This window comes from Phyllostomus hastatus, unplaced genomic scaffold (genome assembly GCF_019186645.2).
Source record: "Phyllostomus hastatus isolate PE091 unplaced genomic scaffold, TTU_PhHast_1.1 phas_contig_86, whole genome shotgun sequence".
NCBI lineage: Eukaryota > Metazoa > Chordata > Mammalia > Chiroptera > Phyllostomidae > Phyllostomus > Phyllostomus hastatus.
Genome location: NW_025333977.1, coordinates 94,262,720 through 94,334,808, shown reverse-complemented (window position 1 = coordinate 94,334,808; position 72,089 = coordinate 94,262,720). Strand labels below are relative to the sequence as shown.

The following is a 72,089-nucleotide window of genomic DNA, read 5'->3' as shown; positions in this document are numbered from 1 at the left end:
AAACTATATCAACATGAAAAAGGAAATAGAAACTATCAACAAGGGCCAAGAGGAAATGAAGAATACAATTTCTGAACTGGAGAACACAGTAGAAGGAATCAAAAGCAGATTCGATGAAGCAGAGGATTGGATCAGTCTGCAGGAGGACAAGGTAGAAAAAAAAACACACCCAGAATAAGGAAGACAAGGAAAAGAAGCTCAGAAGGAATGAAGAGGGGTTCAGGGAAATGCAGGACAACATGAAACATAATATCTGTATAATAGGGATACCCGAAGGAGAAGAAGAGCAAGGGATAGAAAACGTGTTTGAAAAAGTAATGATGGGAAACTTCCCTAATTTAATAAAAGAAAAAGTCACACAAATCCAGAAAACAGAGTCCCAATCAAAAGGAACCAAAAGAAGCCCACTTCAAGATACATCATAATTAAAATGGCAGAATTCCAAGATAAAGAGAGAATCTTAAAGGCAGGAAGGGAGAAACAGGAAGTGACATACAAGGGAGCCCTGATAAGACTAGCAGCTGACTTCTCAGTGGAAAGGCTCCAAGCCAGAAGGGAATGGCAAGAAATATTCCAAGTAATGAAAACCAGAGGCCTGCAACCAAGATTACTTTATCCAGCAAGGCTCTCAATTAAAATGGAAGGCCAAATAAGGAGCTTCCCAGACAAAAGAAGCCTCAAAGAATATACCTGCTCCAGACCAGTTCTGCAGGAGATTCTAAAGGGGTTGCTTTAAGAACAGGAAGGAAAACAGTGAAAGACAGAGGAATACAGGTATGAAAAAAATGGCAATGAATAAGTACCTATCAATAATAACCTTAAACAGCCCTGGCTGGCGTAGCTCAGTGTATTGAGCACAGGCTGCGAACCAAAGCATCGCAGGTTTGATTCCCAGTCAGGGCACATGCCTGGGTTTCAGGCCACGGCCCCCAGCAACCACACATTGATGTTTCTCTCTCTCTCTCTCTCTCTTTCTCCCTCCCTTCCCTCTCTAAAAATAAAAATAAATAAAATCTTAAAAAAATAATAACCTTAAACATAAATGGATTAAATGCCCCAATAAAAAGACACAGAAGAGCTGAATGGATAAGAAAACATGACACACACATATGCTGCCTACAAGAGACCCCCACCTCAGAACAAAAGACCTACACAGACAGAAAGTGAAGAGCTGGAAACAAATAATCTAAGCAAATGCACAGGAAAAAACAAACAAACAAACAAACAAAAAAACCCCGGGGTAGTAATACTTATATTGGACAAAATAGTTAAAAAAAAAAGAGAGAACCATAAAAAGAGATCCAGAAGGTTACTTCATAATACTCAAGGGAAGAATCCATCAAGAAGACATAAACATAGTAAATATATACGCACCCAACATAGAAGCACCCAAATACATAAAGAAAATCTTGGAGGACTTGAAGAAACATATTGACAACAACACAATTATAGTAGGAGATTTTAACATCCCACTGTCAAAAATGGACAGATCTTCCAAACAAAATATCAATGAAGATATTGTGGCATTGAACAATGCCCTAGATGAAATGGACTTAAGTGATATATATAGAGCCCTTCATCCCAAATAAGCTAAATACACATTCTTTTCAAATGCACGTGGAACATTTTCAAAGACAGACCACTAAACAAGCCTCAACAAATTCAAGGAAATTGAAATCATATCAAGCATTTTCTCTGACCAAAAGGGACTGAAACGAGAAACCATTCCCAAGGAAAACACTCCAAAACACTCAAAATCATGGAGATTGAATAGCATGCTGTTAAATAATGAATGGGTCAAGAATGAAATTAGGGAAGAGATCCAAAAGTTTCTAGAAACAAATGAAAATGAATTCAGAACAACCCAAAACTTATGGGACACAGCAAAGGCAGTCCTGAGAGGGAAGTACATAGTGATACAGGCCTACCTAAAAATGACAGAAACATCTCAAATAAACAACCTAACCCTATGCCTACAAGAACTTGAGGGACAACAACAAAGACAACCCAGAGCAAGTAGAAGGAAGGAAATAACCAAGATCAGAGCAGAATTAAATGACGTAGAGACTAAAAGCACAATTCTAAGGATCACTGAATCCAGGAGCTGGTTCTTTGCAAAGATAAACATAATTGGCAAACCTTTAAGCAGGCTCATCAAGAAAAAAAGAGAGAGGGCCCAAATAAACAAAATCAGAAATGAAAGAGAAGAGATTACAACTGATACCACAGAAATACAATGGATTGTGAGAAATTACGACAAAGAACTATATGCCAAGAAATTGAAAACCTAGATGAAAGGCACAGGTTTCTAGAAAAATATAATCTACCAAAACTCAATGAAGAAGCAGAAAGTCTGAACAGACCAATAACACCTGACGAAATTGAAACAGTAATTAAAAAGCTTCTCACACACAAAAGCCCTGGACCAGACAGTTTCACAGGAGAATTCTACAAAGCATTTAAGGGAGAGCTAACCCCCGCCCTCTACAGATTATTTTTAAAAATTCGAGAAGATGGAAGACTCCCAAACTCTTTTTATGAGGCCAATATCATCCTAATCCCAAAACCACATAAAGACAACAAAGAAAGAAAACTTCAGGCCAATATTGCTGATGAACATAGACACTAACATCCTCAACAAAATACTGGCAAACCACATCCAGCAATACATTAAAAAGATCATACACCATGACCAAGTGGAATTCATCCCAGGGATGCAAGGATGGTACGATATTCAGAAATCAATAAGCATAATACAACACATAAACAAAATGAAAGATAAAAATCACATGATCATATCAATGGATGGAAGAAAAGCATTTGATAAGGTACAGCATCCATTTAAGATAAAAACACTCAGCAAAGTGGGAATAGAGGGAGCATTTCTCAACGTAATAAAGGCCATACATGAGAGACATACAGCCAACATCATACCCAATGGACAAAAACCTAGATCTTTCCCACTAAGATCAGGAACAAGACAAGGGTGCCCGCTTTCACCACTCCTATTCAACGTAGTACTGGAAGTCATAGCCACAGCAATCAGACAAGAAAAAGAAATAAAAGGCATCCCAATTGGAAAGGAGGAAACAAAACTGTTATTGTTTGCAGATGGCATGATAGGATACATAGAAAATCCTAGAGATTCCACCAAAAAATTATTTGACCTAATAAATGAATTTGGCAAAACAGCCAGATACAAAGTCAGTACTCAGAAATCAAAGGCATTTTTGTACACCAGCAATGAAACATCAGAAACAGAATTCAGGAAAAAAATCCCATTTGATATAGCAACAAGAAAAATAAAGTACCTAGAAATAAACCTAACCAAGGAGGTAAAAGACCTGTACTCAGAAAATTACACAACACTGAAGAAAGAAATTAAGGAAGACACAAACAAATGGAAGCATGTACCATGCTCATGGATTGGGAGAATTAACATCATCAAAATGGCCATACTACCCAAAGTGATTTATAGATTCAATGCAATCCCTATTAAAATACCAATGACATATTTCACAGCTATAAAACAAACATTTCAGAAATTTGTGTGGAACCATAAATGACCCTGAATAGCTGCATCAATTTTGAGAAAGAAGAACAAAGCAAGAGGGATCAAAATACCTGATACCAAACTGTATTACAAGGCCACTGTAATCAAAACAGCCTGGTAGTGGCATAAAAACAGGCACATAGACCAATGGAACAGAACAGAGAGCCCAGAAATAAACCAAAGTCTCTATGGTAAATCAATATTTGACAAAGGGGAAAGAAGCACAAAATGAAGCAAAATAGCCTCTTCAACAAATGGTGTTGGGAGAACTGGACAGCTACATGCAAAAAAATGAAACTCAATCACCAACTTACACCATACACAAAAATAAATTCAAGGTGGATAAAAGACTTAAATATAAGTTGTAACACCATAAAAGTCCTAGAGGAAAACATCAGCAGGAAAATCTCAGACATTTCATGAAGCAACATCTTCACAGATATGTCCCCTAAAGCAAGGGTCATAAAGGAAAGAATAAGCAAATGGGACCTCATCAAATTCAAAAGCTTTTGCATGAGCAAAGAAAACAGCATTAAAATGAAAAGAGAGCCAACTGTATGGGAAAACATATTTGCCAATGACACCTTGGACAAGGGCTTGATCTCCAAAATATATAAAGAACTCACATGACTCCACTCCAGGAAGATAAAAAGCCCAATTGAAAAATGAGCAAAAGACTTGAACAGACACTTCTCCAAGGAGGACATACAGAGGGCCCAGAGACACATGAAAGGATGTTCAGCATCACTAGCCATCAGAGAGTTGCAAATTAAAACCACAATGAGATATCACCTCAAAACCGTCAGAATGGCCAACATAAACAAATCAAAAAACAAGTGTTGGAGAGGATGCAGAGAAAAGGGAACCCTAGTGTACTGTTCGTGGGAATGCAGACTGGTGCAGCCACTGTGGGAACCAGTGTGGAATTTCTTCAGAAAACTAAAAATGGAGTTGCCTTTTGACCCAGCAATCCTGCTGCTGGGATTATACCCTAAGAGCCCTGAAACACCAATCCAAAAGAACCTATGCACTCCAATGTTCATAGCAGCATAGTTTACAATAGCCAACCTAAGTGCCCATCAGGAAATGAGTGGATCAAAAAACTATGGTACATTTACACAATGGAATTCTATGCAGCAGAAAGAAAGAAGGAGCTTATACTTTTTGCAACAGCATGGATGGAACTGGAGAACATTATGTTAAGTGAAATAAGCCAGGCGGTGAGGGACAAGTACCATATAATTTCGCCTTTAACTGGAATATAATCAACAAAAGAAAAAAGAAAACAAAATATAACCAGAGTCATTGAAATTAAGAACAATCTAACAATAGCTAGAGGGGAGGGGAGAGTGGGGGGAAGGGTTTTCAGGAACTACTATAAAGGACACATGGACAAAACCAAGGGGGAGGGTGGAAGCAAGGGAGGGAGGTGAGTTTGGAGAAGGTGGGGGGTGGAGAAAATACAGATAACTGTAACTGAACAACAATAAAATAATTTTAAAAAATAAAAAATAAATTTTTTAAAACAGCAAGGAGGATAAGAGGAGGCTAAGCTTTCTCTGTCTCCTGGAGTAGAGAGGGTCTATATGCATTATTTGGAATGCTTCTGTAAGGAATATTTGTCTCTTCTTGCCCATCTATTTATTCGATCATTTCTATATATCAATATAGATGGATATCGAGTAAGTCAGGGAAGTGTAAAGAGTGGATATGAAAGCAAACAGACAGTTGACTGGCACCAGGGCCAAGCCAATATTCCTTAACTTGTTTTCTAGTTTCTTCAAGATTCTGAGACTCAGAGCCAGGACTAAAGTGTCTTTTGGATGACTGGATCTGGGATGGATGGATGTTCTGTTTCACTCAGCTTTGGAACCAAGAAAAAGGGCCATTGTGTAGATTTCTGTCAAATGCACGGTTGACACAGGAACAGAAACGGATTCCTCTCTTGGAAACACATTAAATTAAGGAAACTGAAGGCACAGAAAAGAGCTTATAATACACATGTGCCATCCTTTCTGTAACTGCACAAAGTATAGCAAGGAGAACCTCAACCCTGTACTAACCAGAGTAGTTCTGTACTCAGTTCTCAAGGATACAGAGGAGAGTCAAGAGCAGTGGAGAGTCTGGGAAATGGAAGTGAAGAAAAGTAATTTATAAGTGACAACCTATGAGAAGAAATGTATCTTTTTATGTATCCCCAAAGTTAAGTATTATCTGGCACATAGCAGGGTTCAGTAAATATTTGCCGAATGAATGATTGTCTTAGAGATCTGTGCCCAGTCTCTCAGTAGAACTCTGAAGGGCATGAAACAAAGAGTAAGACATTTCAGTGCATAGCTTATGTCAAGTCCAAATGCACTGAACCTGGCTGGCTGGTATGACTCAATGGATTGAGTGGTGGCCCTTTTGATTCCCAGTCAGACCCTGGGTTGTGGGCTAGGTCCCCAACAGGGGGCATGTGAGAGGCAACCACACGCTGATATTTCTCTAACCTCCTTTTCTCCCTCCCTTCCCCTCTCTCTAAGAATAAATAAATACAACCTTTAAAGAAAAAGTTAAACCTAAAAGATCTAGGATGTTGAAATCATAGGGAAGACACTGAGCTGTAATTCCCTGATTAGGACATAGAGTTGAGGATGTGGGGGTGGGGTGATGAAGCTGGTTTTGTGTGTGTGTGTGTGTTTTTTTTTAATGCTCCTGTTGACTGATACCAAGAAACCCGTGGGCAGTTCTCCAGCAAAGAGCTCCTTGTCATGCTCAGTAACTTCTAACTTTCCTCTTGCCCCATCCTCCTCAGTTGCTGTCAGTTGGTTTGTGGTGGAGGGGAATTCCAGCCCATTTTAGGGAAATTAATAAGGAGGTTTCTAGTCAGTATCCCTTAGATGGATCCTGGGACCCTGATGAGAAAAGTAGGTCTGAGACACACAGTTCTCAGAAAGCTATGGGGCCAAGAATGGATATGAATTAACTAAAACCCTCACAGCCAACTAACAAAAAATCTATCTAGGTGTCTCACAAATCTGGAAACTCAAAGATTTAAATAATCAGATAAAAGAGGGTAACAGAAGTTAAGTCTGCTTCACCATCACCTTTGGGCCATCAGCAAACCAGACATCTCCAAATCACTCCATTTCTTAACTAAGCTCTTCCTCCTTTTAATTAATTAATGAATTAATTAATTTCACATACATATTTTTTATTTTCCAAGTATGCTCATTAAAGCTGGGAGTGGTGAAACAAGGAAGGGCTTACAATAGAAGAAGCAACAGGAGAGAGCCCAGAGGGGCTGTCCTGGCTCCCTGGGAAGCCAGAGAAAAGGGGCCCTGGAGACGGGTTGAGGGGGGTTACCCTGGAATGAGCAGTCGGGCTGCGCACTGCTTCCCTGGTTGTAAGCCTCATGGAGACCCTTATTGTTCAGGAGATGCACATCTGTGGGGGAAGAAGAGAGGGGAAGGGGAAAGTACAGGCCTGCTCCTAGAGGGAGAGCATGCCTGTTCTTACGTTTATTCTTTAAAAAATATTTTATCCTCTTTTAATGACACTGTTTCATTGCTTTTAAAAAGAGAGGAAGGGAGAGAGGAAGGGAAAGAAACATTTATCTGCTGCCTCCTGCAGGCACCCAGACCAGGGATTGAACTTGCAATCTTTTGGTTATTGACTGACGTTCCAATCAAATGAGCCACACTGGCCAGGGCCCTACTTTCATTCTTAATTAATATCTTATTTATAAATATTTACAATATTTGTCTACTTCACAGAGTTGATTGGAAAGTTCCTTCAAATCGTAAGGTGTTCAATTTGCAAGGTGCTGAAGCAGTTATCCAATTCAACCTCCTCATTTTATAGGTGGGGAAGGGAAATGTCTGGTTTAAGGGTATGAGTCGAGTTAGAAGCCAAGTGGGGACTATGACCTCAGCTATCACTCCCAGTCTAAGGCCTTTTCTGTTGTTCTAGGGGTGCTCTACCTTGAGTAATCTCATAATAGATTTTCTGCCTTCCCACCCATCAAGCTCAGGAATAGACAGTGGGAAAGTGTATTAAAAAATTGGTTCAAAAAATTGTATATAGAGGAAGGAGCAGCTTGAAACTGTGACAAATAATATGTCCCATGGAAGATAGAAATTATTAGCCTTTGAGGACTCAAAGGAATAGATCCGTTTAACCACCAACCATCCCTCATTTTTTTATTGATGAGAGAGAGAGAGAGAGAGAGAGAGAGAGAGAGAGAGAGAGAGAGGGGGAAGAAGAGAGAGAGGGAGAGAGTAGAGACATCAACTTGTTTTTTCATTTATTTATGCCTTCATTGGTTGATTATTGCATGTGCCCTGACTCGGGATCAACCTTGGTGTATTGGGATGATGCTCCAACCAACTGAGCTCCCCAGCCAGGGCAACTATCCTTATGTGATACAAGCCCCCAAAGGAAGCAGCACTTAACCATCTCAAAGGAGGTGATGAGCACTGTCACTCACTACCAGAAATTAAGCAGGAGCTAAAACTTAATATTAAAACCCAATAACGTGAGAACCTAGTATTTTTGGCCAGCCACCCAAACTTAAATTGTCCCCTGAAAATGACCAAGCTTCATAGACATGAAAGTTCAGACACTAGTTAACTCTTAACAGACAAGCCATGGTAACCATCTTGGGCCATCAGCAAACCAGGCATCTCCATATCACTCCATTTCTTAACTAAGCTCTTCCTACTTTTAATTAATTAATGAATTAATTAATTTTACATATATATTTATTTTCCAAGTACATTTATTAAAGCTGGGAACGGGATTGTAGAGCTGTAGGTCTGGGAAGAGCTGTAACAGGAATACAGCTCTCTAAATAGTTAAGTCAGCCCTGTCTAGGTAGCTCAATTGGTTAGAACATCGTTCCAATACACCAAAGTTGTGGATTTGATTCCCAGTCAGGGCACATAAAAGAATCAACCAACCAATGCATCAATAAGTAGAAAAACAAATAGATGTTTTTCTTTCTCTCTCCCTCTCTCAAATCAATAAATTATTGAAGGCCATGGCTGGTGTGGTTCAGTGGATTGAGCGCTGGCCTCGGAACCAAAAGGTCGCTGGTTCGATTCCACGCCAGGGCACATGGCTGGGCGATGGGCCAGGTCATGCAAAAGGCAACCAATTGATGTTTCTCTTGCACATTGATGTTTCTCTCCCTCTCTTTCTCCCTCCCTTCCCTTCTCTCTAAAAATAAAATAATAAATAAGATCTTAAAAAATTTTTTAAAGAATTTAAATGGTTAAGTCATTATAACTACAAACAAAATAAAAAAGAAACATTAAGTTCCAACATTTTGCAAGGGCACAGAAACTTACATTTATGGGAAAAGAGATAAACATTAGAAAATTAAGTTACCCTCCCTGACTAGTATGGCTTATTTGGTTGAGTGTCATTCCACAAAGTGAAGTGTTACCAGTTCAATTCCCAGTCAGGGCACAAGCCTAGGTTTCAGGTTCAGTCTCCAGTTGGGGTGCATGCAAGGGGCAGCTGATCAATGTTTTTCTCTCATATTGATGCTTCTCTCCTCATTCTCCCTCCCTTCCCCTCTCTCTAAAAATCAATAAGTAAAATCAATAAGTAAAATAAGGAAGGGAGGGGGAGGAAGGAAGGGAAGGAGGAAGGGAGGGAGGGAGGGAGGGAGGGAGGAAGGAGAAAGAAAGAAAGAAAGAAAGAAAGAAAGAAAGAAAGAAAGAAAGAAAGAAAGAAAGAAAGAAAAAGAAAGAAAGAAAGAAAGAAAACTAAGCTCCTCCAAAGAAGTAAAATTTGGTCATGAATTCACAAAAATATATCCAAGGAAAGCAGCTAAAAAATGAAAGAAGAGGGGCTGAGTGTGGGCAAACTGGGGAGAAAAAAGTAAATAAGTCAAAGAGGAAAAGATAATAAATTCAGTGATGACCCAACAGAATTCAATGCTCATCACTAGTGGCTGAGTTTCTTAATTAAAGAAGTATCAGCAATATTCTTCTTTTGAGACCTGAGAAACATTGTACATATTTATAAGATCTTAAATGCCAAAAGGGGACAGTACTCAAGTTAACAGCTATCAAAAAGAAAAAAAAATCCAATTGTTAAAAAATTTCACCATTGGTCTGAATAAACTTAAGAAGTACAAACAAAGATGGTGGGAGAGGGAGTGGAAAGTGGGAGACCTAAAACCCACAGAAAGCTGAATAGTTGCACAAACCCCTCCTCATCTTGAAAACCTCAGTAAAAGTACCAGCAGCTGAAGGTAAATAAAGCACATTTAAAAAAGACTGTACTTTCATTTCTTTCACACACAGCAATATATTCCAGGGTTCGTAAATATCAATTTCTCATTTGTGAACACATTCTTTATGCAAATGGTTCTTTCATTTTGAAATGTACTGTCTTCACAAATTCAAATATTTTACTTTCTTCCCCTTTTAAATCTTGTTTCCTGTAATTAATTTTCCCTATAGACTGTATCTCCACTGAACCAGTCCATACTTTCATGCATTTTAAATTTCTCCTGTTCTACTAAACTTTTATTCCTTTAATATTTACAAAATGGTGTTACCTATTCTTTTTCCACTTTTGGACCCTCTTTTTATTTTGTATAATTTCTTCACTTGTCTATCCTCACACACATATTCAAATGGCATTAAAGTTCATGTGAAACTGGAACTTAGGTAAAGGACTATGTTTCTTTGCCTTATCCTGGGCAATTAGTTTCTCTAGAGTCATTAAACAGATCCATTCTCTAGATCCATTAAATGGATTGATTTTGCTTGGTAGTTTGACATGCCTCACATGCTGCATTGTATTTTCATTTCCACCCCATTCACATAACATTACAACTCTTTTTACATCATGATCTTTCCAACCTGCGACCTGAAGGCCGCATGTGGCCCAGGGTAGTAATGAATGTGGCCCAACACAAAGTTGTAAATTTATTTAAAAACATTTTTTGCTCATCAATTTTTGTTAGTGTTTGTGTATTTAATGTGTGGCCCAAGACAACTCTTCTTCCAGTGTGGCCCAGAGACGCCAAAAGTTGGACACTCCTGAAAGCTTGCAGTTCCCAGGTTGTATTTATATAGTCTGTCCTTTCTTTATGAACACTTGCATTGTATTTGTTCTGATTAATACCATAGCACAATTGTAGCCATTTTTGCAATTAATGTCAGTTCTTTTTCCAACAGTGAAAGGGAAAAGAAAACTTAATTCAATCTATGTTACAGTGCTCCCCGCACCCAGGAAGAGCCTGCTGACAGGGCGGAGTGCTTCCCTCTGCACATCAGGTTGTTGTTACCTGATGCATATGTGAGGTGCTTTCTCTGGGATATGACACATGCTGCAGGTTATATGACAAGCCTTCATGAAAATCAGCCCAGAAGATAATTTAAATGCTGTTGGAGCTTCTGGGAAAGAGGGGTGAAGTAGGAAAACATCTTTAGAAACAAAGCTGGATATAACAAAAGGAGAACCAAGGTGGTGTAATTGATAAAGGTGTTTGTGTCTGCTTGTCTGTGTCTCCACCTAGGAGGCTGTCAGTATTTGCTTGTTTGGAAACTGCATGAGTTAGGGATGCAAAAGGTACTTGTATTTCAAGGAGAAAATATAACATTTTTGAAATGTTGGAAAATTGGAGGGCGTTTTCTAATCAACCATTATGATCAAAGTGGAATTTTTTTGTTGTTTTCTCTCTCAGAGGAAGGATGTTCTACCATGTGAAACGCAGGCAACAGAGGAAGACACATTGGTAAAGAAATCTAGTTCGAGAAAGTTTGCTTGAAAAGTTTAAGAGAAGTTTTTTGCAGAATCTCAAAATCTTAGGAGAGGTGGCATTAGCAGATCACAACTTGAAAAACCTTTCCCACACATCTCCAAAAAACACTAACAGAAGGGTATGGGGAAGGTACATGGCCAGATCAAATTTTAACTGGGATAAAACTGGCCTTTTAAAGAAGAGAAGAAAAAAAGTCAGTTACTGATAAGCAGGACAAAGATAGGCTATTTTGCTAAATTTAAAGTTATATGAGTGACATAAATATATATGTATCTATAAACACATATATGTATGTGATGACCTGTGGGCCCCGCCTGTGCACTCGACCCCAGGGCCAGGTTGTTAATTTCAGCTAAATCTCAGGAAGCATCTCACTGACAGTTTAGATGCTTATAGCAGCAAAACAAAACATAATCTGATATTAAAATGATTCTTTCTAATGCTGCAAAACTTTGGGGTACTGCCTTATAAATAGAAGGATATTAAGGGCATTAGGCAGGGGATATATTTATTTCTTTGGCAGCACATCCCTAAACATATTTCCTTATTCTTCCTTTCAAGGTCTCCAACTTGATTCTTTTCTGCTTTTTCTCAAAAAATGTCCTTTTTATATAGAGACATTATTTTCTGGATCCTGATGGGTTTAAGAACTGGCTGACATTTGGGATGTGCCTTTTCCTTTACATCTCCAGGAAAAAGTGAGCTGGGTCTCATCCTGGAGGCTGGCATCCCTGACCTAACCAGAGGACGTTCACATTTCCCCCCCTTTTCCTCTTTTTTTCTTTATTTCTAACTTGCGTTTTGCAGCATTGGTAGAACAACAGGAAACTCTGGTTTTCCTCTCCAGGGCATTCAACTGAAGGGGTGTGCTCACCACACTGATAACAGTAGCCAGAAAAGGAACATACCCACCCTCCAGAAAGCGTGTCCCTCCTCCTCACTCTATCTGCCCTCCCATGCTGGCCCACTTCCCTCGTGAAGCCTTGGAGGCCCTATTGGAGTCACACAATTCAGGCCACTCCAGTGTTCAAGACAATTTTATCCCATTAAGATTTGTTTGGCCATGACCTTACTCATGCCCTCCTCTTAGATAGTGTTTTAGAGATCTGTGTGGAAAGACTATTTTCAAATTGTAATCTGCTAATTCTATCTCTTTTAAGATTTCAAGATTCTGCAAGAAACTTCTGTTGGTCTCAGCATCATGTGACATACTGTTGTCTAAAGTTACTGAGGGTCAATCATTGTGACAGACTAAATTGGTATCAGCATTGCTATGCATGTTCTTATATGCAAAATGGTGTGTTGTATTGCCCTTTCTACGCTAAACACCCTTGAAATAAGCAAAGAGAGGAATTATTGGTTACTGACTCAATGTGTCCAGGGATAAGAGTTTTAATTATAACAGAAATCTGGAATCTAGTTTTCCAAATTTTTCATGTTAAAGAATCCGGGGGTGGCAGAAGTACAGGACTGAGTGCCTGAGCAATGACCACAGGACCAAGAACAGCCAAAAAGTGTCTGAGTGCACTCATTACACTGACATGAAGATGAGACAATTAAAATGAAAGCTGTGTCAAGGATATGAGTGAAAGACACAAACAACTCTTGGGAGCACTCACTAAAGACAGTTCTTAAAGAGGCTTGAGAAATAAATTTGAGAGAGAGGCCATCTGGGATATCAAGGTTTGTACGTTGTGGTCCTCCTGTGGTTTAGCTGGTCCTCATCTACCATTCATGGTCTGCCTGAGCTCTCAGAGGCCCTGAAGTGAATGGATCAGTGTTTTAACAACTCACAAGTTACTGAATGAGTGCTCTGTCTGTTGGTGTTTAACCTAATTTTTCTTCTCAGAGATATTACACCTACAAATCTGGGTTCTGCATTTGAGAAACTTGGATCAGATGGTTATTCCAGAAACAGTCTTCTCCTGGGCAAGATAGTTTCCCTGAGCAGTCCCCTCACCCACAATGAACCTTTAAAATCTTGGCAAAAAACAGAGTCTTCTTGCATCAACATTTTGTCTTGATTTTGAGCAGGAAAATGCTGCATGGCTAAAGGAGGAAGGAATTGAGTGAAATTATTCTGTTGTAAATGACCTCTAAGCTATCCCTGCACCATGCTGCTGCCTTCAGAACAGCCTTAGAAAGATGGATGACCTCCAACTACAGCAAATCCTCACCTAACCTTGTCAGTGGGTTATTGGAACTGTGGCAAAGTGATGTATAACAAAACCAGTTTTACCACAGGCTAATTGATATAGGCAAGAGTTAAGTTCCTATGGTATCACATCAATATTCTAGAGAAATGACCTTATTTGAGGACCTGCTGTACTCTGGACTTCCTCACCTATGTTCCATAGAAACCTCTCCATGTTTGGTTTTTAATCAGCAAACGTGCTACTTAGCAACCACTAGCCACCTATAGGTTGACAGTTTGATAAACTTGATAAAGATGATTAAGTTGCTGCAGCTGCTTTTTTCTTTTTTAGCTTAATGCCAACATCTTTACCACAGTTCTGTATGACCTTGAGCAAATAGGATCTGCTCTCAGTCTAGGCTTTTCCTGAATTAAGTAAAATTTTCTATATAAAACACTTAGCACAAAGTAAGTGCTTGGTAGGATTTTTAAAAAATTAAAACAGTTTAAAATTATAGATGATGTATAATGTTATATTCATTTCAGATGCATATCACAATAATTAGACATTTACATGCCTTACAAAGTGATCACCACAATGAGTCTGATTCCCAACTGGCACCATACACAGTTGTTACAATACTGACTGTATTCCCTGTGCTGTACATTAGATCCCTGTGATTGATTTGCAACTGGCAGTTTGTTCTTCTTAATCCCTTTACATTTTTTGTCCATTCCTCAAACCCCTTCTATCAACAGCCATCAGTTTTTTCTTTGTATCTACGAGTTTGTTTGTTCATTTATTTATTTTTATTTTCCTGATTTTGAAATCTGATTTCACATATAAGTGGAGTGAAAAAAAAACAACAAAGGGATTTCACTTACATATGGAACAACAAAAAAAAAAACACAAGTCTTTCTCTGTCTGAATTATTTCACTTATCACAATACCTTCTAGGTCCATGTATGGTGTAATAGATGGCAAGATGCCATTCTTTTTATGGGTGAGTAATATTCCATTAAGTATATACCACACTTTCTTTATCCACTCATCTATCTGATGGACACCTAGGTTGCTTCCATATCTTAGCTATTGTAGATAATATTGCAGTAAACTTAGGGGTATATGGATATTTTCAAATTAGTGTTTTTGATTTCTCTGTTAAATACCCAGCGTAGGTCCTATGCTTGGTGATTCTTGATGAGGATGATGTAGAAGATGACTAGTTAGTGAGGAGTATTTTCCATTTTCATTATAACACGTTTTTCCTTAGCCCCATTTTCTGTTTTCTTTGGCTTGATGCCATCACAACACCCATACTCTTTTAAAGAAGGTCTCCAAAGTTGAAAACTTCTTCCTTTCCACTTTGAGTTACATCCAAATATATCTGTAATACGATGATGTGCGACAGCTTACTCATGCCCAACTTCTTCCTCATGTTTACCCATAAGGAATCAGAGGGACAATCATCTCCAGGGGATTTGCCTTCATACCTCTGTCTGAGTGTTTATCCTTCTGTGACTCCCTGATACAAATATGAGGATTTCTCTGGATCAATATTACTAAATATTGATCACCACGTACCTAGGAAGTCTCAGCAGGAACCAGATTGGTGAACTAGAAACACCATTCAAACAAGGATAACTGAGGAGGATTTATGAAGGGATGGTTTACAAATGGGGAGGCAGGGAGGTATACAAGGGATAATGCAGTTATACAGGGCTGGTAATGACAGAGCTGTGTAGTGTCCCTAAGCCCAGAGGGGAGGAACCTCTGGAGTGCTTCCTCGAATGCCTTGAGCACAGGGGTTCTATGTAGAAAGGGCTGCCTTGAGAGGACTGTGGTCTTTGTTGTAAGTGCAGCCAGTGTGAGACAAATCCACAGGGAGGAGTCAGGAGAATAAATACCCTGATCTCACTTTTCTCCTTCTCTCTGATTTGCCAAGACTTAAGCTAATACAGCTGGATGCCAGAGTGCAAGGGAGCCCCCTGAGGTTGGCTTTCTGTGGTAGGACAGAAGAGAGTGAAGAGTGGATTGAGAAGGGCAAATGGAAGATAACTGGCATATTAAATAGATAAAAGTGGACCATGCATGGGGTCAATGATGACCAAAGATGACCAGTGATATGAACCAGAGATTATAATATATCCAGTTTCTTAGAACTGGGGTCCTTAAAAAAATCACTTGAGAGCTTGTTTGGAGGTTCTAGCAGGGGAGCACAGCTACTCATATACCCTTGACCGACAACAGGTCCTCTCCCCTAGTTGGAAAGGTTGTCCTCTTCGACCGAGCCCACAGCTTTGGGAGGGATGCACATGGATCAGTGAGGGAGGAAGGGGACACCCGCCTAGCCAGTCAGAGAAGCCGAATCAACCCTGGCAATCAGCAAGCTGACAGATGTCACAGACATATTAGGAATAAACTTAACCAAGGAGGTAAAAGACCTGTATGCAGAAAACTACACAACACTGAAGAAAGAAATCAAGGAAGACACAAACAAATGGAAACATATACCATGTCCATGGATTGGAAGAATTAACATCAACAAAATGTCCATACTATCCAAAGCAATGTACAGATTCAATGCAATACCTATTAAAGTACCAATGGCAGATTTCACAGACATAGAACAAACACTTCAAAAATTAATATGGAATCATAAATGACCCCGAATAGCTGCTGCAGTTTTGAGAAAGAAGAGCAAAGTAGGAGGGATCACAATACCCGATACCAAACTGTATTACAAGGCCACTGTAATCAAAACAGCCTGGTACTGGCATTAAAACAGGCACATGGACCAGTGTAACAGAACAGAGAGCCCAGAAATAAACCCAAGCCTCTATGGTCAATTAATATTGGACAAAGGGGGCAGCAACATAAAATGGAGTGAAAATAGCCTCTTCAACAAATGGTGTTGGGAGAACTGGACAGTTACATGCAAAAAAAATGAAACTTGAGCACCAACTTACACCATACACAAAAAATAAATTCAAGGTGGATCAAAGATTTAAATATAAGCCATGACACCATTAAAGTTCTAGAGGAGAACATAGGCAGGAAAATCTCAGACATTCCATGAGGGAACATCTTCACAGATATGTCCCCTAAAGCAAGGGACATAAAGGAAAGAATAAACAAATGGAATCTCATCAAAATAAAAAGCTTCTGCACAGCTAAAGAAAACAATATTAAAATAAAAAGAGAGCCAACCGTATGGAAAAAAATATTTGCTAGTGATACCTCAGACAAGGGTTTAATCTCCAAAATATATAAAGAACTTACACAACTCCACTCTAAGAAGACAAGCAACCCAATTAAAAAATGGACAAAGGACTTGAACAGACACTTCTCCAAGGACATAGAGGATCCAGAGACACATGAAAAGATGCTCAGTATTGCTAGCTATCAGAGAAATGCAAATTAAAACCACAATGAGATACCACTTCACACCAGTCAGAATGGCCATCATAAACAAATCAACAAACAACAAGTGTTGGAGAGGGTGTGGAGAAAAGGGAACCCTAGTGCACTGTTGGTAGGATTGCAGACTGGTACAACCACTATGGAAAACAGTATGGAATTTTCTCAGAAAACTAAAAATGGATCTGCCTTTTGACCCAGCAATTCCACTGCTGGGATTATACCCTAAGAACCCTGAAACACAAATCCAAAAGAACCTATGCACCCCAATGTTCATAGCAGCACAATTTATAATAGCCAAGTGTTGGAAGCAACCTAGGTGCCTATCAGTAAATGAATGGATCAAAAAACTGTGGTACATTTACACAATGGAATTCTATGCAGCAGAAAGAAAGAAGGAGCTCCTGCCCTTCCCAACAGCACGGATGGAACTGGAGAGCATTATGCTAAGTGAAATAAGCCAGGTGGTGAGGGACGAATACCATGTGATCTCACCTTTAACAGGAACCTAAACAACAAAACAAACAAACAAGCAAAATATAACCAAAGACACCAAAATTGAGAACAGGCTGACACTGACTAGAGGGGAGAGGGGAGGGAATTTCAGGGGAAAAGGGGAAGGGTTTACAGGAACAAGTATAAAGGACACTTGGACTAAACTAAGGCGGGGCTGGAAATGGGAGGGAGGTGGGGAGGACTGGGGTGGGGTAGGGATGGGAGTAAAAGACAGAAAACTATACTGAAACAATTAACATAAAAAAATAAAAAGAAGTAAATTGAAAAAACAATCACTTGACCCCTAATAACTTTATGCCACAGAAAAAAGCTTAAGCTTTTGTTTCATGACTAGATTTTCAACATCTGAATTATTATTACTCACGTTAACAGTCCAATCTCTGACATTATTTATGTTTGATTTATCTTTGAATATTCTCCTGTCTTAATATTCTGGTATGAGGCAACTCGGGGTGGCCCCCACTTCCCACCCACTGAGGAAGAATTACTTGGAGCTCAGTCCAGCTGTGTGGGAAGCCTTAGGCGGACCCATTCTGGTCCCCCCAGGGAACTCTGGGAATAGGTTCTGTGGGTCCTCCCCACTCGAGCACTCTCAGAGTGGACATTAGAATATATTCTTCTCCTGTAGGTGGAGGTAGGGGTGAGCACAGGACAGAAGTATAGAATTTGCTAGAGAATCCACAGTTCAGGACTAGAGACAGAAACCTACCTACTCCTTTTATCTTTCTCATCATATTGAAAGGAACCTGGGCCCCAGCAATGGACTAACCAAGGAAGGCCTAGCCTTCTGAAGTCACTGCCACAGGCAAGGGGAAGGCTTTCTCAATAAGCATTCTGCAAGGATAGGCCCTAAGAATGGATAGAGTGGGTAGTGAGGTAGGGTTGGCCAAAAAGTTCATTCAGTTTTAAATAAAACTAAAAGACACATTTTTCGTTTTCACCATTAACTTTGTTGAACAATGCAGTCACCATTTTGTTCCACTACTTTCTACCATCTTTCAGGCAGCTTCATAGTTCCATCTTTCCATAACTTTTTATCTTTTTGAGCAAAGAACTTTTCCTTTTGTGGTCTTTCAAGGAATTGAAATTTTTTCCATTAAGAGAATTTTGTAAAGATCAAAATAAATGGAAATCCAAAGGTGCTATGTCTGTTGAATATAGTGTGGATGAATCAGAATTTCCCAGCCAAGCTGGAACAGTTTTTGCCTGGTCATCAAAGAAACGCATGGTCTTGAGTTATCCTGATGGAAGATTATGAGTTTTCTGTTGACTAATTCTGGACGCTTTTCATCAAGTGCTGCTTTCAGTTGGTCTAACTGGGAGCAGTACTTGTTGGAATTAATTGTTTGGTTTTCCAGAAGGAGCCCATAATAGAGGACTGACTCCCTTCCAGTCCCACCATACACACAACATCACCTTTTCTGAATCAGGACTGGCCTTCGGTGAGGTTGGTGGTGGTTCATTTCATTTGCCCCAGGATCTCTTCCATTCCACATTATTGTAAAGTGTCCACTTTTTATCACCTGTAACAATTAATGTTTAAAATGGAATATTTTCATTACATTTAAGTAGAGAATCACATGTGAAAATATGGTTAAGAGAATTGCTTAACTTAAGTGGAACACAAACATCAAAGCAATTAATATAACCAGGCTGGTGCAGATGATTTTCAATGCTTGATTTGGATATTTTGAGCATGTCAGCTATCTCCCGCATGGTATAATGTTGATTGTTCTCAATTAATGTCTCAATTTGATCACTATCAACCCCAACTGCTCTGCCTGACCATGGATCATCATCCAGCGAGACGTCTCCAACATAAAACCTTGCAAAACACTTTTCAACTTTTGATCAGTCACAGCATCTTCGCCATACACTTCACATTTTTTTCTTGCATTTCAGTTGTGTTTTTGCCTTTCTTGAAATAATAAAGCATAATATGCCAAAAATGTTGTATATTTTCTCCCATCTTCAATATTAAAGTGGCTACACAAAAATTCACCAGTTTTGATTTTTTTTTAAATGCATGCTAATATGACAGCTGTCACAATACGATATAACAAAATTGTTTCAAATGAAGTTAAAGACAACTAAGCACTACTAGAGCCATCTTATGGGGGGGAAAAGAATGAACTTTTTGGCTTCAGAAGGGCTGTCTGACCCCCACTATCTGCCTTGATGGCCTAAGAGTATGCCTGAAGTTTCCACCACTTGGGTAATTCCTGTACGCTAAGAATTTGCTTCAAGAAATCCTCTGCTGAAATGTGCATGCTGCCTAAAAGGGTGTGGTGCACATTCATCTTTCTTTTGCTTTCTCAACACCAAACTTCCCTTTCTGTTTTGAGAACTCCACCCCTCATGAGTATTTCTAGGAAGACGAGCCTGTTTTCTACTATAAAAACCTCAGCAAAAGGTGCAGCAGTTGCTGCCTCAACCCTTCTCATACTCAGAGCAGGGGCACGTAACCTAGGGTTGACCAACCAGGTTCATCTGCTCCAGACCACAGATCGGGAACTGATGACACAGGACAGCAGAATTTGGGAGAGTGTTTATTTCAGCAGTGGGCAGCAGCAGTGGCAATGACCCTGTGGCAATGGCCCTGTCCAGAGCTGTTGGTGGCAAATGGTGGCATCCAGCAGTAAGGGCTGTCTGCAGTCACACTCTCACAGTTATTGTTCATGGTGTGACTTGGGCTGCGGTTCCAACTTCTGCGTAGGATCCCCATTCCTGCCCATTTCCCAAGTCTGTTCCTCAGCCTTCCCAGAGAACCTAGAGTTCCCCCAGAATCCTTCTACTGAATCCCCATGCTGCTTCAATGAGACAGAGTCATCCTCAGTTGCAAAGATCTAAGAATACTGACTGATACAAGGGGTGACACATTAACTCAAGAAAAGTCATAAATGTATCAGCCACAGATAGATTCATTTGTCTAATTCATTGTCATGTTGGGAAACGACAGGACCCCAGGAAAGAGCTGATGGGAGTATAAAATAAGGAGAGTCTAGTCTTATGGATATTGGCTGATGGGGCTCTCCTAGCAGGCCATTTGGACATGGTTTCAAAGCAACCTGAGGGACATCCAAGGTACCAGGCCAGGGCAGTGCAGGATGGACAGACAAATTGACAGGACAGACGGAGGTGCAATAAGGGGAAAGTTAGCACGGCTTACACTGGTGCTTCTGAGTGTGGAGCCTTACTGACACAGCCTTGCTTGTACCCTGTAGAGCACCCAAGGGAAGCTTCTGCTTTATCAGAGTAAGACCACTGATTTTATCTCTTTGATTTGCCTAAACATTTCCACTGACATTAGGATTCATGGTAATAGTAATCAGTTTGTGGGATTTCTATTCCCTTCCCCCCACCCCTCAGCAACAGCATTTAGTCCCTTTCTGATTTAATACTCAGGGATAAAATGTGCAAGGACAGTGTAAAATCTAAACTACCCAAAAGGGCAAGAGCTGTGTCTTTATTATCTTTTCCTCAGAGAGGAGCATAGAAACTGTTCACTACTCACTAAGGGAAGGGAAGGAGGAAGGAAAAGAGGAATGTAGTGAGTACAGATCTGGAACAACTGCTAAAAAGTTGTTCATGTTTTTTTTGTGTGAAGAGGAGGGGAAATCCACAAATCAACAGAATTCACTCCTTTCTGCATTCCTCTTTACTTCCGCTCAGAACAAGGACTGTGCTGGTGTTCAGTTCACTGTACAAATATACTCAGGGTCCCGTTATTGTTCTATTGGTCTTGGCTTTTCTATGGAAAGGTCACGTTTGCCTGCCAGCAACTTCAGCAAACCCAGGGCACCTGCAGAGGACCCTCTCAGGCCCAGTGGTGACACAAGCCGAGATAGGAGGTGGCAGTTCTCATGTCTGATCCCCCAGTTGAGCTCTGAAATTCTGGTTTTCGGTGAACTCCTAGGGTGCTGACTCTCACACATCCACTGGACCTGCTCTTCAAGCTGTTTCTGCTGTGGGGTGGCACTGAGTTGCTGCCGTTTTCCACCAGCTCCATGGATGTCATCAAGGAAAGGGCATTGAAAAATAACCTCAGTCAAACTACTAAAAAACACTGAAGAAAGAAAACACACAAGCTGGGTTTGACTTAAAAATTTTTTTCTCAGAAATGTTTTTTATTTTTGTATAATGTCAGTTAATAAATATTTTACCAGGATGATAAGGATGAATCATGATGATGCTTCTAAGGAATGGAAACATTTTATACTTTAATTTAAAGCTCAATTCATCAGCCTTGTCTTCTGCATCAGATCTTGAAATCTGGCAGAGAAAGTATCTTTCATGTACAGGCCGAATTTCTAACCTTGAATCGTAACCAGGTCAATATATGGAAGGCCAGTGGCAGCGGCTCTTGATCACCTGAAGCAGAGGCTTCTTAAAAGTGAGGAAGATGACAGTGCAGGCCACCAGCAGGGTGAGGCAGCTGGGAAGAATGAGCACAAGGTACAGCAGGCCCATGTCCACCCTTTCCCACTTACAGTCCTGAGGCATGCCCCTGGGCAGGTCCGTCAGGCGAATGACCTTGGAGGAGAGGTTGCAAGTGATCGTGGCCAAGTCTGCGATGGTGTGTGGATGCTGCAGGGCCTCCCAGCCCTCCACCGCACAGCAGTCATATGGATTCTGACTGAGGTAGATGGTCCGCAGACTTGTCAGGAGCTGCGCAGTCACAGCCCTCTGGGGAATGGCTCTGAGAGAGTTCCTGCGGAGATCCAGGGTCTGTAGGGCCAGGCTGCCCCTGAACCTTGGAAAATGGGTCAAGGAATTTCCTGACAGATCCAAGTCCCTCAGATTCCTAAACCCAGAGAAGTCCAACTCTGTGAAACTGGAACTGAGGCCCACATTCCTGAGTGACAGGACCTGTAACGTGGCAGCAATATTCTGGAGAGGGGCAATGCTCCCATTGAGAATCCCCCAGTTTCCGGACAGGTCTAAGTGGGTGAGGGCAGTCCCCTGGAATGAGCAGTCTTGTAATACTCCCAGCGCACAGCCCTTCAGAGAGAGGCTCCTCAAAGATGCCATATTCCTGAAATCCACACAGCTAGGGGGGCCCACGTGGTCTAACCCAGCTGGCTGGGGACAAAGTGAGATCTGGTTGTGGCTCATGTCAACTGTAGTGATGTTATTGGCATCAGTGAAAAGGCCAGTAGGGACATGCAGAAGCTGGTTGGAGCTCAGGTTGAATGACCGGAGGCTCCTCAGGCAGCCGGTGAGCCCCGGAGTCAAGTGCACCTCCGACAGCTGGTTCTGGCTCAGATCCAGTTCCATGAGCGCTCCTGGGGGCTCGTGCTCCCGGATGTGGAGCGTCATCAGGCAATTCTGGTTAAGATTCAGGTGGGAGAGGGAAGGCATTTTCTTTAGGAAGCCATCAGGCAGGTATTGGAACTGGTTCTGGCTCATATCCAGGAAGCGAAGACCTGCAAGATCACTGGAAGCAAACTCTTCCCAAAGGTTAATTGTGGTGATGTTGGTCACATTGCCATCCACAAGGAGGAACTGGGCCACCATCTCCTGCGGTGACGAGGCATTGTACAGGTCCCTGTAGAAGCCCATGTTGTTGTCCCGCAGCAGGAGGGTGTGCAGCTTGCTGGATTGGGGCAGGAGCGGGAAAAACAGCAGCTGATTGTGAGAGAGGTCTAGCATCTCCAGCTCAAAAGCAGCCTCTTCCACTGATGCCAGGAACCATTCCAGGGCATTATAGCTGACATTGAGGGACTGGAGCCCTGTGAGGCTGAAGTCCACAATGCAAGGGAGGTTGTTATAGGCCAGGTTGAGGTGTCTCAGCTTAGTCAAGCCTTCGAAGGCTCCAACCTCAATCTCAAAGATGTAGTTCCTCTGCAAATCCAGCTCCTTGAGGTGCCCCAGGCCTTTAAAGGCAGAGTCATCAAGCCTCATGATGGTGTTCCTTGCCAGGGACACAGACTCCAGTGAAGACAGGTTCTGGAGCATGAGGGCTGCCATGTCTTCTGTCAGGGAGTTTCCCGACAAGTCCAACCTCCTCAACGCCTGCAGGCTGTGAAGGGCAGCTGCCGTCTCCTGGTAGCTCTCTGAGAGGTAATTGTCAGGTAGTGCCAGGCTGTGCAGGCGGGCCTGCCCTAGGAAGGTGTCCCAACCAATGTGCTTCAGGTGGCAGCTGTGCAGACTGAGGCTCTGCAGGAGAGGGTAAAGCTGGAGGGAATGATTCCCCAGGGTGTTGAGTGGATTGGCATCCAGGATGAGCGTCTGCAAGTGAGGAGGGAGATTGCTGGGCACCGAAGCCAGGTTCTGCCCTTGACAGTCAGCGACTCCATCCACCTAGGTTTTAAAACACAGTGGTCAGCAGGGAGGAGACCTCTGAGGCAGAGGTCTGGGTATAAAAGCTTAGTTTATTCATCAGATTGTTCCTGCAACTTTTGGGAATGGCTCTAGAGATAAGGTTTTTTTTAAAAAAAAAATCCCAGGCTGGCATTGCTCAGTGGATTGAGCACAGGCTGCGAACCAAAGTGTCGCAGGTTCGATTCCCAGCCAGGGTACATGCCTGGGTTGCAGGCCATGACCCCCAGCAACGGCACACTGATGTTTCTCTCTCTCTCTCTATCTCCCTCCCTTTGCTCTCTAAAAAAATAAATAAAATCTTTAAAAAGAAAGGATCAGAAACTGCAGGAAAAAATGGAACTTTTCTTTCTTCTTTACCTTCACACTAAAACAGTCAGCTAGGAGCTGAGTTCCAGGCCTTGTTTAAAACACACAGCATGGCCCTGGCCGGGTGGCTCAGCTGGTTGGAGCATCTTCCCATACACAAAAAGGTTGTGGGTTTGATCCCTGTTCAGGGCACATACTGAAGTTGCAGGCATGATCCACAGTCGGGGCATGTACAGGGTGGGGGCAGGGGGAGGGCAACCGATCAAATGTTTCCTTCACACCAATGTTTCTTTCTCTCTTTCTCTTTTTCTCTCTCTCTCTCCCTTTCTCTCTCTCTAAAAATCAATGAAAACATGTCCTCAAGCGAGGATTTAAAAACAAAAGCAGTAAATAAGCAAATAAAACACACAGCATTTTAGAAACGATCTGAGCACCTGTCCGTTAGGTCCTGAGTGCTGACAGCTGTGCTTGCCCTTTGGGCTCAGCTCTGAGAAGAGTTAAGGACCAAGTCTCTGTGTGGGTTTGAGTCTTACCTCTGCTACTTGTTTCCATGTGACCTTGGGCAAATAATTTAGCTTAAGTGTGTTATTTTGTCTGAAAAATGGAGGTAAAGATAGCACCCACTTCAGAGGATTGTAGTGAGATTAGACAAGAGGCTGCACAGTGCCTCACATACAGTGGGCACCATCGATGCAATTGGTCCATATTGCATGGTAAACATTTTTACCATAACACCAGTGTGTCTGACAGGGACACTGCCCAACAACTGGCAGTACTGTGGCATCTTCATTTCACCCAAAGAAATTTTGTCTGGGATATTCCTCTGCATTCTGGATTGACATATGTTACAGCTCAACAGGACTTCAGAGCTCATCATCGTCTTGAATTGCACAGAGTGGGGTCTGGAGAGAAGTGGAGAGTCAACGGCAGAGCTGGAACTGGACCCACAGCTCTTAATGCCCAATTCATTGCTTTTCTTGGATGTTGTTCTACCACAATTGTGCTGCCTAAGGTGGCAGGAGGAATGGGATGACCCTGGTCTCATTGCAGAAGTCACTCAAGCCTCAGGATAAACTCAGCCAACTGGCTTACAAAATTGGCAAAAACAATCAGTGACAGGGTGTTATTTAGGTGCCTAGAAAAAAAGTTTTAAGTGACAAATAGAAGAGCAATGGCTTTCCTTTGTACAGATTGGCCAGAAGGACAAGGCCTGTGATTGCCTAAAACTGTGAGCACAATCCCAGTGGGCAAGTGGAGTAATGGAAAAAGGGAGACAAACCCTGACAGAGAGGAAGAAGAATCCCAGGTTTGGAAAGATGACAGACTCAAGTCTGAGTCTTGGCTCTGACATGTATTGGTTTTGGACCCTAGACAAGGAATTAACTCTTCACAGTCCCAAGTTCTTTTTCTGATTATTAAAATAAAACCTTCTAATAATTAAAAATGTATACAATATAAGAATACAGAAAATTAAACGCCTTTGTAATTTCAGCCTCTCCCTCAAAGAAACGCCACCAACCTTTTGTTACATTTGCTTCTGGACTTTCCTAAAGATAACACCTACCTTTTTTGAAAAAAAATTTTTTTAAATGAGACTGCACTCTAAAAATTATTCAGTAATCTACTCTCCCTCACCTCCACCCCAGTAATACGTGACAGACATATTGCCTTGGCAATAAAAATAAATTTGATTACATTTTGTTTAGCAACTGTCTAAACATTGCATGAGTAGAACAGTGGTTAAAAGCAAGAGTTTTAGGGTTAGTCTATCTTGATTTTTCTTTTTAACATACTAGACCTTGGTCTAGTTACCTAACCAGTTGGGATCTTCAGTACTCCACCTGTAAAATGGAAATCATAATTTTTCATAGGGTTTTTTTTGTAATGAGGATTCACTGTGATTAGTTATGTAAAAAACTTAACAGAACTTGGCACATAAATGCTTAATAAATGTTAACTATAATGATAGGCATGAACTAATCAATTAATCAGTTGAGCTTTGCATTGTATCTCATTTCCAGGTGAATTTGTCAAGTTCCTTCCATACCTTCCCTTTTCCCTAAAAGTCTTTGGAATTTTGACTGGGGCTGCATTACAATCATGGATTCCCTCGGGGAAGAGCAGACATGTTTACAAAATTAAATCTCCCCATGCAGAAACAAGGTGTATTTCTTTATTTGAGTAAGTCTCGGTCTCCCCTACACAGGAACTCTCTGGAGAATGTTGTGGCTAGGGGCTTTCCGAAAAGTGTGAGACCCTGCTTCACCACAGCTGCAGCAGTCCTGGGGGTCATACTCCTGCAATTTTCTCTGGTCCCACTGAAGTGCTGCCAAAGGGCCATGGGGCCATCAGAGCCCAAGAAAAACTCATGATGTCCATTTTATGGTAACGTCACATGACTAAGACAAGGAGGGGCAATGGAGGGCACCTGGACTATCAAACCCTCAGCCCTCAATTCAGAAAAGCCACAGGAAATCCACTCTTTGCGTTCACTGGCAGCGAAGTCCCTGCTCCTGCTCACCAGGTTAAAAGAGGGTCACGCAGGGAGTTTAGCCTGAATCCTGAAAGACCAAAGCATTCATGCTTCATGCCCTCCTCTTCCTGTCTCTTGTAACTCCTGAATTAGCTACAGCAAAGTTAACCTTTCACTGTGCCTGTAAGGGAGCAATGGGAATTTGTGTAGCAGAGACTAACAATAGCAACACAGCAATAATAATAGATAAAACCCACGGCACTTACTATGTTCAAGGCACTGTCCTGAGTGCTTTACATACATTAACTCATTTAATCATCATAACAGCCCAGTGTTGTGGCATCGTTGGTTGGTACTATCATTACTTCCATATTGTACGGATGAGGAAACTGAGACCCAGAGTGGCCAAATATCACCAGCTAGTAAGTGGTGGAGCTGGGATTTAAACCTGGTCTGGCTCATAACCTCTATCCCATACTGGAGTATACAACAGTGTAGCAGTTAGAGTTTGTTGAAAGTGGTTAAGAACTATCACCAGCTGGGATTTAAGATTCATCAGCCTTAAGAACACATTTTTAAATATTAACCCCGACATCCAATTTGTCTTCCCAGTACCTGGGATATAATAGGGCTCAAGGAATGTTTATTAAATATTTGTTTCTCAGGCAGAAATGTTTGTTTCTCAGGCAGATTTTTTATATTGGTGAGTTATAAGCAAAGTAGAAAATTTCTAGAAATGTGCTCAGTTGTTACGAGCCAATCTGTTTCCGCATATAGGCAGAAAGTCCTGAAGAGAGTAGACCACAAAAGCTCAGGTATCTCCTTCCTGGATTGTCTTCAACTTAAGCACCTTCAAGGATGTTACTGTGCAGTGTGCATGGGCAGCATGCTCTTCAGTACAGCTTTTTTATTTTTATCTTTACTGATTTTTTTTTTAGAGAGGAAGATGACGGGAGGGAGAGAGACACATTGATTTGTTGATTCACTTATTTATGCATTCATTGGTTGTTTCTTGTACATGCCCTGAATGGAGACTGAACCCACAACCTTGACATATTGGCAGGGTGCTCTAACCAATGAGCTACCTGGCCAGGGCATTCAGTACAGCTTTTTAAATATTTGCTCTCGACTCACTCTCAAACTCTGAGGCAGGGCATCTCCAACTTTAATATGCCCCACATTATCAGATTCTGATAGCATTAGTGGAGCTCAGTCATCCAGATTTTTAAGAAGGTGCTTTTGTTCCAGGTGGCTAATCTAGGCCTATCTCTAGGGCCTCATGTCTTCAGAGGATATGAAACAGGTGGGGCAGAGCCTTTCCTAGGCATCCTCTCAAACCTTTGGTTAAAGAGGAAGTTGCACATGGCATCACACTAGAGTAGGTACAGAGTGGTTCTGATTCATTCATTCCCTGTCCTCCTTGACTGACAATCCATCAGCTTTCCAAAGAGACCAAACCTTGTCAGGACAGGAGCAATGGATAGCTCAGAGTTCCTGGGAAAACTCACCAACTTACAGCCCCTTTGTGAAGCAGCTGTGGCCATTCCACTGCGATATCTCCATCCCACTGTCAAGAAGTGAAAACCAAGGCAGAGCCAAAGGGGCAGCAACTCCATCTCAAGTGCAGCACTGTGGACAGAGGGCAAGGAAGAAGCAAGTAAGAGAAGGATGGATGTCCCAGAGGGCTGCTTTGCATTCTCAGTAGAAAGTGCCAGTTCCCAGTTATGTCTGGTCTTGGAAGGCCACAACTACAGGCAGCTGGAAGTCCAGACTCTTTACATAACTTAAGTTAGCCAATACTTTTAACTTTTCGCTGCAACTGTCAAAAGAACCCATTCTCATTTTGCCTGTACCATCTGATGGATGGGTGGCTGAACACTGAAACTGCCAGAGTCAGGCAACAAAAGTGAGAAGCAAAGGATTTGAGGAACCAGGTCTCAGGTCACCTACAGTTCCTGTGATTTTTAGTTCTATTGAAGCTTTCTTCCCAAAGCTCAAATGTGCCTGATGTACCACCTGAGCTCAATAAATACGTATTGAATGAATGAGTGGTGAACAGGATAGAAATATTGTTTCTCTGGTCCCGTAGAGTTGCTAATTGTTTTGCTGACATGAGGCTATTTAAAAAGAGAAAATCTCATTGGTTAACTCATTTGATATAGCCCTTTGAAAACAGAATTTTGATATTTTACCTGGATAAGGGAGCAACTAAGGGGAAAATGAAAAAAAAATCTTCAGTATAATAAGGATTATTGTTGAAGTGTGGTTACCAGTCCCCTTACCTGGTCAGTGCATGTAGAACAGAAGTCACGAGAAGGCTTAAGATTCTACATATACCAACAGAATTTTAGAACTAAGAGGAACCATAGTAGAAATGTAATAGATCCTCTACCATCACATTTTTACAGGTGAACACACAAAGAGATAATAAATGGCTTATTCAAAGATCAAGATCAACTTAGTGGCAGGACTAAAAACAGCCAGCAGGTCACCCTCCTGGGGCTCCACAATGAGAAACCAGGCTAATTTCTCTCACTGCAGGTGCTGTTGAATTGACTACCCTGTGGGAGAGTTATAGCCCAGTAGAATCCCCTCCCAGCTCGGCACTCCTCAGAATCTGAGGCAAGTGCCTGGCCCCAGTGTTCTAACTGCCCCATCCTTTTCTTGATGTCTGCCCAAGAGAGGCCACAGGGTCTGCTCTCCAGTCTTCTCTTCGGCCAGCAGCACTGGCACTAACAAGAACCTCCTCCCTCACCCATGGACCCTTCTGCCTGACACATCTCGGCTATCTAGGGCCCCTTCCTCTTTCCCTTTCTTTGAATAAGTTTACACAATCTCTAGATCTAATTTTAACTTCCTGGTAAGATTTGAATACTCACCAGAGAAAACAGACTAATAGAAAAACTAAACAAAACCAGGTAAATCAACTTCAACCTTTTCCTCAAGTCAGGTCAGCTCTCCTTACCACAGAGGGAACCTCCAATTCAGATTCATCAGTACTTGCCCAATACTGGGAATCCTCTTCCCAGACCCTCCTTCTGCTTCTGCACCTGTGCAGGAATTATCACTTCATGGCATGTGCAGGGCACAGATGGCAAAACAGAACCATACGGGCTCCTGTTCTCACCGTCCTCCCAATACACACGCATACATACCCCGGAAACCTTGGGATCACTGCCCACCTTGAGATAAGGTTGTTGGACTAAGCAAATTCCAAGATGCCAGTTAATGTCAGATAAACAAGAAATAACATTTTAGTATAACTATGTCCCATGCAATATTTGGGATATACTTATACTAAAAGAATTAATTGTTTATCTGACATTCAAATTTCAAGGGTTGTTTTGTATTTTTCTGAGGAGAGGCAAGGAGATGGCAACCATGGACCTGTTCCCTCCTCTCCTCCTTCACCAACTCTGTCAGACTTGGGATGGCACCTGCTGTTGTGACACTGACCCTTCTAGAACAGCCAGCCCCATATATTATAATACTGACTTTAGATGTGTTCAGGGAGAGAGTGCAGTGTCTTCAGGGAGAATGTAACTCTCAGACTGGAATGATAGATAGGCCAGTGTCACTTATGCCCAAAGTGTGATTTTAATTTCTGGGTCAACAAGACAATTTTTGAAAATTTAAAACATATCTTCTGCCCTGGCTGGTGTAGTTCAGTGGACTGAGCTCAGGCCTATGAACCAAAGGGTCGACAGTTCAATTCCCAGTCAGGGCGCATGCCTGGCTTGCTGGCCAGGTGCCCAATAAGGGGCATGCAAGAGGCAACCACACATTGATGTTTCTCTCCCTCTCTTTCTCCTTCCCTTCCGCACTTTCTAAAAATAAATTAATAAAATCTTAAACACACACACACACACACACACACATATTTTCTCCTTTCTCTTAAACTTAGTCAAACAGCCCAGAAAAACTCTTGCTATACCCTCTGGGCAACTCTTTTTGTCATGAGATAGCATGGGAAGATTATGCAATCTAGAACCAGACATACCAGGATGTGAATTCTGGTTACAGTATTTGTTATTTGTCCTTGAGTAAGTCACATAAAGTCTCTGAAACTCAGTTAATCCTCCTATAAAATGAGGATAATAACAACTATTCAGAGTTTTAATGAGAATCAAATACAATAGTATATGTGAAAATGTTTAGTTAACTATGAAGGTAGTTGATAATATGATTATTTTTTATGAGTTCAAAACACTGTGAGCTGGCTGTGTGCATTATTATTCCTACATAAAATTGCCAACATAATTTGGCACCTACACAAAGAAGGAAAAATAATGAATATATCATTATATCAACTAAATATGTGAAAATATGAAAAAGGTTAAATTAAAAATTCGACATTAATAAATTGCAGAATAAGACTAATCCTGGGAACAGAGGACTATGCTGGTTGAGAGCTGTCTGTCCTAAAATCCATAGTTTATTCTCACCCTACCCTGCTCTGGTTTGCATGAAGCTGACTCCTGAAGGCACTATGTCTAAGCTCTAGGTGTCAGTTGGCCTCCAGCTGGCTTGATCGATGGTAGGCACTCCTGGGAGATTAGAAGGCAGAAGGAAGGAGAGAATCCAGGGTATTTCTCTCCCTCTCTCTCTGCCTTGGACAGAGAAGTCCTTGAGCTTCTTCTGGTAACTCCTAGGCTCCGGTAACACCCTCCTCCCTTTATCATCATTCTGCCTAGGGGAGGTCACAGCTTCCTGAAGTTACTGTTCTCTGAAAGTCTGGTTGATATCTCAGCTTCTTCCATTATGTATAGCCAATTTCTTGCATTAAATTTCCTCAGTTTTAAATAATCTGTGTCCTTCTATTTCCTGGTTGGACTCTCACTAATACAATGATAGAAATGAAAATGGGGTTGAAATAGTACTAAACAAAAAAAGATCCTGGCTGGTGTGGCTCAGTTGGTTGAGCTTTGGCCGGTGAACTGAAAGGTTGCTAGTTTGATTCCCGGTCAGGTCAGGTCACATGCTTGGGTTCAGGGTTCGTCCCCAAACAGAACATGTGCAAGAGGCAACTGATGCATGTTTCTCTCTCACATCAATATTTCTCTCCCACTGTTCCTCCCTTCCCCTTTCTCTAAAATAAATAAATATTAAACAATAAAAATTTAAAAATAAATATTTAAACAAAAAAGTATGTAATGATTCTAAGAAGAAATGAAAGACTCACAACAATAACAATTTAGGTTGAGAAACACCTCCTGGAGTGTGTAGCTGTAGAAGGCTTTCTCAGAGCCATGCCACTGAGTTTGGATGCTAATCTCACCCGGGAATTTCCTGAAGTCTCTCCTGTGTACACAGGACTGCTTCTCTCCATCCACACTCGGCCTCAGGTGGGTGACAACCACTCAACAGTGTCTCTAGCTGTATGAGAGTGTCTAAGCTTGAGTGTGCAAATAGTAACTGTCTCATTTTATTCCTCTTTTTCTGACATCTTCTGAAAAAATATACATCCATTTTTTAGGCCAAATGTCGCTCATCTTAGATACATTTTTGGCAGAGAAAGGGAAAACAATTATGGTGAAGGGCATGCAGGGAAGTTTGACATTTAAAAATTTAAATGAGGAAACCTGGAATCTCTCCTCATTCTAATTAAAAGGACTTAGATCTATGGTTCTTATTTCATGGGCTGTGAACCACTGGGAAAGCCATGGAGCCAACACAAAGGAACTACAGATCAACTCATGTTCTGAGTAGGGGCTGAATAAGAACTACATGTCCTTCCAGTCTGGGTTACTATTGGGAAAATACTCCATATAAGACATGAAATCCTGACATGAGAAGCAGATGGCATTAACAGACTCTGCTTATATCTGTTCTTTTTAAACCAGATAATGAAGTTGAAGATTTCCTTCCAAGAGCGGAGGCAGTAAATAGTAAGTCCCATTCTCTTTGCTATACAGCCTATAAATCTTATGTTCTTTCACTCATTTAATAATTTCTATAAAGCTTCTCTACATATCCTTTTATCCAGTCATTGTTGTTATGATTATGACTAGCACCAGAGACTATGAGCTCCTAAAGCCTTGAAAGACAAGGCACCATTGACCCAGGTGCTGGCAGGAGACAAGATTCTGTATTATGTCTGTAACAGATTTGGCTTGGAGATTTTAAGATTATAAATCCTACCTCATGTCTAACTGAAGTCCTCTTAATGTTTCCTTTATATTTTTTCTTTGTCTTCTAACTATTCTGTTTGTGTCCAATCATCACAAAATGTCCTTGCTGGTTCTTTTCTAAGAAGTTCGTGAAATATTAAGGTTTCAGATGCTCAATGGCATCTCATTAATTTTTGGACTATGCATTCTAATTGGTTATCATGGAAACCTGAGTTTCAACCCCATATTCATCCCTATCTATAAAGAATATTCCTTTTTTTCTGTAGAAAAACAATATGGCTTTTTGTCTAGCTTTTCTCTCTTAATCTGGTCATAACAAGTAAGTGGTAAAAACAGATTCATTTCATAAAAACAGCATGAATCAAGACTGTATTCTGAAACAAGAACCCCAACATAAGGAAGAAGAATGCATAATGGCTGAAAAATTCCTCTTTTTAAAAAATTATGCCTGTTCACTTTTTACTTACTTTTTGCTTGTTTGCTTTTTATATTTTCACAAAATACTAGGGAGAAACTCCTGTTTCATTGACCCAAGTAAGTTACAGGAAGACTGATTGATGGCCCACGGTCTGTGTAAAACAACGAAAGGGATGGGACTATTTACTCCTCCTGGAAAGGGCTTCCTGATCCTGCTCTTGTGGCTTGGCTGTAACCTAGGGCAGCACTTCCATATCCATCCCACATCCACATCAGTTCTGGGCTCAGGATGCTTGGATGAGAGAAGATTGTCACATGCCAGCCAAGGACTGGCTCCAGTGCAGGGGGCATGTGGGTGATACTTGCTTTGCAATGGGCAAGGAAGAAAGGGTAAGTGAAAACTTTTGACTAGATTCTGCTTCTTGAAGTACTGAAATTTCCATCAAAATAGTTCAGAAGTGCAGTAGCATTCCTTTTTTGTCAGGCCCTCTGACACGTAAACCTGTACATATACCATTTTTTAAATGTATATAGATTTACCTATACTAATAAAATATGACTTCTTTTTGATAAAATATTGTTAATTTCAAGTTGTTTTCTCTCACGATGTAATGTCTCAATCAACTGATAGTAAAACACAGCTATCAGGTATTTTTGTCCATAAAAAGATCTCCTTATACTCAAAGTTTGGGAATACTAAGGAGTAACTTTGATCTAAGTTTTGGTTTGGTTTTGTTAGGGTTTTGGGATTATTTCTGGGAAAGAATGATGGATTTCTAATATTCAGAGTCATCCTTCCTCTCACCTCTTCATCAACCCCCTCCTTTCCCAGCTATTCCTACTACAGCAGCTGCCACCAGAGCTGGACTGTAAACTTTTTGCTAAAGGCCCTGTTAGTGTTAAGAGTGTTATACAGTACATATATTAGCATGTAATTGAGAATTTTCTCCTCAAAGAGGCTGGAAAAGCTTTAAAGAAAGAGGTTTTTACTGAAAGTGGGCAACTCCCAGAGGCATTTGATGTTAGAAACAAATATAAACTGGTCTGGGGAAAGGATCTCGAAGAAGCAGCGTATGCACAAATTGCATGTGGAAATGTGTGCTGGTGACTCCAGAACACGAAAGACATGGGTGCTAGATAGAGGGCTCCATGGAAAGGGCATCTGCTTTTGTTTAAAAACAAAAGAGCAAATCCTAACTGGGATACTGGGAGAAAGGGAAGGGCAGCTGGTCACAGACCACGGACAATAGATAACAAAGAACAGAAGCCTCAGACCATGACCACGTCAAAAGCAATTCCTGCTACCAAGAAGTATTTGAAAGCCTCAGACAAGCAGCTTTGGTCTCTTTGACTCTTAGCAAAAAAATTAGGGTGATCTCAACTCTCACCAAATGTTCAAACTTAGCATTTCCCATGGCAAGACCACCTGCATCCTGAGCCTCCAGTGGGATGCCTTAGGTGCCACAGAGCTCCACCTTGGTAGTACCCTCGCTAAAAATGTTTGCCCTGAAGCCTAAAAAACAGAGAAAATGGAAATGGTGTGTGTGTGTGTGTGTGTGTGTGTGTGTGTGTCTGATTATAGATGACTAAGAATCATAATTACCAGGTCCAAAATCCACCTTAAGTGGACTTTTGGGTTTTTAAAAATCTCTAAAAAAAGAATTTGAGACAGCTGGGGAAATTTACATGTGTACTAAATAATGTGTTTTCAGATGGTATTCTGAATGGTTGATATTGTCAGGTTATTACTAGTTTTCTTAGGTATGATAGTAATGCTTAGGTTTTATAGGAAAGGGCCCTTATTCTTAGGAAATGTATGCTGAGTATTTCGGGGTTGAAACTTCATGATTTCTACAATTTATGTAACCTACTTTCAAATGGAGAGAGAAAAAAGTTAAAGCAAAATATTACCAACTGGCAAATTTAGTGTTGTACTTTCTTTTAACTTTTCTGTAATTTGAAGCTTTTTAAGATTAAAAAAAATTAGTAAAAAGGGATAACTGTTTGAGTTCCTAATGGGAGAGGGGAAATCGTACTAGCCTTTTGTCCCAATATTTCCAGGAATATACATTTTCAAATAGTCTTTTAAGAAAGGTTCTCAGTAAATTTTGAATTAAAAATGCATATACACATAAACCTTTAAAATATCTGGGAAATTTAAACATTTTGGCATTCAAACTAGAGTTTTGAGACAGCTTCTCATACCTGGAAAGAGCAGAGAAGTGTTAGACCATGTGTCCTGATTGTGGTTCGAGAAATATGGCTGATGTACCAATTTGCACTGTCCAGGTCAACTGCTCTGCCCACAACACCCAGTCCCTCTGCAGAGCTAGCCCTCAGGAGAAGCACATGACCTCATCTCCACCTCTACCTACCCGACAGAATCTTGGGGATGCACCTGACCTGGGGAGGTCAGTTCTAACCTGCATCCAGCTCCCTATGAATGATCCCAGTGAATAGAGACAAGGAAGAAAATTAGGTAATTAGAAGTGAATATTGGAGCTGAGAGACACAGAGAGAGAAGTGGGGTTGAATTTTTAAGGGATGTTGCCTTGAGGAATAGAGCTATGAGGTAGATAACAAGACCTATGAATAGAAAATAACAAAAAAGTTAATAGAGGGCAGAGATCAGAAAAGGTTGAATAATAGGAATGACAAAGGGGTGGACCATACAGCCAGGAGAGAGTGGGGAGGGAACAGGCTCTGAGGCTGCCTCAGGGTTTTTGATGGCTCTTTTCAGGGCCTGGTCCATTTCCAAGCTCTGTGTTTCCTCAGGGTAGCCACTCACCGCCATAACCACCCCCAGTGGCTGGTCTAAGTATTGCCAACAAAAAGAACCTGACTAAAACAGGACTTGTGCTCTTCAATAAGCTTAAACACAAAGGACAACACTGAACATATTATTTTTATGTGCATGCAAGCTTTATGATGCTACCTGAAAATTGGAGAAAATGACTGAAAACTGAATCGAGGAAAGTAATTCTCAAAGTATCTTTTAATTACAGGCAAGAATCATCAAGGAATGATAAAACTAAAGAGTGAAAATTTGTTGGGAGATAAAATACTAATATAGTCTTAAAGTATATTACTTATGCAAGTTACTTGTTAACTTTACACACATGAAAATAGCTTTATAGTGGAAAAACTGGAAAACACCTCTTTAACCAAATGACTAAATTACTTAAGGGCCCTTATGGTGTATGGGCAAAATTTGCATATAGATAATAGATGAAATAATATTATATCAATGTTAAATTTCTGGATTTTGACTATTGTACCATGGTTATGTAAGAGACTGTCTTTGTTCTTAGAAAAATTTACACTGAAACAGAGATGTCCAGCCTGCAGCCCGCATGTGGCTCAGAATGGTTATGAATGTGGCCTAACACAAAATCATAAATTTACTTAAAACATTATGAGATTTTTTTGTGATCACATGCCACAATGTATTCAATGTGTGGCCCAATACAACTTTTCTTCTTCCAGTGTGGCCCACAGATGCCAAAAGGTTGGACACCCCAAAGAAAAGGGGCATGATTAGTAACGACGGGGCATCGTTAACTAATGTACCAATTTTTCCTCATCCTCATCAGCACTTGTTATTTCTGTTGTGTTTATTATAGCCATCCTAGGGGATGTGAACTGCTATCTCTTTGTGGTTTTCATTTGCATTTCCCTAATTAGTAATAATGTTGAGCATTTTTCACATGTTTATTGATCATTTCTCTATTTTGTTTGGAGAATTGTCCAAAATACATGCTTTTAAATCCAAAAAAAATTGCTTTAATTATGATTTTGGAATTGCACATATAAAAGAAAATGAAAAAAAATGTTATAAAAGTAAAGTAGTTCTATTCTTTGGTCAAAGTAATGCATTCTTATATTTTGCAAAGAATCTATGTTCAAATGGTGGGTGCATTAAAAAAGAACTTGCAAACTGAAGATTGGACACCAGAGCATTTAGAATTGTGATGTGTGCATTCACACCTCCTTATTTGCTCCCTGGCTTTCTCTCTTAATGATGAAGTTGTTAAAATATAGACAACAGAATGGCTTCTGTGTCCCCATCTTCCCAAAACTGTCTCATACCCTGAAAGTAGGAGAGCAAATTGACACACTTTTTCTGAAGGACACTTTAGCATAATTTATCAAAGATCTTGAAAATGTAGATTATTTTGACTCAATAGTTCTTCTAGAAATTTATCCTAAGGAATACCAATGTATGTAAAAGTATTTTTATACAAATATTTATTGCAACATTAGTGGTAATATTTAAAAACTGGAAAGCACCTTAAAATCCAACAATGGAAAGATTGGTTAAATACATTATGATACAACTATATGGTAGGAATAATGTGCTGTGAAAAAATGCTTTGGTACCATTTTTTGGGTAGCAATATTTATTGACATGGAAAGATGTTCATAATAAAACATTATTAAGAAAAAAGAAAAGTACAAAACAATGTAAACTATATCCCAAGTTTGTTAAAAGAATATACAACATCTGCATATGCATAGAATATATTTGAAAGGATCCACATCAAAATATCAACAATAGAGAGAAACACACCTGATACTTACTTTTAACACATCTGTATTTTTTGTTCCTTTGTATTTTCTAATTTTCTAACAACCCACTTCAATTACTGTATTAAGACAAGTTTTAAAATAATAGAATCAATCTACTGAAACAGAGAATTTCTTATAGGTATTTAGATTGAAATTATTCTGAGTATGCTTATAACAGTCATGTTTGGAGTTAATGGAAGAACAAAATATCATTGGCTAATGACTAAAATAAGTTTTGATAGGCTTCCAATCAAGATGGCAACATAGGCCGATATGGCTCACCTCTTTGCACAACCACATCAAAATTGCAACTAAAATCTAGAACAACCATCACTCAGGAATGCCAGAAATCTAGTTGAATGAAGTCTGACAACTATGGAATTGAAGAAACCACATCAGATGCGGAACAGGTTGGCCCCACACCCACATGGATAAAAATTCAGGAGGCATATCTCAGGAGTGAGGAGTCCCAGACTCACACCAGGTCCCTAAGCCCTGGATTCCAGTGCCAGGAAGATAAGCCCCCATAACTTCTGGCTGCAAAAATCAGCAGGGGATTGAGTCGGTGGAGGAGGCTGCTAGAGCACTAAGCAGTTCCTCTTGGGGAACTCACACATGGACTCACCTACTCAAACTCACTTCCCCTGAACTTTAGCACTGGGGTAGCACCTTGAAGGGCACCAGTGGTATACAGGGAGAGACTGAAGTGTCTGGCATTGGGGTGAGCAGAGGCCATGGTCCCTCTGCTGAGTCCTCCCCTGACAGAGCCAGTGGGCTGGTGCTACATCTGAATCTCCATCAACCCAGCTAACCCAGTGTGACCCACCTTGGAGATCCACAGAGGCTCAATCCTACCCAACTTACTCACTCACCCAAGCTGCTTTTCCATAAGAATAGCTGGTCTTGGCTCCTAAATCCTATCAAATAAGCAACAGCAGGCTTCAGTGAGCCCTAGCAGCAGCCAGATTAGAGTCACAGTTTGGCTTCTCCCCTAATCTCCAAGCCAAGCACAAGTATCAGCCATCTCAGATTGCTTTGTAGCTCAGGAAGGGTGCCCCTGGCAAAACACAGATGGGGGTTTACCCTGGCCTGTACCACCCAGAAAACCCCAAGGCCAACACACCCAGTAGACAGCTACAAACCACGTTGAAGTACCACCACCCTGCCCCTGCACAGTTGATCCTCCACAGAGGGTGGAGGTTGGTGGTCAGTGGTCACAGCCAATCCTTGCAGCTGACTGGCTGGGGTAAATTCCTCCCGTTGACCTGCCAACATCAACCAAGGCTCAACTACAAGAGGAGGGCATACTCAGCCCACACGAAGGGCATACCTCAAGTACCCAGCTTGGGTAATAGCAGAGGCTGTGCCACTGGACCCTACAAGACACAACTACTACATGGGGCCATGCTACCAGGACATGGAGTCATAGTAGCTCTACTTAATACATAGAAACAAACACAGAAAGGCTGCCGAAAGGAGGAGACAAAGAAACATTGCCCAAATGAAAGAACTCATCTGGATCAAAACTCCAGAAAAAGAGCTAAACAAAATGGAGATAGGCAATCTATCAGAGGCAGAGTTCAAAACACTGGTTATAAGGGTGCTAAAGGAACTTAGTGAGGACCTCAGCAGCATAAAAAAGACTCAGTCAGAAATGAAGGATACACTAATTGAAATAAAGAACAATTTACAGGGAAACAATAGTAGAGTGGGTGAAGCCAAGAATCAAATCAATGATTTGGAACATAAGGAAGCAAAAATCAACCAATCAAAACAACAAGAAGGAAAAAGAATGTAAGAAAACATGGACAGTGTAAGGAGCCTCTGGGACAACTTCAAGTGCATCAACATTCACATCATAGGGGTGCCAGAAGGAGAAGAGAAAGAGCAAAAAATTGGAAATCTGAAAAAAACAGTGTAAGAAAACTTTCCCTATTTTGGTGAAGGAAATAGATATACAAGTCCAGGAAGAACAGAGTCCCAGTTATGATGGCCGCAAAGAGGCCCACTCCAAGACACATAATAATTAAAAGGTCAAAGGTTAAAGATAGAGACTCTTAAAAGCAAGAGGAAAGAAATCAGTTACCAAGTTGCCATATGAGAGGCAGCAAAGGGAAAATGGGTGAAGAGGTGAGGGGAGTAAGAAGTACAAATAGGTAGTTACAGACTAGCCATGGGGATGTAAAGTATAGTATAGGAAATGGAGTAGCCAAAAAACTTATAGACATGGACATGAACAATGGTAGGGGCATTGCCTGAGGGAGTAGGGGGTCCTGGGTGGAGCGGAAGGGGGCAAAGGGGGAAAAATCAGAACAACTGTAATAGCATAGTCAATATAATTTTTAAAAATTCTGGGGAAAAAATAAAATAATTTTTATTATGGGTATTACTTTCCTTTTTTAGGGTCCAAGGATTTAGATTTGGGGTTGCATGTTCTTAGCCCAACCCCTGGAAAGGAGGCAGTAAAAGGTGAAGGAAGAGACCAGGCTAAAGGAACACATGGAACAGGTTCCAAGCCTGGCTCTAACCTGGGGAACACCACCCAACTGTTTGCCCTCAGTTTCCTCCCCAGTAAAATGGGAACCATAATGCTTGTGTTGCAAGGTTGTCACTGTATTCAGACACATTTTAAAAGAATGCTCAAACAATATTCTTTGTCATTATTACAATGTCTTTATCCCCAGCAGGTTGTCAAACTGCCTATTCTTCAATGCACCCAGGATGGGAGCTCACTGCTTTCTAAGTGGCTGGTTGTCCCACTGGTATTGGGGTCCCTTGACATTTGCTTCTAGGAGTTGGTCCCCCCTTTAGCCTGCACAAATCAGTCAGGAGTTGTGGTCTTCTAAACTTGTTGGAATTGTTCTTAAATATATGGTCCTGGGAATTTGTGTGAGAAAGAACAGTTCCATCACATATGTCTTCTGGCAAATGCATTATCATTCAAATTTAGTAACTGACCATCTTTTGGGGAAGAACTGTAGCATTTCTTTATTTTTCCATTTTTAAAAATTGTATTGTTGTTCAAGTACAATTGCCTGCCTTTCCCCTGCTTCTCTCCCCACCACCCTAGCCATCCCCACCTCCCTCCCTTGATTCCACACCCCCCTTGGTTTGGTCCATGTGTCCTTTATGTAGCATTCCTGAAAGGACTACCTACCACTATTTTGGAGGTGAGAATAGTCAGGCTAGAGAGATGAAATGATATGAACAAGGTGCCACAGGGAATGCAGTGTAATGGTTTCCAAGTGCTGTTCCTACCCTAGGGCTCCACCCAGCCTTGTGAGAAGAGTCTTGTATGGGAATGGCAGAGATTCTGTGTCTTCCTAGGGGGAGGTTGGAGGCCACAGCAGCTCTCCCTCCCTTGGGCAGTCAGTGTGTGGAGTGCCTCTTTGAGCACTACCCTGCTCACTGAGTCTCCTCAGGGCTACAAACAAGTCAGCTGGCTTCCCTCTGTGGTCAGGGTCAGCCCTTAGGACCAATAGAGGTCATTTCATTAGTTCTAATCCATGGCCACAAGCTGCATCTAGCCACAGGTCTTAAAAAGACAAATATGCTCCCCTGGGGAGATAACACCTTGCTCTTATATGGCTGGTGGTAGTTCTGTGGTGTCACTTTTGTATACATGACACCCACATATCTGTGGATAGGCACCCAACCAAACTTGCCATTTGTTTTCAGTGTCGTGGGTTTGTTCTCTTTGGTCCCTTCATCCCAGTGGTGGCCCTTGATGACAATAATACCTGACCTGCCAACCTCAGAGGGTGTGTTGAGACTGAATGAGAAATGTATGTGAAAAAGCTTTGTCAATATAAGGAAATGTTACAGATTTCATTAGTAAGCCATGTAGTACCAGAATTAAAAGAAAGGCAGAGTTCCTCTGTGCAAACGAGGAGCTGGTGTTGAAATAAATAAAACAGAAGAGTTGCAGCACTTTCTCCCATTTGTGTGAGCTGCAAGGTGTGAACTTTGGGGTGTGGGAGACTATGGGGAAGAAAGGGGTGATAGGTGATAACCAAGGCTTATTGCCCAGAGTGGATATATATGCCCCCTACCCACTCCTTCAACCTTGGTTCTTGAGAAAGAGTACAACTGAGAAAGTAAATGATATGGATTCCTGATTACTGACCAGCTAAATGGAATAGTACTCAAGATCCCAGATTGCTTTCCAGACCCTTAATTATAAGAGCCGATGTTTATGGAGTGCTCGCCTTGGGATAAATGCTACGCCAGATGCTTTACACATAATAGGGTTCTCACAAAACCCTCACAGGTAAATATCATCCCCATGTTACATGTGGTAAATTGAGACTCTCCCATGTCAGAGAAGCAATTCAAACAGTCTATGGTTGAGTCCAGTAAAGCTCAACTTCAATACCACAAACCCCAGTCACCCAGGATGCTTGTTGTCCTTGACTAAATCATGCATTTTCACACCCTGTTCCCTCTGTGGGAAAGGCCCTTTTCCCTTTCTTCTCCAACTGTCCAAAACCCAGTGCATGTGTCACCTCCTCATCACAGCCTAATAGTTCATAATGCATGTAATACACTAGTATAATATAGATAGTTACAGTGCTTATGGGAGATTTTTAGCTATTTGATTTTTATGTTAATGAAAATGAATATGAGCAGCTACTGTCAGTGATTTAACTTTCCTCCTTTTTATTTAAAATTTTTTAAACATATAGCATAGTTGAAAGAATGTGACAGTGATCACTCATACTGATCAACTTTTTACTAGTTTTTACCACATGTCTATCCATCTATATTTTTTAAAAAAATGATTTTATTTATTTATTTTCAGAGAGAGGGGAATTGAGGCAGAAAGAGAGGGAGAGAAATATCAGTGTGTGGTTGCCTTTCACGTGCCCCCACTGGGAACCCAGCCCACAACCCAGGCAGGTGCCCTGACTGAGAATTGAACTGGTGACTCTTTGGTTTGCTCGCCAGTGCTCAATCCACTGGGCAATACCAGCCAGGGCTCCATTTATCCTTTTAACCATCCATCCATCTTATGTTTTTGATGCATTTCAAAGCAGATTGCAGTCATCAGTATACTTCCCCCTGAATACTTCAGAATGCATATCAAGTGATTTAACTCACAAAAAAGTTCCTACATTTTCAGTCTTCTGGTTCAATTTAATTAACTTAATCTAAACTTGAGATTGCAAACTCAGGTGTTTTATTTGGGGAAAATATTTCTGTCTTGTAAAAAATAAAAAAAAGATTTGGTAATCACCATCTTACTATTTTCAGCCAAAATTAGGAGAAATGCAGTTCACACTAAAGTGTAAATTACTGACCTCCTCTTTTATGCACTATACTTTAATGGACTTTTATATAGATAATGATAAAAAAATAACAAAATTTCAGAGTGTAGTTTCTGGATAGTAGGGGAGATAATTTTGAACTTTCAAGATCCCTCAAATTACACTGGCAAGGTGACTCTTCTAAAGCTATTTTTTTTCTCTAAAACTTATTTGAATTCATAGAAGAATATTGCCTTCTATCCCCAAAATAATGATTTTTAGGGAATCCTTGAATGAATCAAAGATAATTGGATTATAACTTAATGCTATTGGTTAATAATAATAATAGTACTTGAGGTTGCAAAGGCTTCTTACAGGCATTTGATCTAATTTAATATTCATAACATAGCTCTACATGGTAGGCATTATTATGTCCTTTTTTTATTGTGGCAAAAGATGCATATAATTTACCATTTTAACCCCCTTCCAGGAGCATTAAGTACATTCACATTGTTGTGCAACCTCTCCATTGTCCATCTCCAGCACTTTTTCATTGCCCCAAACTGAAACTCTGTGCCTATTAAACACAACTGCCCATTCACTCTTCCTTCTCTTCAGCCCCTGGTAACCACTATTCTTTCTTTACTATACATTTGCCTATTCTAGGTATCTCATGCAAGTAGAATCATGTAAGATCTGACCTTTTGTGTCTGGTTTATTTAATTTAGCATAATGTTTTCAAGGCCACTCCATGTTATTGCACATATCAGAATTTCATTCCTTTTTACGGCTGGATAATATTCCATTATAGGAATATACCACATTTCATTTATGTATTCACCTGTCAATGGACAGCCGGGTTGTTTCTACCTTTTGGTCACAGTAAGTAAAGCTGCTATAAACATTACTGTACAAGTATCCATATTCTAGTCCCTGCTTATTATCTCCATTACACAGATAAGAAAACCCAAGACTTGAAAAAGCCAAAGTGAATTTCTCAGGTCACATAGTTTATAGACAGTGAAGTCAAAACCAAATCTGACTTTTGGCCCAGGTAGGAGATGTTCAATGTGCACCTGTCTGAGAGGAATGTAAGTTTAATGAATATTCAGCTGGGTTGCATAGGTATATATTTATTGGTAAATAGCTACCTCATGGGTATACCCCACCTTAGCTGCCTGGCCATCCTTTAAAACCCCCAAGGTCCCCACCATGATCCAGCAACCAAGGAGGTAACACCCGACTCAGCAGAGGCCTCTGGGACCTTGCTGTTAATGCAAATGTCCATTCTGATTGGTCAGTGCCTGTACAATATGGTGTCTGATATTCTGAGTAGCACCCCTGAGTGTTCATGGGGCCATGGTCTTCTGTGGGGATAGAGCAACCTGTCAACACTAAGAAGTGAAACTATGACAAAGATGAGGGCCTTTAGAGGTTCTGCAAAAGAAGTTAGAAAGCCTAGGAAAACTGGGGGTTTAGAAGAAAATAAGTCAGTATTACTAGCTAAGATGAAGCTAAGAATACTGGGAAGCTTCAGTTTAGGGACCTGAGGGAGGGTGCAAGAACCTAGAACAAGAGAAAGGCCATTGTGGGGAGTCCCATGAGGAGATCTCAGGGTACCAGGCTGGGCAGTGACAGGGAGGCCATTAACATATCTGAAGCTGAAGGAGGTGGCCCAGGGTTACACAGGGAAAGACCCACTTGCCACTGACCATGCAGGCTGAGGGAAAGAGCTCAGCCTTGGCGTCTGGTGGGACCACCAAGAAGAGACACTGGAAAGGGAGGAAAAACCTGAGGGATCATGGCTGCACTGGGAGAGGACTGACAGTAGGGAGGATCGAGAGGAGCTAGTTTCCAGCCTGACATCTCAAATGGAGTGACATGAGGTTACTGGAGAACATGATGTGTACTCCAAGATGAGCCCCTGCTGTCTGTGTGGATGCTGGGCTGCCTCAGCCACGTAGGCCCTGCTTGAGAAGAGCCAGGGTGAAAAGACAGAGCCCCAGTGCCATCTCCTGAGCAGAAACTCCCTCCCCATTCTTCTCTTTCTTCCTTGGCAACAGAAAGTTACTTAGGGTACATGGCACAGCACCTGACCAAAGCAAACTTCTGGGTTGAACATGGAAGTAGGGGGTCCCTGTGTTCTCAGGGCTTTGTAGCCATATTCAGCCCATTATGGGTACCAGCCCTGTTCTTCTTGCCCATCTCGCTGGTGAGAACCATGACAGGTTTCTACTTCCTCCTTTATTCCCTTGTTCAGTCTGAAACCACTCATGCATTAAAGTGAGAAGACACATGTGGTTTAGCCTCAGCACCTGACTCCATTTGCTCTGGAGATCAGTTGGTTTTGCCTACCCACATTCATTTCTCTTTCTGATAACAATTCCTTAATTCCCCTTTGAGGAAACCACCCCTTCCTTTCTTTTCTTTATTTATTATTTTAATTTTTAATTGTGGTAAATAGACATAACATAACATTTACCATCTTAACCATTTTAAGTGTATGGTGCAGTAATGTTAAGTACAAATTTACATTGTCATGCAACCAACCCTTAAGAAGTACATGTTTGGTTGAGTTTGACCTTAACTCCTGGATCCAAGGGCTATCAACAAGGCTGGGCCCACTGGAACCTCCTGTTTCCCCAACCACAGTGATTGGTTTGTAATGGGTTCACAGAAGCCATGAGAATCAACCCAAGGACTGCTGCTAGAACTATTGAGGAAGAGGCGTTTCTTCCTACTTCAGATACCACACTGGTGACAATTAAGCTTGAAGCTGCAGGTACCCATCTTGGCCACAAACTTTAGGGTCTGCCTGATAATGAAGCCTATGCAGAAGAAAGCAATACTGAGGCATGGAGATAGATGGGTTCCTAGCAATGTTTGAACACCTGGATCAAGCCACACCTCAAGCTATTTTCCATAGACTTTTTGGTTATTTGAAACAATCTACGTGAGTGGAGTGGCTCACTTGGTTGGAGCATCATCCCATAACTGAAGAGCTGTGATTTGATTCCTGGTCAGGGCACATACCTAGTTTGTGAGTTCGGTCCCCTGTCTGGGCACATACGTTTAGCCCAGGTGCAGAAAATCCCTGGTCCAGGTGCACATGGAAGGCAACCAATCGATGCTTCTCTCTCACATCAATGTTTCTTTCTCCCTTCTTCTCTCTCTAAAAGCAAGGGAGGAATGTCCTCGGGTGAGGATTTAAAAAATCTGCTTTTTAATTCTTTTTAATCCTCACACAAGGACATTTTTTCCTTGCTTTTAGAGAGGGAGGAAGAGAGAAAGAGAAAAACATCAGTGTGAGAGAGGAACATTGAATGGTTGCTTCCTATATGCACCCGAACCAGGGATTGTATGAGCCAGAACCAGAGACCGAACCTGCAACCTAGGTCTGTGCCCTGACTGGGAATTGAACCTGCAACCCTTCAGTTATGGGATGACACTCCAGCCAACTGAGCCACACCAGCCAGGGTTTTGTTTTGGTTTTGGTTTTTTCTGCAGCCAAGCTAATTGGGTTTTTGTCATTGGCAACTAAAAGACCCTAAACTCAGACTTACAGTTACTTGTGAGGCTTGATAAAATACAAGTATCAATGTCCTTTTTTTTTCTCCCCTTGATTCTCTGAGGTTCAGAGATGGTCATTTAACATAGTCCAGAGCTTTCCACACATTGAGCCATGACAATTTGTTCAATGGTGACATTGTTTGGGGAGAGTAGGGACATGAGTGTAATAAAGAAATTTTACTAAAGGCAAAAAATATTTGTCACTAATGTGTGTACACATCAGTGAGCATCACTGAGCATGCAACAAGCATGTCCTGAGAAAGATAATGTTTTTCATTCATGATTGAAATCCTCCCCTTCCCTAATTTATGTGGTTATAATGTGGATCTGAGTACGGTGTGAGGTGCATTTGGTCCATCCAGGAGTCTGGTTTACACCTTGTGGCATGGATATACACTGCAGCTAGAATACAGGTTACAATCAGTACTGGTGTCCGTCTTCCCTGACAACAAAAAACCAGGGACATATATCCCTAACATGGGACCCAGGACAAAGACACCAGCAGCCTGCTATCTGTTTGGGAGGCTCCTGCTCTTGGGTGATGGGTTGAAACACTATGTGGGATCAGGTCTATATGGGTTTTCATGAGGTTCCCATGAGAACACCCATTAGATGAAAGCACCTTCTTTGTGAAATAGGTTTTCATTTTTTGGTTGTTGTTTTTTTCTTTTAATTTAAAGTCAGGAGTTGAGCTTTCTCTACTTTTTTTTCCTGGGCCCATGATTCTATAATTCCTTCTAGGAACTCTCAGACATACGTGTAAAAAGCTGTGGGGTGTGTGAGGCGAATAAATAAGTCTCAGGGCAATAAAATACAGCAACCCATAAACATCCACAGAAATAATCTGTGCAGCACAGCCTGGGTGAAGGGAGCATAGGGGATCTCAGAAGACCAACTCTATAAACAAAATATTTCTACTGTCCAAACCCATAGTAGCCTGTACCCATCACAGAAGAAACCTCCATTGGGGTCCCCTCACTTCTCCTGGAAGTGCAGCACTTGAGACCAGCCCTATCCAGGAGGTCCATCCTTAGGATCTTGCCTCGGCCTCCCTGAGACCCAGCCACTGCTGGGCACGTGGTCACCTTCTCTCAGGGACCAAGTGAGCTGGCAGCCCATTCTGAGAGCAGGCAGTATGGAACCTGGTCAATGGCTCCTCACTTAGGTCAGCTCCTGAGAGCATGGGAATATATACTGAACCCTCCAGAATCCAGCCCACATGGAGAGGCCATGAGGGCTGAAAAAGAGCACTCACTGAACAGGGGATCAAACAGGCCTGGGACTTAGTCTCCTTCTGACACTTCCTAGGTGTTGGTCCAAGTAACAGAACCCTAGTAGATTTCCCAAGAACACTATGTGGGGAAGGGGCTTTGCCTGTCTTCTTCATGGCTCTGTCCCCAACACCTTGAATGGGCCTGCACATGGGACACATGTGTAAGTATGTGTGGCTGTCAATGAGTATCAGCATCTTCATCTGGAACACGGTGATTCTCAGTTCAGTTGTAGGGCAGGAAAGAAGATTCAAGCATCAAGCATGCTGAGTGCTCACACAGTAGTCTTATTGCATCCATTCACCCACACCAGAAGGAAGCATGATTGTTTCCATTTTGCAGATGAAGAAACTGAGGCTCAGAAATCCTCCCCACAAAGCCAGAAATCAAACCCTCAAACCAGGAATCCGAAGCCCTTGTTTCCACTATACCATACCACCTTGTTCAGCTCTGGGTGCTCCTAGAGGGACCTGTTTCCGCCTACCCAGAGCTGGAGCCGCTACACTGGGCACAAAAGCGGTGGAGCTTGAATACAGCAAGCCACAGCCTCCTGAACAGTCCCACACCTGGACCAGGGACACTGACCTACCACCCAACCTAGCCCGCGTTTGCCCACCTCGAGAAGGGTGGCGGCTGCCCACCACACAGGAAATACTCACGGCTCCCGCAGGCCCAGGCGGCTCCTCCGGGTGCATCCTCTCCCGGGGCTCCGGCCTCCTTGAGAGTTGGGCGGCCTCCTCTCTCTGGAGCATCAGATTATTTTTGCACTTGCGGAAGGAACTGACGGAAACTGAAGTCACATGGAGAGCTAGCTACTCTGCGACTCAGCACTCACAGAGATCAGACTTCACATGGGAGAAGGAACTGCCCCGCGGGTGGATGGTGAGGGGGAAGGGAGAGGGCAGCCAGCGGGAAACGGTGGCCGCAGGACTACCTGCTGCGTTAGTCACGAAGGAGAGCAGCTATTTTTCTGCCCCACCCCCACCCCAGCAGTGCTAGCCAAGGCTTCACCAGCTTTCTCTCCTTGGAGATTTAGAGGGGTGGTGAGCTGGGAGGGCCCTGCCTGTGGGCTCTGCTGACCCAAAAAACTCTTCTCCAAGGTTATGTCCAAGGATCAATCTGGGGCAGACTTTGGAAATGGGTAAGAAAAGTTTTCCACCCAGGAGAAAGTCCATCTTTTGACAGAGCCATTGAGTCAGCTAGTCTTTATTAATAATTTCCTTTTATGTGTCCAGCACATCAAGAAAAGAATAGAAATGGAAATTGCTTTGTAGTGGACTGTCAGCATGCCATAAACTTATTGGTCATAAACCGCTTGGATAAATTTTTGTACCTGATGTATACAAAATCCCCGGCTACCTCTTGCCAAAAATTTAAAAAATAATGATCAAATTAATAATAGCCACCGTCAGAAGGGTACCAGACACTATGCTAAAAGCTTTATATGCATTATTTCTTAACTCCTGCTCTCAAGGAGCTTACCATCTGGTGGAGGAGGTACGATGCGGACAGAGTCGGCTGCATGCTGAATGGGTCATGTGGACACAGTGCTAGCGGAGCCAGAGAAGGGACCTGCAGTTCTGCTCTCTTCCATCAGATCTGGGGATTCAATGTGTCCTGGAGGGTTGGTTCGCATCTCTTGTTCCCTGTTGATTTGTGATTCTGTATTGCCTTGTTATCCTTGGCATGTCCATCCTAAAAGAATAGGAGCAAGTCCTTCCTGCTCCAAACATCCAGCAAATTGTCTGCTCTATCCCCTCCTTATCCCAAGCGATTCCACTTTTATATGTTTTTGTACATTGAGGTTCTCTATAGAATTTCTTTTGAGAAAGGCAGCTGTTACCCTTTAAGAAAAAAAAAAACCTTAGAAAACCAGTGGTCTTGATGGATGTGTGGGGCCAAGCGAGTTTGTTGGCTCACAACACCAACAGCTCAGCTGCTATCAGTAAGCTGGCTCAACAAGGGGGACCTAAGACTTACAGCCAAAACCAATGTTGATTTACAACTGAAAACAGAAGACTTTTCATGCCAGCAAGGCTGTAACCCTGACCACACAGTTCAGGATTTTTCCAACTTGGTTGGGGGCTGTGGTTCTTCTAACCATGCAGCACAAGGCAAAAGGGATCCGGGCACTTCCTCTAAAACATAACCCATGGTGCATCCCTTCACGGGATGGTGAGAGTCTGGGGGACAGTGTGCCTCTTTCTTTGAACTTGCTCCATGGATTGGGAAATTTGTACCCATCCCCTGCTCAAGCCAAGTTTAGTGTCAAGCAGCAGCACATCAGAATCTCTGAGGAGATCTGAGGCAAATGCAAGGAGCAGGGGGCAGTTCCCAGCTAGAGGACAAAGACTCAGCCAGACCTTGCCTCCAGCCTCTTTGCATTGCAGTCCACTGTGGTCCATCTAGTCCATCTAGTCCTATCTGCTCACAATTTCCCTAAACAGAGAACAAATGCTCCCCACTCTGTACTTCCTCTGTCAGAAGGATCCCTTGCTTGGAATGGCCTCTTTTTGCCTACCGCAACCCTCCTCGCCCTGAAGGCATGGCTTGGGCTCCCTTGCCCTCACAAAGCCTCAACCCCTTCCTCTGAACACATGGTACCAAAGGTCCACAATATCCACTGGCTTCATGACTTCTCTTGTATTGTGATTTAACTTTTAGGATTTTTGTCATGTTTCTTCAATTACACTAAAAACATCTTGAGGGAAGGGGTCGTGTGTTATTACAAAACGTATACTGCCCAGTCCCCTCTGAGCTTTTTTCCCCCCTAAACTAAACTCTATAGTAGTTTGTCACTGGTAGGAGGTCTCAGGCTTGCAAAAAAATGGAACACTATTCAGGACTGAGGGGTGGGGAGGTCTGCAGCAGAGACCGTGAAGGGAGACATTTGGAGTGGGGGTGGGGTGGGGTGAGGGCAAAGTAGGCCAAGTTTGCAAAGAGACAAACGAGGGCCAGTTTATTTCCTCTAGCTGGGTCTGTGAGAGGACAGTTCATTGTACCCGGAGTCAATGTAAGGCATGTTGATGCAGAGATTTTTTATGAGTTTATTTGAGCCAAACTGACAACAACTACTAGGAAGCAAAATCTCAGTGGATTGAGAAAATGCTATGGAGAATAAGAGTTTTACAGCTTATTTTATACATGAGAATCAAAAGGGGAGGCAAAAAGAGGGTTACATAAAATCCATTGCTGGTAGATTAAGGGGATGGTATAAAGGAAATTGGGGAAATCTGAGAGTGGATAAAGAGTAAAACGAAGAGACACACACTGCTTTTACACTGGTGGGTTGAGGATAGTTAACAATATTTACAGCACAATAGAGATCATATGTGGGGAACAAGATAACAATGAGGGGTTCTGTGATCTCATGCTCTGTTGTAAGGTTGCCCTCTGAGGGGCTTGAAAAAGGGGATTACTCTGACATCCCACAGGCATGTATTCTTAGATGCAAAAAGACAACAGACAGGCTTACTTAAGGTAAAGACTGACCTTTGTCAAGGAAGCTAAAGGTCTAGGATGTGACTACCTGCCATGACTCACTTTGGTTAGGAATTTTTATGTTCAGGCCTTCCTATGAGTTTGTAAAGTCCACCTGCATGGCCACCCCTGAGCTCGTCAGGTTTAGTATGTAGCATCTTTTACTTCCACACTAACAATGCGGTGGCGGGTCTACCTCTGGAACGAGCAGTGTGCTCTAGGTCTAAGATGCTGGCCCTCCCGCTCTCAGCTACGGTGTTCCCTGCTCTGCCTTGGGTTCTCCGCCCCTGGCCACAGACAGGGCAGTCCTTTCATCTGGCCCTTCACCTTGGTGGCTGGGCCTAGCCAAGCAGTGAACTAGTGACTCCCCCACTTCTCCAGCCTCAGCACATAACAGGGAGGGGATTTCCTTTGGGGCTTTAACTGGGAATCATTCTCTTGCCCCACGTCAGCTGGTTGCTGGGGGAGAGTCTTTAGTAGTTTCATTTCCCTCATTTGGGATGTAGTTTTTAAGAACCAAAAATCAAAAAACCGAAAGAGGAGAGGCCACCACCCACACTGGCACTACTCAACCCCTCATGATGCCAGTTGTAGAAAAGCTCAGGGGTGAATGCAAAGACTGAGGGCAAGTGAGGGTGGCTTGTCTAAAGGTCCTTCCTGCCCTTTAGTCCTCTTCTCTAACCATTGGCAGGAGAGAACTGGGTCTCAAATCCTGTTGCCCAGGCAGTTCACAAAGCTCTTCCAGGAGGAGCCCATGGCCTCCCTCAGGCACTAGTTCCAGTGACTGACTGTGTGGGGGCAATGCCTCTTCCTTTCCTGTAAAACACTGATAGTAATCAACATATGGTCAACAACTTTGTGTTGTACAAAGATAACAAGATGCTTATAGAAGTATCCAGTCAGTACCAGGGCGTGACTGGCAGTGGGACATCCAGGGGAAGGGACACATATAACTAACCATCATTCAGTTCAGGGAAAAATGGAAAGGAATAGTGGGAAAACAGGAACAAGGGGATGGGAAAGTCTTGAGAAAAAGAGAGCACAACGGATGGGAGATTTCAAGGAAAGCTCTCTGGAAGAGGTGGCATCTGAACTGGATCTTCATGAGGTGGGACCGGGTATGGGGTTGAAGACTGAAGAAGAGATTAATAAGATGATGACTTGTGATAAAGACACATCAAGGAGGAGAGACTATAGAAGAGATGATGGCATCTCTTTGTGTCCCACTGGGACTTTGTTTATGGTTTTGTCCAGTGTTGCCCAAAGGTGTAACATTGTTCATAGGTGATAGTTCTGCCTTTCCTCTAGGGCAGTGAGTCTTGGCTGGGAAGCAGTGTGATTTGTTCACATTTGCATGTGTTCTCAGCAATACCTAATCTAGCACCTAGAGGGTGCCCAGCAAAGATTTCTTTCTTTCTTTCTTTTCTATTCTTTTTTTCTTTTTAAGATTTTATTTATAGAGAGAGGGAAAGGGAGAGAGAAAGAGAGAGAAACATCAATATGTGGTTGCCTCTTGTGCACCCCCCACTGGGGACCTAGCCCACAATCCAGGTATGTGCCCTGACTGAGAATCAAACCAGTGACCCTTTGGTTCACAGGCCAGCACTCAATCCACTGAGCCACACTAGTCAGGGCCCAGCAAAGGATTCTTAAATGAAGTGAGAATCTGTCACTTGCTCTAGAGCAATTGGAGAGGTTAAGAACTCAGAAAAAAATGGTTGGCCATTAAGAACCCCTTTTTCATAATTGACAAATATAAACACAAATCCTTACCATGGTCTCAAGGCTCTGCATGATCTGCTCCCTCCGATTTCATGCCTACCACTTTCCTCCTCACTCCACCCAAAGCATGACATCCTCATTTAAGCAGCAACTCCTCATTTAAGCCAAGTTGACTTTTGTCTCAGAGCTTTTGTCATTTGTTCTTTTCTAGGTCAAGAATGCTCCCCTGTCCCCCAGATATCTAAACAATTCACTCCCTAACTTGCTTTAGGCGTCTGCTCAATTGTCACCTCCTCAAAGAAGCCTCCCCTGACTGCACCATCTAAAATAGTGCACACCCCCATTACTTTCTTTTTCTTCACAATGTTTTTTATTCATGTCACTGCTTGATATATTATTATATACTTACTTGCTACTTGTCTGCCTCCCCGACTAGACTGTGTGCACTTGAGGGAAGGAAATTTGTTTATTTGCCGATATATGTCAGTGTCTAGAATAGACAGGTTGCCAGGTGTTCGTTAATTAGTGACCAGGGGTATAGAAATAAACATAGGGAGAGACAGCTGCAGTTTCGAGAGACAAGGTCATGAAGGGAAGGATCAATATGTGAGTATCTTTTGTAAAATGTGAAGTGCCATATAAATATATCCATTTTCCTTGGCAGAACAGGTCAGAGAGAGATGAGTAGAAATGGAATCAAGTGCTTAAGTGGGGTTAGCCTTGACAAAGTGGCAAAGTCTCTGTGTGTGGTGGAAGCCAAGGCAATGTGATGGGGGAGGGAAAGACAGACCAAAAAGGGTTATTGGTCATCCTTGTTTACAAGGACCCACTTGTGAAATAGCAGGCAATGTGTGGGAAACTCTTGGTCTGCACTGCTGTATAAGACAGTGGGCAGCCCAGGCCTGCTAGAGGAGAAAGTCCAGGTACATACTCAATTTCCAGAAGAGAAAATTGGGCTCATATTGATTATATGTTTTGCCCAAGGCCATACATTAGAAAGGGTCAATACCAACTTATTTTTAGTAACGACAACTATGGGTTTAAAAATTTTTTCTTCTCATTACAAAAGAATTACATAGCCCTGGCTGGTGTGGCTCAGTGGATTGAGCACTGGCCTGAGAACCAAAAGAGTGCCGGTCTGATTCCCAGTCAGGGCACATGCCTGGGTCGTGGGCCAGGTCCCCTGTTGGGGGTGTTCAAGAGGCAACCAATTGAAGTTTCTCTCACACGTCGATGTTTCTCTCTCTCTCCCTATCTCCCTCCCTCCCTCTCCTTCTAAAAATAAATAAATAAAATCTTTAAAAAAAGTATTACATAGATACTGAAAGGGCTTGAAAGAAGAAAATCAACCACAGACCCACAGTACAGAAACAACTCACTGTTAACTTTACGGTATATTGCATTCCAAGCTTTTTGAATGCATATGTAATATTTTTAAATAAAGTTGAGGTCAGATTCCATATGCTCTTTTGTAAGTTTACACAGATAGTTTATAACAATAATTGGAATCGTTTTTCTAGGTCCTTAAATTTTCATGGACATGATTTTGATTAGTTTCATATTATTCTGTCACTTGGATGTCTAATAGTTAATTATCATGCCCTGTTTTGTGTGGCATTATAGAACAGGTCCAAAAAACCTTACCCTATAATTTGGGTGCAAAAGTGTCTCAAAAATCACAATTTTTCATGATTTACATATACCATATATTACATAATTCCTCCAACAAAGTCTAGAACCAACACTCCAAAATCAACACAAATATTTTGGCAACAAACATGAATATTCACATTAAGTGAACAAAAGAAAAAGTGGACAAAAGAGGCTTTTGTCAGTTCAGGTCATGTTTTGTAACCAAATGAGTTTGTGCCACACTCACCCCCTCAAAAAAAAAAAAAAACCCTTTTGAAGCTGGCTTCTCTCACAGCAGTGCCTCCCAACAGCTGTGACACTCTAGAATGGTATCAGAAAGGCACAGCCATGAGGCAAAGTTCTGGCTGCTCAGGGAAGTGAAAGGAGCAAAACAGTGTGGTGGGATTCCTCCTCATGGAAGGGTGCAGGCCTGGAGGTCAGCTGTAGGACAAGGAGCATTTCCTTAGAAGTGAGGGAGTGTCCGGGGAAGAGGAGGAAGTGTTGGTGACTGAGACCAGAGAGGTCTTGGCAGTGGGGCAAGGTGCAAACTGTCACAAAGCACAGATCAAAAACTCCTATGTTCATTTCATATTCACCTACCCCCAGAAGATCTGTAAGTCAGGGATAAGGCCACCAGAGGAGGAAAGAGGAGTCCTTGCTGTGGGAGGAAAGTGAGCACTACCTTGTTGATTTAGTAGAGGCCTGGGGCAGTGGGCCCCGTCACCCTTCCTGTTCCTGTCAAATGTGGTTTGCTGTCAAGTGGTAGCAGGTTCAGCCACAGTCAAAGGAGGTAGAGGCGAGAGGCCTCCAGAGAGAGAGAGGCCCTGCAGTGGGTGCCCTGTATCTTGAAGGTGATTTGCTGGAGCCACTTTCAGGTGGGGAGCAGAATGAATGGTGGGGACTGGGGCTTCTGGGTGTGCAAGGCATGCTGGGAATTGTGGGTTTTAGTTGGCAGTTGGGCAGTTTAGCCACAAGCCCAGGGCAGGGTGGGGTCGTTAGAAGGGGGAGGCTGGTAAGGCAGGAAACAAGGAGGAGTGATCTTGGTTTGTTTTTTTTTCTCTCACATCAGGAAACCAGAAGAAGATTGACCTATCAGGACCAATTATTAGCAGCCTAGCAGTAAGTTCAAAAGCTGAATTTAGACCTTTTACTACTTTGTAGGAGATTCTTTTTGTTCATTGCTTCTAGCCACAGTTACCAGATCAGTCGAACCAACAATGCATTTTCCATGCACATCTTCCAGATTCTCACCTATGGGAATCTCCTCCTCTCTCCCAGGTTACTGACACTATCTACTGGAGGATTTCCCTGAAAAGTCACTTCCCAAAGCCACCCCAATTAATCACATCCTATTCAACTTATTATCTCTAGTTATGTAAAATGCCATCTAAATTCTATCAGAAATCAGATTCCTGGCAACTGTAATTACCCAAGACACACAAGAAAGCTGTCTCAAAAGAAAAGAAAAGAAAAGAAAAGAAAAGAAAAGAAAACAGAAAAAATAAAGCTGTCTCAATGCCCAAGCACGTCATTTGTGGGATAAGCTGAGTTACCTTCCACCTCTTCCTAGAGTAATGATAAATACTTAGAGCTGTGAAAACAAGGGGTGATAGCAGAGAAACTAAGAAAAAATTATAGATATAAATGTATGAGGACAGGGTCATGTAACTGGGGGTTTTTTTTTTTTTTTAGTTCTTCCCAACAGCATTGGGTTGCCTTTTCATTTAGAGCTGACAGCCCAGCATGGGATCTAGGACACATAAGCTTTCCACTGTAGTATAGTGAACCTCAGTCATTGATGATCATAAGAAGGCTCTCAGTCATCAAGAACTGACTAACTTCTATAGAGAATTTCTACAACTCAATAATAAAAAGACAAATAGTCCGATAAAAAAATAGGCAAAGGATGTGAATACATACTTCTCCAGAAGATATACGAGTGGACAATAAGCACATGGAAAGATGCTCAACATAATTTGTCAACAGGGAAATGCAAATCAAAACCACAGTGAGATACTATTTCATACTCACAGACAGATACAATTAAACAAAAAGAAAAAACAATGAGTACTAATACACCATTGTAGGAATTTCGAATGTTGCAGAAACTTTGGAAAACAGTTTGGCAGTTTCTCAAAAGGTTAAACATAGTGGTATCATACAACCCAGACATTCAATTCCTAGGTACCCCAAAGAAATAAAAAATATATGTTCATACCAAAACCTGTACATGAATGTTCATAGCAGCATTATTCATGATAGCCAAAAAGTGTAAACAATTCAAATGTCCATTTAGGAATGAATGGATAAACAAAACATATACAATGGGCTATTCTTCAGCCATAAAAATAATGAAGTACTGGACTTCCGGCCAAGATGGAGGTGTAGGTAGACACACTGTGCCTCCTCGCACTACTAAAATAAGGACAACAATTTAGAAACAAAATAATAACCAGTACTGACAGAAAATTGAACTGTGTGGAAGTCCAGTGCCCAAAGAGTGAAAGTAGACATATTCATCCAGACCAATAGGAGGGGCAGAGTCGGGCAGAGATGGGTCATGGCAAAGTGGTGGCTGGCGGACCCCAGGCTCGCAAGGTGGCAGCGGGCGGGGCCCAGCAAGGCAGCGGATTGTGGAGGGGCTGGGCACACAAAGTGGCTTGCAAAACCGGGCAGTCCCACATTCACATGCAGACAAACCAGGCGAAACTGGGGGGCAAGACAGACCTTGCAATCCAGGGCCCCAGCGCGGGGAAATAAAGCCTCAAAACAACAACTGAAAACACCTGTGGGGGGTTGACGTGCAGGGAGAGATTCCCAGTCTCGCAGGAGAGTTCGCTTGAGAGACCCACAGGGTCCTAGAACATACACAAACCCACCCACATGGGAATCAGCGCCAGAAGGGCCCAGTTTGCTTGGGGGAAGTGGCAGAAGTGACTGAAATCTGGCAGAGAGCGGAGCAAGCGCCATTGTTCCCTCTCGGACCCCTCCCCTACATACAGCATCACAACCCAGAGTTGGGGGTTACCCCGCCCTGGTGAACACCTAAGACTCTGCCCCTCACTACATAGCAGGTGTGTCAAGACAAAAAAAAAAAATGGCCCAAACAAAAGAACAGATCAAAGCTCCAGAAAAAAATACAACTAAGCAATCATGAGGTAGCCAACCTATCAGATACATAGTTCAAAGCACTGGTGATCAGATTGCTCACAGAATTGGTTGAATTTGGTCGCAAATTAGATGAAAAATGAAGGCTATGCTAAGTGAAATAAAGGAAAATGTACAGGGAACCAATACCAATAGTGATGGGAAGAACACTGGGACTCAAATCAATGGAGTAGACCAGAAGGAAGAAAGAAACAACCAAACAGAAAAGAATGAAGAAACAAGAATTCAAAAAAATGAGTAGAGGCTTAGGAACCTCCAGGACATCTTTAAACGTTCCAACATCCAAATTATAGGGGTACCAGAAGGGGAAGAGGAAGAGCAACAAGTGGAAAAGTTATTTGAACAAATAATAAAGGAGAAATTCCCCAAGCTGGCTAAGGAAATAGACTTCCAGGAAGGTCCAGGAAGCTCAGAGGGCCCCAAAGAAGTTGGACCCAAGGAGGAACACACCAAGGCACATCATAATTACATTAGCCAAGGTAAAAATGAAGGAGAGAATCCTAGAAGCAGCAAGAGATAAGGAGGCAGTTACCTACTACCTACAAAGGAGTTCCCATCAGACTGTCAGCTGATTTCGCAAAAGAGACCTTACAGGCAATAAGGGGCTGGAAAGAAGTATTCCAAGTCATGAAAGCCAAGGACCTACATCCAAGTTTACTCTATCCAGCAAAGCTTTCATTTAGAATGGAAGGACAGATAAAGTGCTTCTCAGATAAGGTCAAGTGAAAGGAGTTCATCATTACCAAGCCCTTATTATATGAAATGTTAAAGGGACTTATCTAAGAAAAAGAAGATAAAAAACATGTATAGTAAAATGACAGCGAACTCACAATTATTAACAACCACACCTAAAACAAAAACAAAAACAAACTAAGCAAACAACTAGACCAGGAAAAGAACCACAGAAATGGAGATCACATGGAGGGTTAGCAACAGGGGAGTGGGAGGAGGAGAGAGGGGGAAGAGGTACAGAGAATAAGTAGCATAGATGGTAGGTAGAAAATAGACAGGGGGAGGCAAGAATAGTATGGGAAATGTAGAAGCTAAAGAACTGATGAGTATGACACATGGACATGAACTAAAGGGGGGAAATGTGGGTGGGAGAAGGTGTACAGGGTGGAGGGGAGTGAAGGGGTGGAAATGGGACAACTGTAATAGCGTAATCAATAAAATATATATTTTAAAAAATGGAGTACTGTCCTGGCTGGTGTGGCTCAGTGGATTGAGTGCCAACCTGTGAACCAAAAGGTCACCAGTTTGATTACCAGTTAGGGCACATGCTTGGGTTTCAGGTCAAGTCCCCAGTTGGGGGTGCAAGAGAGGCAACCTATAGAGATATCTCTCACACATCTATGTTTCTCTCTCTCTCTTTCTCCCTCCCTTCCCTTCTCTCTACATATAAATAAATAAGTTTTAAAAAATGAAGTACTGATACATACTACAACACAATGAAACCTTGAAAACATTTTAAGTGAAAGAAGTCAATGACAATAGACCATGTATTATATGATTCTATTTATATAAAGAATCTAGAAGAGACAAGTCAGTAGAAACAAAAAGATTAGTGGTTACCTAGGTCTAGGTTTGGGGGAAGCTGGGGAAAGACTGGTAAAGGGTATGGAGTTTCCTTTTGAAGTAATGAAAATGTTCTAAAATTGGTTATGGTGATGGTTGTACAAGTCTGTGAATATGCTTTTAAAAAGACATTGAATTATACACTTAGTATGTGTTCTATAATTGAGTTATAGCTCAACAAAGTTTCTATGTAAAAATAAAATTAGGGGGAAAAAAGAACAAAATCTTTAGCTCAGTTTCTTATATAAGAAAAGGAAGTATATAATTTGTTTAAGTATATTTTAAAAGTCAGAATGAAAAAGTTATTGCTTAAATTGATACTCTCTGGAAAATACATTTATGTAAAACATCTCATTTCCTAACTACTGCAATCTAGAGCAGATGGAATATTAGAATAACTACCAAGGTCTTAATGCTTGAAAACATTATACTAAGTGCCAGAATGACATAGCATTTTTACCATTGAATTGGTGGTTTCTCTTTGTAGCTGTTAAGTGTTCTCTCTCTCTCTCTCTCTCTCTCTCTCTCTGTATATGTATATATATATATAGCTTTTCAAAGTAAAAATTTTCCACTGCTGTTGAACTCCCCCTTTAACACATGTTTGAATGGTTTTTTATTTTTTAGTGTTTTGAAGATTTTGAGGCCCTGGCCACATAGCTCAGTTGGTTAGAGCATCATCCTGATACGCCAAGATTGCGAGTTTGATCCCTGATGAGGGCACATACAAGAATCAACCAATGAATGCATAAAGAAGTGGAATAACAAATCGACATCTCTCTCTCTCCCTTCCTCTCTCTTCCTAAAATCAATAAATAAAAATAAAAATAAAATATTTTGAAGTTACAGATTTCTTATTTAAAATATAATTATCCTTAATTCTATGTTGGAAATGGTTACTAAGGAAATCATTAATATAAATTAAACTATGTTCAGTTATCACATTACCATACAACATATTATTGTAATATAATAATATAAAATAGTAAATATGAATATAGTAAACATAAACATAATTTAAATATATAAATTATTTATTGTACATTAATTATATATTATGATGTATTAGAAAACTTCAGGCAGCTGGTATTACTTATGAAAAAGAAAAAGGCACTCATGACATTTAAAACAGAGATTGGTCCCTTCCTCTGTTTGGGAAAAAGAGGATTACGTGCCTAGGGCTCGGGTCTATGATAGTCAATATTTCCTTGGTTGTTTTTGAAGGGCGCTCAGCACACAAACCCTCTTATTGTTTAGAGGGGTCTTCCCTTGCATCATCTTGGTAGGAAATAGCCGTCTCCTTGGAAATTGGGACATGATTACATGATCCAGCCTGAATCACCTGGATCTATGCAAAGAATCATGGGTCTGCAGCAAATGATGCAAAGAAGCTGACTGCTCCTGAAGTGGCGGCGGCAGCCTCTGATGTCTGGGGCGGTGGTGGCAGCAGTGCCAGGGACAGTGCTCGGCAGCCACAGTGACACAGCCTTGGAACCAGCCATGATGTGACCATGGCTGTGGTTACAGCTGTCCACCTCCCCATGTTTCTGCCCATTCATTCACCAGTATCTCCAGCCTTCATGTTGTCATCTACCTACTATCCTTCCAAGAATTTCTTTCCTTTCCTGCTCAAGTGAGCCAGAATCAGTTGCTATGCTTGCAGTTAATAACCCTGACTCATTCTCCAAATAGGAAAAAGAAAAATACAAAAAAAGAAAAAAACAAAACAAAACAAACAAAATACCCCTTGGAGTTGAAAGGATGATGGGAGAAGAAGAGGCAGGGAAAGAAAGGAGCTATTGGGATTTGGAAAGGTAAAATAAGGTGGTTTTTGGAATTAGCAGAAAGTAATGATTGCAAGAAGTGTTATAAAACCACCTGCAGCTATGAGCAAAGCTGCTGGACTCCCAGGGAAACCAGGACCGCAATTCAATGGGCACAAGTCAAAACTTAACAGTCTACTACCCTAGAGAAAACAGAGTGACAAATGACAGGGTGAGAATTCTTTCTGAGATTCTGAAAGTAGTGTCTGATATTCTGAAATGTTTCTTTGTGGGAATAGGAAACACTTGAAAGATCCCTTGAAACGAATTAAATAATAACCAAAAAAACTTGGTAATAATATAGGAAGAATTAAAATGTTAGCCAAAAATATTAGTGGCAACATTAATAATCAAAAAGTTTTTACAAGTGAGATAATCTCAGTTGACCAAACTTAAAAATAAGAATTGAGGGAATTCACTTATGATTATGTGATGGAAATACTTGCAGTTTGAATTATAATGACTATTTATGCTATTCTGAAATCATAATTCTATGTAATTAAAGTAAATATTATAATTGGAATTATTGACAAGAAAACAATACTTTCTAAGTTTATAGTGGTTTATAGTTAAATGTGGTAATACTGAATTTAAAATCATTTTAGTGAAATGATAATTCTTTCAGTCTTAGGATTCCTTCAGTCATGTGGATTATTTGAAAATATAGAGAGTTTGTAAAAGATACAGATGCATATAGGCTTTGTTCTCATTCAGGAGCAAACTGGATGATTATCAGCAGAAATGAGCTGTTCAGTAGTTTTGTGGCTTCTCTGTGCTTCAGTTTCCTCATCTGCAAAATGTTGATTATAATAGTACCTACCGTATTTTCGGACTATAAGACGCACGTTTTTACCACATTTTTGCTTCAAAATTTTTTCCTATTTTCCTCCTCTAAAACCTAGGTGTGTCTGGGGTCTGCACCATAAGACACACCTAGATTTTAGAGAAGGAAAATAGGGAAAAGAATTTTGAAGCAAAAAATGTGGTAAAAAAGAGTGCATCTTATAGTCCAAAAATATGGTACTTCATAGAATTATTCTGAGAAAATTAAGTAAGTTAATAGTGTAAGCCCTTAAACAGGGCATAGTAAGAGCTCAATAAGTATTAGCTGCTTTTATTTCGATGATTGGGCTTTTTGATGATGATGTAACTCTTAATGACTATGGAAAGGAAGGGAGGCTTGGGCAGCAATTTAACAAAAACAACACAACTTGAAAAAAGTGGCATTCCCAAAACTTATCTAACTTTAGGGGAAAGAAGAGAGCAAGAGCAGGACTGTTTATGGGAGGATCCACAAGGAATAACCATTCTACCTGGGAACCCATCACTAACCTCAAGTGGCCCCGAGAGTGTGCCACCATTATCTGTCTGCCAGCCACATACATAGTGTGTGCAAGATGGTTCACCAGCAGGAGGAAGCAAAGGTGTTAAAGAAAAGCTTCTTTATGTGACTTGTCAGGGGAGGGGATGAAGACATCCTGGGAGGTAACCACGGAAACCCTCTTAGGGATGGAGAGGGTATTAGGTTATAGGTCATGAGGCTGGAAAGCTGAGGGTGGAAGGAGGGGAGAAATCCAGAAAAGATGTCACAGTGGGATTACCACAGCTCCCACAGTCAGATGCAGGAAATACACCACAAGCCACCCCACATCCCAAAAGCAGGCCAGAGGCTGGAGATGCTGCTGGAAGATCTTGACATCCTTAGGCCTGCTGGAAGTCTATCTGGCCCAAACCAAACTGTGCAACAAGCTCTTTGTAATAATTAATTAATTATTATGTAAATAAACAAATAAATTTATTTATTGGGATAACATTGGTTAATAACATTATATAAAGTTCAGGTGTACAGCCTTATAATACTACAGCTGTATACTCTATTGTGTGTTCACCACTAAAGCCCAACCTCCTTCTGTCACCGTGTATTTGACCCCTTTTTCCCTCTTCATCCACCCCCTGCCCTTCTTCCCCTCCGGTAACTGCCGTCTGCATGAGAAGCCCTTTTAACTACAGACAGAACTTGGATCTGGACTCAGACTCTGACTTTGATGCTCATGCTTCCCAACTTTCCAGATGGACTAACTTGAGCAAGATACTTAGCTCCTCTGGGCCTCAGCTTCCTCAGAGGAAGGGTGCCTTGCATACAAGAACTCAGTAAACTTTAGCTATTAGTACTGCTTGCTGACAATTTTATCTTCCAGAAAGTAGAGGAAGTAGTAAGAGGAACTGCTGCTCTGAACCTAAATTTGGCCAAAAGGAGAAATTGGTTGGCAGAGTAGAAGTGGCAAGAACCTTGGGAGAAAGCAGCTGTGTCTTCTTGAAGTTTGTGATAGTGAGGACAATGGTAGAACACGGTTAGATGTATTCCCTAGATTTTAACAATTAAAATAATATTAATACCGTGGCTTGAGATTTTAGAAAAATACTCAAGAATTGAATAACTCTTAAGAACATTTGCTTTACCTATGAAATCTTAAGTCAATGCAAAAGAGGAAGGACTTAAAAATCATACAGTTACATAAATGTTTGTTTATTTGAAAATAAGAGAAAGTCAGCCTAAGATGGACCGAGGGCACACAATCACTGGTGACCATAAGAAGATGGAATGATGTCCATGGACTTTTGAGAAAGTGAAAGCCCCCTGTGAATTGAGGCCTGTAAGGACCTTCATAAAGTCACACTCAAAGCAAAAAAGGGATACAATTTTTGTGGTCAGTGTTGTCATGCTGGTGGGGACAAAGAGAAAGCAGAACTCTTCAATTTGTATCTTGCTTCTGTTTTTCCTGTCAAAGGGAACATTCTTAGAACAGAAACGCCCAGAGGAAAAGTTAACCCAACGTGGGAGAAAATATTACAAGAGGCAATCGCAGGGTCTTTGTATGAATTCCAGGAATCTGACCAGAAAAAGTTATTTTCCAGAATGTGAGGAGACTTGCAGATGAATCACCCATGAGGCACTGTGTAAAGAACAGGCCTCTGGAGGCAGGTACTTATTACAAGTTTTAAAACAGTGAGGAAATTCAGTTCCACATGCCACAAGTCATTGTGTTTATTGTGAGACCCAGAACCCAAACAGATTATTGGGATGGCTGGTGGGAGCCTCAAAGGGGCAGTGGCCTCTAGGAGTCAGTGTAGGAGGATGGACAACATTTCTGTCACTGCCATTTTGTCCTCAAGGAGGATTTCAGTACAAGCATTTCAAATGAATTCCACCAACATTGATTCATTTTTTAAAAATTTATTGATTGATTTGAGAGAGAGGGAGAGAGAAGAAGAGACATTGATTTTGTTGTTCTGCTCATCCATGCATTCATTGGTTGCTTCCTGTATGTGCGCTGCCGGGGGATCAAACTTGCAGCCTTGGTGCTGCAGGTCAACGTTCTAGCCATCTGAGCCACCTGGTTAAGGCAACATTGATTCATTTTTATCAGGAATGTGTTCTCTGGAACAAATACCACTAAGTCAATTTAATTCTTTCATCATCTTTCTATGACACACACTTGAAAGGTATCCATTTTTATCTATTTTCATTTTTTAAATGGAATATTTTTCACTAAGATCAATTACTTTTCATTTACACTTTAAATTAAGTTTTGCCTCCTTGCTTGGTTTATTTATTTGATATTAGATATCAAATCTTGCTAAAGTTTTTGCCTTATTAGAAGACATTGTGGTTGTCCATCTCCTGCCAACGTTATCCATTTCCTTATTCCTGGTGACCACCACAACTTTGACCCAATAGCCATATTTCCACCAGGCAGTCCAGAGGCTCTAAGGAAAGCCAGCTCCACTCCTGGCTAACGCAGGGACCATTGCTCAGGCCTCGGCTCATCAGAAGAAAAATTCCATTTGCAGTGAACTGTTGTTGTTTCAGGGAGTAGGACATGACTTAATTCAGGCCAATGATGTTTGGTCTTCTGGGAACGCAGTTCTCTTCCCATCATTTAACTGGTGTCGTATGAAGATGTGAAGCCTGGGAGCCTTGCAACCATTTTGCCGTCATGAGGGAAACCTGGCTGACAGTTAAGCCACCACACAGAGACCTGGAGGACTCCATGGAAACTGAACTGAAGTCCTGACCAAGCTGCCTCTGAAAGAGCTATTTATGCACTTTACAGTTGCACGAGCCATTAAGTCCCCTCCCAGTCCTTCTTTTTTTCCCCAGCCAGTTTAGTTGAGCTTTCTGTTCCTTACAGCTGAAAATGCCTTAGTTGATACACCCACTGTAGATTTTCTTATGGCTATTATTTCTATCAAGTCCAAATTTTCTGATTCAATTTCCCCCCAATTTTTAGCTAAAAACAATTTTTAAAATGTATCAGTAATAACTGTTGTCAATTTATCTTTTTTTACTGTTTGCCAGTGATATTCATTATGAATTATATAAAAGTTTAAAGGTAGTTTATATTTATTTCTTGGCTAAGCCAAGAGAATATTGCAAGCAATAAGTCAGAAAAGAGAGAAAGAGAGAGACAGAAAGAGAGAGAGAGATTGAAATTGCTGCAGGCATAAGTAAGAACCTAAATATATAAAGGAAGAATGAAGTTGGAGGTGCTCAAAAATACCATGATTTATTCAGAAGGGATTTGGACATGGTATTTGGGGTTAGCTATAATCAACTATTCAGAACCCCCTAACTGTGAGACCATGATTCTATGAAGATTAAACTGCACAGTGGAATATCTGTGGAAGGATTTGTTGCTAGGTAGGCCGTACCACCAGTAGCTCTGGTCCAGGGCTTCTGCTGTGTCCTTGTGTAAGTTAGAAGGGTTGCCTCTCTAGCCAGACACAGCCCACAGGTAAAACAAAAGCTAGTTTCCAGCCTCCACTCCTCCTCTCTGCTCAGGGCTCCCTTGCAGTGATCCAGCACAACTATATGGTGTGGTTTTCAGCTTGGCAGAGGCTTTGACCCCTGGGCCGCATGACCAGGAACTCCTTTAGATAGGGATCCACAGTGTCAGGATTATCGGTCTGGGTCCTGAAAGGTTACACACTGAGAGCAAAGCAATGACTGGCTGCGTATGTTGGCTCAGGGCTTTGTAGCTTCCAAAGATTAGGACAAGAAGTAAGAGGCCCAAGGATTGGTCTTATGGTGTAAAATCGTGTGTCCGGTATGGCAGGATGAGATCAGGGAATGGAGCCAAGGAGAGAGTCTCTGTTAGCAGCAACCAAGGTAGGGATGTGACCACTGCAGTTCTGCCAGGAAGGAAGATCATTCTATCATCCCAGCTTCATCCTGCCTACCCAGGCCCCTTGTCTTCTGGTTCCTTACTAGTTTCTACCACAACTCCATCCTCTATGGCCTCTGCCTCCAGACCAAAGTGGGGAGGGTTCTCTGCCACTCCAAGAGAAGTGACTGATAATTGGGATCCTTGCCAGAGTTGTGAAACAAGACAACACCCTTCTCTGCTGCCCCCTGGGTAACCCAGATAGCTGACTTGGTTCCCCCAAATTTTAGCCTTCCTTATACAACACACTCTTCTGCTCATCTGGAAAAGCCTGTGCCCTCACGATCATGTTTTTACATGTAGAAAACGCATAGGATTGTAAAAGAAATAAACTATATTGAAATAGAATTTTATCCACAGACCCCTTGGGTCCATGGACCCTAGGTCAAGAAGTCTGGAGAGAGTAGTAGATGATAGTTTAGAATTTTTAAAAAAGTGAGGTAAAAGTACTATTGAAAGTATTTGTTTTCAGAAGGGTCAACTAAAGTGAAACATAAAAAGCTAACTCTATTTTGTTTATGTTCACATTTTATTTCATTATTAAAGACAAGAATTTTCTGGTCAGTTCCCTATTTCCCTCTCTCACGTCTCAACATTAACCTAAAAATTCTTGATTTCTGTACTCAAACCACTCTTTAAATTGATTTTTACTTTGCAGTTGTACTACCTTTTTGAATAATGAATTTTACAAGTGTACAATCTTCTGCATGGAGTTATACTTCATTTTATTTGTTTAAACTATATCTCCAAGTTCAAGATTTGCTCCCAACACTACTATTGTATTTTGTAATCTAATCTATAAATTAGTCACTTACAAACTTTATGCTTAAGCATCAGATTGTGATTTGTCCCCACATGATGGCTCTCTCACCCTGGCCCCTTGATCACTTGTTTCCCTCCTGTAGACTTTTCCTACTTTGCTTATGTATTTTTGGAGGGTCAGCAATCACAGCCAAATGAAAGTCTCCATGTGCATGCTATGCGTATCTGACAGGGCCCTAGAAGCAAGGACTTGGCACATGCCCGTTAGGCAATCTGAGGCGGGTTAACATAGGCACTAGTACAAAGATGTGGTCATGGTAGAGCAGAAACCCAGGATTTGCCACAAAAGGCTGTTAATGTCCCTAGGTCTGAGAGGAGGCCACAATAATCAGAACCAAGAAGATGGCACAGAGAGTGAGGGCCTTTGATACAGAGAAGCAGCCACCTTAAAGAAACCTTGAAAGAAGAGAACCAGAAAAATAAATATCCCAATTGCTCTCTCCTCTCTGCCTTGTCAGGGCTCCCTGTTAAGAATCCCACCTAGAAGCTGAACAACAGAGAAACTGTTGGTGCAGTCAATATATGTCAGCTGCCCTGAGCAGGGAGCAGTGTGGACGAGGGTGGAGAGTGGGCCCTTAAAGCCAAGCAGAGCAAACCCAGCATTCTACACAGGGTGGGAGGAATCATGTTAACTGTTAACCGGGGTGTTGTTTTCTATTACACTGTTCCAAAATGTTGTGGCAACAGTACCATCTTGGCACAATAGTTCTTTTTTTTTCTTTTTTATTGAATTTATTAGAGTGACATTGGTTAATAAAATTATATATGTTTCAGATGTACAATTCTATAATATATCATCTGTATATTGTATTGTGTGTTCACCACTGCAAGTCAAGTCTCCTTCTAGCACCATTTATCCCCCCATACCCTGTTCTACCTCCCCTGCCTCTCGGCATTGTAGTCCTTTTTTTTTTAATTTTATTATTTATTTTTAGAAAGAGGGGAAGGGAGGGAGAAAAAGAGGGAGAGAAACATCGATGCGAGAGAAAAACATCGATCGCTTACCTCTGGTACTCACCCCGACTGGAGATCTGGAGATCGAACCTGCAACCCAGGCATGTGCCCTGACCAGGAATCAAATTGGCGACTTTTCACTTTGCAGGATAACGCCCAACCAATACAGCCACACTGGTCAGGGCATGGCATAACAATTCTTAAAGGGCCATTGACACCTCTCATTTTTTGGCTTGCAAATTGTCATACTATAGACAGAATTTAAATTATTGTTTTTTATTTGTGTTCCCACCCATTTGCTTACAATGACACCTACACTTGTCAGTTTTCTTTCTTTTTTTCCCCCGGATGTTATTTATTTATTTTCAGAGGGAGGGGAATGGAGGAAGAAAGAGAGGGAGAAAAACATTGATGTGAGAGAGAAACAACCATCAGATACTTCTCCTATGTACCCCGACCAGGGACTGAACCTGCAACCCAGACATGGGCCCTGACCAAGGATCGAACCAGTGACCCTTAAATTTGTGGGATGATGTCCAACCAACTGAGCCACACCAGTCAGGACAAATCATTTTTCTTATCACTAACAGTCTCATGCAATTTCCCTACAGAATTATTTCCATCAGTTTGACTTTTTATTATCTAAAAGAATTCAATATCAGTCTCACTATTTGCCCATTATTTTCATATCCTTCTGTAGATCATTTACATAAATATTTTAAAGTACTACCTGGAACTATCTGGAATAATAAGGATTCTTTTAATCATTAGTTATAGAAACCCAACTCAAACTGGCTTAAGCAAAAAGCGGAATTTATTGGCCTCTATACTTAAAATGTCTGATCTAAGGCGAGTCTACATCCAGGTGCTCAAACAGTGCTTTCAAAAATCCATCTCTCCAGCTCTCAGCTCTGCCCACCTCTGTGTGACTACACCATCTGGAAGATTCTTCCCAAGTGGCATCTAGGATGGCTACTGGCAGCTCCAGGCCAATGTCCTACTAGCTTAGCAATCCCAGGGGAAAGAGGGCCTCTTTCAAAATAGACCAGCAAAAGTCTCTCTGTGTATGTCTATGTATGTTATAAATATGCATCTCCTTGGGGAGACCTGGGGTCAAATGCCTCTTCTCTCCCACCATCACCAGTCACCGTGGCTGGAGGGTAGAATGTGCTGGTGTTTGCTGACTGGGTCCTATGCCTATCCCTGAAGTTCCATCCCGACTGTGTGAACTAAATGTGGAAGAGGAGTGGTACCCTAAAGAAAATGAGTGCTTTCATCAGAAGAGGGTTGGGGAGATAAAAATTCATAGTAATAATCATCCTCTGCAAGTTTAGTGTTGATTCCTTAGAAATGCTACAAGTTAGACTTCTCTACTCCTTGTCTTGGTCCTAAATCAGCTCCCAATCCATCCATCCCAGAACACGAGTAATAGCTTTTAGAATGTAAAAAGCTTTTCAATATGTAAATAGAGTGCATATAACAAACATACGAGAATTTCTTCATAGTAAAACTTCAGTAGAAGAAAATTTTCTCTTAAGAATTTATCTTTTGCTGTAATTTCTGTTTCCTGAGGAGTTCATTAAAATAACCAGTAGAGGAGCATTTGAGAACTTGCTCTCTGGTCTCCTCAGTCATGTATGTCATCAGTTTGGCTCAAATAAATTCTTATAAAAACTGTCTACAGTTTTGGATATTCCTTACGTTGGTATTTACTTGGTGTTGTTGGCAGGATTTCCAAGAAGCCCGCCCAGGACCACCTTGCAGACCAGGACCTGGTGCCAGGTCCCAGCAAGGCCCTGTCGTGCCCCACCGGGTCCCCACTTCACATAGGCTGAATGGGAGAGAGTTTCTTCTGGAATTCTGGACCTCCTTGCTTTAAGTAGCAGGCCATGGCTTTATTTGCACTCTTCTTAAAAAGTTCTAGAGGTGGATAAGGGTTGACATAACCCACAAAAAGAAAAAAAAAATAGATTGCTGCTTTAAATTTCAGCTTTTTAAATTGAGTTGCTTACTGAAAGTCTGAACAAAATCTTTCCTGGTTAAATGAGAGACTGAACTCTCTTTAGCTTCAAAAGAAAAAGGACACTTGCTTTCCCACCCCAAATATGCAGTGGGGCGTCAATAATTGTTCAGACCCCTAAATCTGAAGAGGTAGGGATGGGCACTGGGAGTCTTCCAGTGTGGTAGCACAACCTGCTTTGGAGAAGCCCGTGGGAGAAGGAGAGGGTGCGCAGGACTGGGTTCACCCTGAGAGAGGGGACCAAGAGTAGAGCCCATGCCTTGGAAATCACCTCAGCATCTGGTAAGCTATCCCTGGCCCTTGCTCAGGTATTCTTAGGTGACTAAGAATCTTTGTGGAGTTACCTAGAATTCTCCTGTAGGGTGTAAAGCAGCCCTATAGGGATATCCAAAATATTGGCTCATCTGGAGGTGCTGATATGAAGGCTTGTGTCCCCTAGAAGTCAGAAGTTTGTTCAGACTCACAGATCTCAAAATTAACGTGGGTCATCATGGTCCCAGGCTGACAAGGCCCAGGACAAGCAGCCTCCCATTATACTAAGATGGTCAAGATGAGTATCCTTTTTAATTTAAAATTAATTTTTGTGTGCACAATTAGAAAAAAGCTGTTTATAAGATTAGGCAGAATGAATGGAAACCATATTTAATGGGTCTCTTGAAGCTTCAGAAAGAGGATTTAGATAAATAGATCAGCCTATGATAATATTTAAATTTCAAACCAGTTCTTTGAGATGGTAAAACTGGTTGTCCTTATTTTAAAAGGGGGAAAATCATTTAGAACTTGACTTGTCAAGGACAGATATAAATTGTAGATTCCTCCAAAACAACAATTGGATCCAATTGTGCTCTGTCTGTCTCTGTATGTATGTGTGTATATATATATGTTATAAATGTAAGATAATTTTCTACCTCTGGATGCTATTGTTAAACTTAATTTAAAGTCAAGCACTTGTAAGCATTGGGTATTTTAAAATTCTCAGAAATATAGAAACTAACTCAAATGCTTTTCAAGTCCATGTGATTTAAGATTAATCCTTAGTAAATAAAAGCTACCTTAAATCTGTTGGTTTCAGTAAGACAGATATATCTCTATTTTGCAAAATTAAGTCCATGTTAATAATTGACTTTTAAGTCTATGAAAAATATTTCTAGAGTTATAATAATGTCCAAGCTAAAGAACGTTAACTGATTATTTCTTGGTTTTCATTAGAAACTTAAGTTTTAAGGATTAAATCTCAACATATATAGGAATAACTTTGTGATGTTCCCAGAAAAGCCCCTATAACACCTCAAAAGATTTTTAAAAAGATTTTATTTATTTATTTATTTTTAGAAAGAGGGGAAGCAAAGGAGAAAGAGAGGAGAGAAACATCAATGTGCAAGAGAAACATTGATCAGTTGCCTCTCACACATGTGCAGCTAGGGACCTGACCCACAACCCAGGCATGTGCTCTGCTAGGACTCAAACCAGCAACCTTTTGGTTCCCCAGCTGGCACTCAGTCCACTAAGCCACACCAGCCAGGGAAGATTTGTTTTTTAAGCACTGTAAAATGAGTGATGAGAATCTTCTAGAGTATATTGCATAGGCAAACAATGGCTGTAAGTTAAACAAATAATCGGGGCCCTGGGAAACACATGATGGCCGCTTGGATGTTCCCTGCCCCCTGGCTCCCCATTTTTGGCTTCTGCATTCCTTCATGCATCACAGTGCATTGAAGCCAACTTAGATGAAGGAATTTATAAGCTGGCATTATTGAAAGAAGATATCTTACACTATGGCTGAGGTTTGATAGAGTCACTTCAATAAATGCCAAGTTGGTAACTAGTTCCTTTCACAGCAGCTCCCAGAAGACAAAGAATTTAAAGATCATTGACTGCCACCTGGGGATTGTGTCTATTGGAAAGGACATCAAATAAAAGACATTCCCCAACCTCACTGGAAAGAAACTTATCAGGTACTACCTCAAAT

The 72,089-nt window shown here is 41.5% G+C and overlaps 1 protein-coding gene and 1 long non-coding RNA gene across 2 annotated transcripts; one reads left to right on the top strand and one right to left on the bottom strand.

The window, feature by feature from the left end:
- Positions 1-21,498: 21,498 nt before the first annotated feature.
- NRROS (negative regulator of reactive oxygen species) lies at positions 21,499-48,566 on the bottom strand. Its single transcript, XM_045851356.1, has 3 exons — positions 48,359-48,566; positions 28,004-28,124; positions 21,499-23,695 (listed from the first exon to the last, which is right to left on the bottom strand). Exons 2-3 carry the CDS (start codon positions 28,109-28,111, stop codon positions 21,725-21,727), a joined length of 2,079 nt encoding a protein of 692 aa, XP_045707312.1. The 5' UTR covers positions 28,112-28,124; positions 48,359-48,566; the 3' UTR covers positions 21,499-21,724.
- Positions 48,567-53,433: 4,867 nt separating this feature from the next.
- LOC123826762 lies at positions 53,434-60,063 on the top strand. Its single transcript, XR_006787123.1, has 3 exons — positions 53,434-53,507; positions 55,603-55,652; positions 59,904-60,063. It is a non-coding gene; the product is annotated as an uncharacterized LOC123826762 (long non-coding RNA).
- Positions 60,064-72,089: the final 12,026 nt, after the last annotated feature.

What these genes read in the sequence shown, in the direction of transcription:
- NRROS (XM_045851356.1), bottom strand. Translation starts at nt 28,111, where the DNA reads ATGGAGTTGCTGCCCCTTTGGCTCTGCCTTGGTTTTCACTTCTTGACA. An exon ending in CACAAAGGGGCTGTAAGTTG is followed by an intron (nt 23,696 to 28,003) that starts GTGAGTTTTCCC and finishes TTTAAAACCTAG; the next exon opens with GTGGATGGAGTCGCTGACTG.